The sequence below is a fragment of the Callospermophilus lateralis genome, chromosome 20 (assembly GCF_048772815.1).
Source record: "Callospermophilus lateralis isolate mCalLat2 chromosome 20, mCalLat2.hap1, whole genome shotgun sequence".
Lineage (NCBI taxonomy): Eukaryota > Metazoa > Chordata > Mammalia > Rodentia > Sciuridae > Callospermophilus > Callospermophilus lateralis.
Window position 1 is genome coordinate 19752660 of NC_135324.1, and position 72089 is coordinate 19824748.

General features: G+C 44.8%; 1 protein-coding gene and 1 non-coding gene across 2 annotated transcripts; both read left to right on the forward strand.

The window, feature by feature from the left end:
* Positions 1–30481: 30481 nt before the first annotated feature.
* Positions 30482–42506, forward strand: Kbtbd8 (kelch repeat and BTB domain containing 8). The gene is made up of 4 exons (XM_076841689.2): positions 30482–30565; positions 30916–31123; positions 35732–36846; positions 39305–42506. Exons 1-4 carry the CDS (start codon positions 30550–30552, stop codon positions 39766–39768), a joined length of 1803 nt encoding a protein of 600 aa, XP_076697804.2. The 5' UTR covers positions 30482–30549; the 3' UTR covers positions 39769–42506.
* Positions 42507–69868: 27362 nt separating this feature from the next.
* Positions 69869–69941, forward strand: Trnav-cac (transfer RNA valine (anticodon CAC)). Its single transcript has one exon. It is a non-coding gene; the product is annotated as a tRNA-Val (tRNA).
* The last annotated feature ends 2148 nt before the right edge of the window (positions 69942–72089 follow it).

Here is a 72089-nt window from a genome sequence, read left to right on the forward strand (position 1 = left end):
TTATCACACACACTCTCTGTAAGGAAGGTCACGCTTCCGTGGAAAGACTTAGACTTGAACCTGAGCTACTTCCAAATGAGCAAGAGAGTGATGCATCTGGTAATGGCTTCAGGAAGTATGTTAACTAAGGAACCACAGAAACCATCTAAGCTGGAAGGTTTCCTTACCGACATCAAGTGCTGACTATTCACATGGAACTGACTCAGGAGCATGCAGCTAGTAAGCACTGCTGAAGGGAATGCCGAAGGCACCCCTGCCAGAGAGACTCTCCAACCCTGACCCACACCGGAAATAATGTCTGTCACAAATGTGACATTCCTGTGCCATCCATGCTCTTTCCCTCTAGCAGAAGCAAAATCAATGAAATAATGTTACCACAATTTAAAATTCTTAAATTATACAATTGTGTGATGATAGATGTGATAGTTAAAACCTAAAATGACTTTTTAAAACTCTAAAATTCTGTTGAGGTGTTAAGAATAAAGTGTTTCCAGGTTGGTTTCCAAGAATCATTCTTTCATTAGTGGGTATGTAGGAAACCACACCATTATTGTACGTGTATACACAAGGAAAAGACACCTACTTGTAATTTTGCATTCTGCCTCACAAATTTAAGCAAAAAGGCAAAATGTACATTAAAACAAGCAAGCGCCATGTTTTTTGTCTGATTTATATTATTCCATGAATTTTATTTTAAAATAAGCCCCCTCTTCACTGATGCTGCGGATAAGTACTGAGGAACAACGGCTATAAGTGACTGTGGGCTCCTTAGTGACTCCTAATGACAGGCCCACGGCTGCCACTCACCCTGCCTGGCAGCTGGAGGGGCTCCCTGCCCCTCCCACATTCAGAACACATCCCCTTGGGTTGAAGAGCTGCCTGGCCTGGGCACGTGGGTCAGTCTTGCTCTGATCTCACAGAGAGTTGACGCTCCAGGCCTCTCTTGTTCTAGAAGCATTGTGTTGAGGAGCCGATTTCCGTGACACAAAGTGTGAGTATCATCTAATAAGATTTTGAGACTTAGCAAGATCAGCTTAGTGATTATTTTCCATTTTCTAATCTACCTCTCATTTTCCCTCAGATACATTTGAAAGTAATAGTTAAAATAAATATAGCAAGCAATGTGTTTTCGCTTTGCTCACCTGGACCAGCTCTCAGCTGCCAGAGTGCTTCACTGGACTGTGGCTTTTTTCTTCCTCTGTAGTTTATGATTATTTTGGGAGGTTAGTTTTTGTTCTAATTAGTTACACATGACAATAGAATGCACTTTGACACACCCTACATAAATAGAGTATAACTTCTCATTCTTCTGGTTGTACGTGATGTAGAATCACAATGGTCCTATAATCATATATGCACATAGGGTAATGATGTCTGATTCATTCTGCTGTCCACCCCTCTCTTTTCACTCCCCTCTGTCTAATCCAAGCTAACTCCATTCTTCGCTAGCCCCCCACTTATTGTGAATTAGCAGACACATACCAGAGAAAACATTCAGCCTTCGGGTCCACTGTAACTATCCAACTCCTCATCAAAATATCAAACCATTCATTCATTTACTTACATCAGTATGGGCTTGAGTTTCCTGTTTTATTCAGGAGGCTATAATCTGTCTCTCTATGTTTGGTGCTGGATATTGTCATTATTTACTTTGATATTTAATTGTCCCAGGTTTGACCAGTGGGAGCCCCTTTGAATTAATATGTCCCTATCATTCTTTGGGCACTTTCTTTCTGACACAACAAAAGGGTCTCAGCTCTTCTACTTTTCTTACCCCAGTTCCAGAACCAGCTCTTCTTCTAAGAAGCCCTGATTCTTGTTAGTGGAGAATGATATGTAGAAACCAAGATTTGGAGCTAGGTGAGCTCATTGATGTGGGTGTTGTTTTTCACAAACCTTCTCAGCAAAAAGAGCTCAGGAACTCTATTGCACACGTACATACACATGTATGTATGTGTATTAATATGTCTGCATATGCATAGAACACCTTTCAGTGAACAGAGCTGGAAGACTCGCAGGCAACTATATACACGTGTATATATACGTGCATGTGCTTCAATATGTCTGTATGTGCATAAAATACCTCAACAGCAGACAGAGCTAAGGAACTCTGTACACATATGTACACATGTATGCATATGTGCTTTAATATGTCATATAATCTATCCACACAGATATCTAAACAACTACATCTAGATACAGAGGTACAGTATTTGCAATATAAATTAATTTCTATATCTCTCTGTGTACTGCAATCCATGAATCATACTATTGCATCCAGCATCTGTCCAGCACTGAGGACTCACTCTTCACATTCCCTGTCTATATTTGTGCTGCCCTTTCAGACACTGAGAAGCTAGGTTCCCAAAAAACTTAACACACATAATCACTGGCCTATCCCCTTGGTGTAGTTGATTTCTCATACCCATCCTGTTGCTCCCATGTGTCAGTGGCTCCCCAGCCCACCAGCACTAGCACTATCCTTGCTGGCCACAGGGGCCTGGACACTTCCTCACCCACCACAGCTCTCACTCCCTGGGGTGGACCCCTCGTCTGTAGGGGCTGTGGAGTGGGCTGACTCCCACAAGGTTGCCCTCCTCACACCTCCCGGGCTTCAAGCCCTCCTGCCTTTGCACACCCATGCACAGTCCTGCTCTGTCCCCCTGGGCTCCACACCAGGCCCCACCTCCATGCAATAGCTACTGTGCTCAGCCCCACCTGATTGCTTATTCAAGTTGTTGAATGGAAGGGAAAGGAAAAGGAACAGAAGGAAAAGGGAAGAACTATTAGACTCTTTCTGAAGACTTAAAATAGTAATCAAAATGTAGCAAGGAAATCTCCATTATACTTTTGATAACAGCCACATGATGCTTGCCCCCAGTGAGAACTCGCATACCTAGAAAGTGCTCGGAACCCCAGCCCACCCCTGAGCTACCTGCCTCAGACACAGAAGCGAGACCCTGTACACATGCCCTTTTTCCCTGTGAGCATGGCCATAGCAGGATTGCACTAACTGCTCTGCCACGTCTTTCTGTGTCCACTGAATACATGTCAGAGGTCGTCAGATGGCAGCACGGCACTTTGATTTAGTACTTGCAGGGCGCTCTTGTTTGAATTATGGATGACTTGTTTGAATTGAGTGACTCCCAACCTTTCCTTCTACAAAGAATGTTGCAGTGCACATCCTTATAGGAATCTCTTTGGGTATGTCTCTTCACATTGTCAATTACAAGAAATTATTTAGTTCCTAAATCAAGTAATTAAGTAGATAAAAAATAAAATATAGTCCATTTTTTAAAGATTTTTTTTAGTTGTTGATAGACCTTTATTTTATTTATTTATACGTGGTGCTGAGAATCAAATCCAGTGCTCACACAGGCAAGTGTGCTACCACTGAGCCACAACCTCAGCCCCAGCATAGTCTATTTTAAAAAACATTATATCTTGGGCTGGGGTTGCAGCTCGGTAGTAGAGCACTTGTCTAGTATGTGTGAGGCACTGGGTTCAATCCTGAGCACCACATAAAAAATAAATAAATAAATTTAAAGAAAGGTATTGTGTTCATCTTCAACTTAAAAAAATTAAAAAGCATTATATCTTAACTGCAAGTTTGTTTTGTCATTAAAATTGTAAGGTTAGGGCTGTGGTTGTGGCCTAGTGGTAGAGCACTTGCCTAGTCTGTGGAGGCACTGGTTCAATCCTCAGCACCATGTGAAAATAAATAAATTAAATAAAGGTATTGTGTCCATCTACAACTAAAAACAACAAAAAAAATAAGGTTAAAAGAACATAATCAGATAATAAACTCCTATTTACAGCAGATAAGGGAACGCAGGGGAAAGACCAGTTCATCAACAAAGCTTGCACTTGCACCCACCAGTCCAATCAGGGCCAGGATGGGGTGGGGGCCACAGTGCAAGCCCAGCCTGCAGGAGGCCATCTGCCTCTTACCAGCATTCGCAGCTCACCTGGGAATCTCCTTGCACTTGCAGAGGCTCTTAAATCCCACCCTCAGCGGTTCACGCCCAGACATCCAGGGTCTGGGTGAGATCCAGTCAGACCTCCTGCTCTTGTCCTCCTTGTCTTCCAGTGAGGAATCAATGACTTGGTTTTCCACACTCAATTATCTTTATCAGCCCCAAATACATCACATTTAATGAAAGACCAGATCAATAAGGAAGAGAAAGATCAATAAAGACAAAACTACAAATAAGACCTTAAAAATGAAGTCACCAGGGGAAGAGAAAGAAAATAAAACCAAGTAAAAGTGGTTGTAAAGGGCACATCACCTTCTAAGAACTGAGAGAAAAGGTCATAGAGTCCCAGAGCAACAGATGAATTGGGACTTCAGGCACCAAACAAGTTCCCAAGATAAGGTTTAGAATTTAAAAATTGTGGATATAACAAGAGAAAAGGGAAAAATAAAATCACTGGCATCAACTTATTTCCCACTCAATCTTCTTAAATCTTAGACAAATAGTTATTTTTGGATTGCATTGACCATTATTCTAAATTATTATTCATCATATTCTTGTCTCAACTAAAAAGAGTGAAATATAATGTAGGAATACAACACTAGGCATATCTTGGCGGAAAAACCCATGACCACAGGAATATTTAGCAAGTAAACTAAACTAGCATGGTATTCAACTTATGAAAAAAGAGATGTTTTTGAAAATCTAATAAACATAAGAAGAGGACCCTGCTTGTATCACACCATAAAATGTCAATCTGGAGAAATATGCCGGGAAGTCTCACAACTCCAGTGTACCAAGTTTCTGATGCAGCATAGGGTGGCAATGTTTTCCTCCACCCTCAGTCCCTGCTAAGCCATCCTTGAGCTAACCCAGGTTCAGGGCACAGCTGTCCCTACAGGGCTCAGTCACAGAGAGAATACATGCAATGTGCTTCCAGGCAGATGGCTGTGAAGGGAAACAGCAGAAGGTAGAGTAGAGGAAGGGAGAGGGTGAAGCTGTGCCTTTTTCGATCTGTTCTAACATGTGTGCATTGTATCATGCTGTTTAAAGGTGCCAAAAATAGAGCCCCTTTTAAATATTATCACAGTGACGACTGGCTCTAGCTTCACTTGTTGAGTTTACTCGCTGGGCTACTATGGTTTTGCATGAGGCAGGAGGATAGGGCCACCTGTAGCTGGGCCTCACTAAGTCGCCATCCCCAAAGCCTTGTAGACCTTTTGGAAACAGACATCCTGGGTCTTAGCCAAGCCCAGGGAGCTTTGCGGAGACCCCAGAGTCTGAGAGAGCACCAGGCTGCCAACACCTCCTGAGGTACATTGTGCCTCCAGCCACTGCCTCTGCAGATCACCGGCCTCCTTCCTGTGCCCAGGAGCTGGCGTCTGTGTCTCGCCACCTCAAGTCCCGACAACCAGACTGGATTTTCACTACATTCCAGGTGGACTGAGAGACCCTACAGAATCTTCTCACAGACCATCTTACAGAATGCCCCAAGAAGCCCATCACATCACCTCCTCTGCCACTTTGCTTCCTTTCTGCTGACCGTTAGGTGAAACACAGGCGAAACACAAGGGAAGACAGAAGCCTGGCTCCTTGCATTACCCCTGGTGGCTTGCTGTCCTTCTCACCAGCAATCTGTCTATAATGTCACTTCCCTGGGCACCCACAACGTGTGTCTTACTATGCCTGAGCCTGGAATCTGTCTCCCCCAAAGAGACTGAGGCCCCAGAATGCTAAGTGTCCTACCCAGGGTGACCCATTAACAGTGCTAGAAATGGAGACAGCTGGACCCAATCTTCCTGGCATGGCTGGACTTCTGTGGCCCAGAGCTACCCCAATGAAGATGTCTGAACATTCGGATGTTCACTCTCAGTTTCCCCAAATGCCAGAGCAAAGCCTGGGTTCTCACCTCTCTGAGGTCCTCTAGCTGCACCGAGCTGGCTGGTCACTACTGGACATCATGGCACTGCCCAGGCCTCCCATTATAGTTCTTATTACCTGCACTGTGTCTGCTTGTGGTTGCCAACTTCAGTATTCTTCGAGAACCTGGACCAAAGGGATATTTTTCAACGTCTTTGATTCTTTGATCTTGCACAGAGCCTGGTATAAAAGGCTCCACCAATAACTGATGAGTGAAGAAAAGGAGGACATTAGAACTGGAAAGTCCCACACCATCTTCAGATATGCATGGAAGAGAAAATAATATGATTTGCTCACAGGAAAGTTTCCAACCATACCCTACCTAAACATGATCCTAATAGAATGTGTCACATGTACATGACCCTGGGAATGAAATTGGGCAAAATGTTGGAGAAAAGTAATGTTTAAGGGCATTACAACTTTTTAAAAGTGTGCCATGCCCTCCATGAGAAGCAAACCGATTCCCCAACTTACTAGGGAGACAGACTCCCCTTCATTAGGATCAAAAACACTCAACAGCATTGATGAATTATTTTCATACTTATATAGGAAAAGGTTCAGGTAAACATGACAAACTTATGAAGACAAAAGCCAAACAGAAAGATCAACCATTTGAGATCAAAGGCAACTTCTCTAAGTTTCCAAAGCTCTAACAGAAATTCTTAAAAGTGGATGGTAGTGGTTACACAATTTAGCAGAAAGGAACATAATTAGGCTGTAAAATGATTAATTTCAGTATTTTGAACAAGATTCAAGAAGATGACATAAATGCATATATCCAGTTTTCACAGAATTCCTCAGTTTTCTCTGTATGTTTGTATGAAATAGTACAGCCTTTATAAGCTAAGTCAAATGAACACACTAAAAGGTAAGTATTGCAAGGATGTGATATTTAAAATTCAGTACTCTTTGCTTTTCTACTGATTAAGCATGAAATAGAAACTAACATTCTCAGAAAAGACAGAACTGTCAATTTCAGAAGTTTTAGACAGTGGTCCAAGAGTTAAAAAAACAATAAGGAATTTAAAAGTAAGCACTTATAAGCTTATTTTGCACCTAATAAACCAGTAAACAGGTCCAGAAGGACTATTTTAGTCTTGCATATAGTTGATCAGTTTATTTGGACTTTTCCCCTTAGAAGTAGCCAACTGCAAAATAGACTCTTCACTGAGACACCAATTCCCCAGCCAATTACACAAACTGGATGAGTCTAGAACATGTGAAAGACGGGAAGTGCTTGATCAAAAGAGAGCTCCATAACCTTTGTATCAGAAGTACCCTTCGACTATAAGGCATTGGCGACGTGCAACCATGTTAAAGCACACACCGCGGGATTGTGAGTGGCCTTCCGCAGTTGCTGGTTGTGTTCACTAAGGTTCTTAGGGTAAGTAAACCTAATTAGGACCCTGTCAGTTATTGCTCTATTTGGGGCAGACACTCCATTGCAAATGACTGTATTAGGAGCCCACTTAATGAGATTCCAAACATCTTCCTTGTCAACCTTTGAACTAGAGATGTTGTAACAAGCTTTGCTATTTTAACTCTTGAAGGATCTACAAGGAAGATAGTGATTATAATTGCTAGTCGCATACTCCATTCAATGGATTCAGTAAAATCAGTCTTGAACTTAACACCACATTTCTACAACCATCCTTTTTCATGGCCTAAAAATAAATTTTTTAAAGTATTATAAGTGAAGTGAGGTTTGATGATGATTTCTAGTTCATTCTTGCATTGGTTCTTTGTTCAACGCCTGCTTCTGAGCACTCACTCAGGACTCAGGCCTCATGCGGAACACAGCGGAGTAGGTATCAAGGCACATCCTACCTCTGCTCTTAGAGAAACGCAGATAAACAATATTTACACACATGTGTATTTCGTGATGCAGGTGGTGAAGAGCAGGTGCCGAGTTTCGCAGCTGTCGGGCCTGAGTTGAAGCCACCTACAGGTCAGCAGGTGCTGGCTCTGGCCTCCTCCTCCAGCAAAAGGGAACTGTGACATCCTCCACCAGGGTGCTGAGGGTTAACGGGGGTCCCATCTGGGAAAGGTGTGATGAAAAGTGTTCAGACCAGTCTGGTTTCCTCCTGCACCTGTACCCCTTCTCTCTTATTTTCTGTCCCTATAAAACTGAGTGACCAAAAAATTGTCAGAGAAACTCTTTTTCCCTCTATTAAATTTAAGAAGTTATTTATTCCAAAATTACTTGAAAGCAAAAGCTAAAATAATTTTCTTAGTTAATGAAAAAGTCATCTATATTGAAAGTAAGTGTATATTGAATTTTGTTATCAAATTTCTAGTCTAGTCTCAGTGTTCATGCAATTTCCTTATAAGAAGAAGGATTTTTTAAAAATAAGAATATTGTTTTCATTGCCTTAGGGACAACCAGATTTTAAATTCAAAATAACAACACACGAAGGAAAAAAAAATAAATGAAGTATACACACTTAGAAAACCAAGTTTATGGAATTAAAATTATTTAAGGTCTATGAAATCAATATAAATTTGAACAAAGCTAATGTAGTTAAGTCCATCATCTATAGTTTATAAGACTAACAAAATTTTTTACCTACTAGGATTGTGGGGCGAAACAAAATATTAATCTGCATTAGGCAGCTTCATAGGTATGAAAACTTCTGTTCAGTTTCAACTCCATTTTTAAGATGTTAAACAGGGAATTGACCTTGTAGATGATGTTTTACCAATGACAACCCACTCCCTACCTCTCTTCCACTGCTGACTGCTTATATAAACCCAGTAAATCTAATTCTCAACTTATCACAGTTCATTTTAATATGATCTGCCTTAGAAGAAAGTGCAGATTTATAATCCAAAATTCTGATGAGGAAGAGTCTCCTACTTCCTTTTCCTGTTAGTTAAAGAAAGGAAGTCACACCTTCTGAGTTTGTACCTGGAAGGAAGCAGCAAGGGAACTGAAAGAAATCCCTGGGACCAGTTCCCTTAGGGTCATGATGGGAAGCTCAGGAGGTCTGAGGACCTGTTTCAAGACAGCAGCAAGTCGGGTCCAGCATGGGGCGGCCCTGAGGTGAGGTGTCCAGCACCTCACTGTGCTTCCCCAGCCCAGTTCGCCTGGTCTTTAGTGCAGAGGAAACAGGAGAAGCCAGCCGTGCTGAGCAGTGGGAGAGAGAACTCTACCACTTAATCTCCTGGTGATTTAGGGTTCACATGTGTCCCAGCATTTCATGAAAACCTTTTGTTTGCTTATTATATATCTTTAAACTATTTTAATACAATAACTTAAAGAATAAATCACACAAACAACCAAATGGTCTACATAACAAATTTTAACACCATTTAACAAATGTTTTGAAGATTGGCAAAACCTGAATCTGTTGTTCAGTTCACTTGCTTTGCTGCAGGCCTCAGAACAGAGCAGGGGTCTCAGAGTAGGACCACAGGGACCCAGAAGTAGCATGGGGACTGAAGGCCATTGAATCTAGGAAGCAGATTTTTGCCTGAGGATATGTGGGCCCAACATTGCAGATCTTTGTTCTTTCAGATGGAGTTCTATGCTGTATCATTATGCAGTTATGAAAAATAACCACTAAGGATCCCACCTGTGACCAGCTTCATTACCACCTGCTCACTGAACTGTGAATACTAATCACAAAGAAAAAAGAAAATCAAATGGAAGTGGAGTCACACAGTTTTCAAAGATTGGCACTTAGTGAAATGAATAAAAAAACAGAACTTTGCATTCAAAGAAAGAATATCAGCTTGACCACCTCTAGGAAAAAACTCTCTTTTGTTTAATTAAAAAATATTCTGGCCAACATGGTGTATTCATCTTTAATCCCAGTGACTCTGGAGGCTGGTGTACAAGGATCTCAATCAAGTTCAAGGCCAGCCTGGGCACCTTAGTAACACCCTGTCTCAAAGTAAAAAAAAAAAAAAAAAAATGGGGCTAGGGATGTGGCTCAAGCGGTAGCGCACTTGCCTGGCATGTGTGCGACCCGGGTTCGATCCTCAGCACCACATACAAAGATGTTGTGTCCGCTGATAACTAAAAAATAAATAAAATTCTTAAAAAAAAAAAATTAAATGGAATAGGGTTGTAGGCTGCTGGCAAAGTGCTTGCCTAGCATGTGAAACAGCCTGGGTTCAATCCCCAGTATCACAAAAAAAGTTTTTTCTGGGACTCCAAGGAGTTTGTTGAAACACACAAACAACAAATTGAGCCTGGAATCTCCTGCAGCCCCTTTTCTCTTTGCTACTATGTCAGCAACATTTGAGAGTTTGTGTTCCTCAGGACTGATTTTTTTTTTTTTTTGGTACCGAGGATTGAACCCAAGGGTGCTCTACCACTGAGTCACATCCCCAGTCCTTTTTACTTTTATTTAGAGACAGAATCTCATTAATTTGCTTGGGACCTCACTAAATTGCTGAGGCTGGCTTTGAACTCCCAATCTTCCTGCCTCAGCCTCCCAAGCCACTGGGACTGTAGGCGTGCGCCACCACACCTGGCAGGGACTGATTTTCTGAAGTGTGAATGCTACATGTCATTTGGATTCTGCTGTCATGCCTTTGCCTCTTTGTGAGATTTACCAGCTCCCTCACTGTTATTTGTCCTCCGTGAAACTGACACACTTGAAGACGACCCAGCCACTTGTTTCTGCAGCCTCTTGTGGACTGAGCTTTGTCTGGCTGTTTCCTCCTGATTTCTGCAGGTTAACACTGCTGGTGACACTGTCTTCTCAGACTATGCCACTGTCCTGTCCCACTACTGATGAAGGGTCTTTATTGTGGATTAAGCAGCATCATTACAATGGATCATTCCTCCATCATAATCTACATTTTCATTATAATCTGTCGTCAGTAGTTGACTACATCATTTGCCGATAGTTCTCCCTCATTAGTGAGTTAGTGTACATTACCAATGTGCTCATGAAACAAAACAAAAACGACTCAGGACCCAACCAGTGACTGGCCCCATCATCAGCTGCTTGGGTTAATGGCAAGAAGAAAAGTCACAGAAAGACGCACAGCACAGCTTCAGAGCCAGAGAGCCCTTGGTCTGAATGCACCTCCATGGCTTCGGGGCTCTGTGACCATCCGTGTGACTGCATACCAAGACTTAATCTGCATCAGGAGATGGGAGCCATAGCAGCACCCAGGGATGCGTTGCACTCAGAGAAGACTGGCAGACTCACAAAGGCTGCCATGTGGCCAGTGCACCTCCATCACCATCATCACCGGGCATTTGGGGCCATTCTCAGGGCCACTACAGATAAAGGCAATGCACTAAAATCCCATACACAAATGAATACATTTTATGTGAAAAGAAATTCCAAATAAATTCATGTGTATTTCTGTCTTTCAAGTGTATTGAACCAGTTTTTAAAAATTTAAATCTTTAAATGTACTTAGAATCTAAGAACTATTGTTTTTATAAACAATGTTCTCATGGTATATAATAAGAATATGTCTGCAGGAAGAGAAATTATAGGATAAGATTTCTCCTGACATGAAAAATTGAATATTGTTTCTGTTGTCAGTCATTCACATAATAAGTAGCAAAATCTGCTGAATTCAAGACACTGATTGGAGTTGGCCCTGTTATAATCTGCAAAGTCTATTTTTTTTTGTTATATTTATTTTTTAGTTCTCAGCAGACACAACATCTTTTTTTTAATATATATATATATATTTTTAGTTTTCTGCGGACACAACATCTTTGTTTGTATGTGGTGCTGAGGATCGAACCCGGGGCCGGATGCATGCCAGGCGAGCGTGTTACCGCTTGAGCCATATCCCCAGTCCAAAGTCTATTATTTTAAGATTAACTTTTCTGAAGGCATTTACATGTAATTTAAAATTTTCTTTAACATCAAGATTTAATAATATCAGAAATATCTTTCCCTCTTTCAAGTAACACATTAGCCATTTGTTTCAATAAGGTTCAATGAGAGCTAGGCGTGGTGGTGCAGGCCTGTAATCCCAGCAGCTCAGGAGGCTGAGGCAGGAAGATTGTGAGTTCAAAGCTAGCCTCAGCAACTTGGTGAGGTGCTAAGCAATTCAGTGAAACTCTATCTCTAAATAAAATACCAAATAAGGGGCTGGGGTTGTGGCTCAGTGGTAGAGTGCTTGCCTAGCATGTGTAAGGCCTGGGTTTGATCCTCAGGCCACATAAAAATAAATAAATAAAATAAAGGTATTGTGTCCAACTAGAACTAAAAAATAGATATTTAATAAAATAAAATAAAATATAAAATACGACTGGGGATGTGGCTCAGTAGTTAAGTGCCCCGGAGTTCAATTCCCCGTACCCACCTCCAGAAAAACAAGTTCAATGAGGTTTTGTTACCATCAGAAGATGAAACCCACCAGGGACTCTTGTTCCCCAGGTTGCAAAGCCACACCCAAAGCTCCACACTGTATAGAATAATGAGAAACAGCACAGCCACATCTCCCTGAGCTTAGTCAACATGGGAAAATGAGTTTAAATGTCCCAACATCACTTCTTTGAAAGCTTCCATAAATTTAAGCTTACACAGGAAATAGATAATTATACTAGTAATACAATTGTACCATTTTAAAGGGCTTTTTGGAAAAAAAAAATGAATTCAAAACAGGGATTTCTATAGTGTTTTCTTGTTTTTATTAGGTTACAACATATTTGTAACAAGTTTAAGGGGTGCTTTGAAAATCAGTATGAATACGTGACACCAACCCTTACGGTAATGACATGGAGAAAACTCTTTCCTTGGAGGCTCAGAAGTCAAAGACAGACACCTCCAGAGACTCAAGGACACTGCAGCCGGACAGAAGTGGAGACACGGGGGGCTCTTCCCTGTCTGTGAACAGAGCAGCCTCCTGGGTATCTAAAACTGAAGGCGCAGTTCAAAAATGCCTTGGAACCTTCAGACTCCCTGATTTCCAACCTAATCATCACTATATAAAAGATCCATTTTCGGAGACTCCACATGACAGGAACCACAGGCGAGACTGTCCAAAGCAAGCCCCACTGAACTGTCTGAAATGGATCCCACCAAGCGCTTGTGCATAGACCTTCTGGGATCCGCCTTCACCTCGTTTTGTTTATCGACGCATCAGAGCATCCAAATTCATTTGCCAAAAGATCAAGACGTCGCCACATTTCAAAAGGAGGGAAAAGCAGCCATGGGCGGCCCACCTTTCCCACACCACGAAGAACACTCCTCCGGGGGACAACTCGCCCGGGAGAGCCACTGTCCAGCGCCGGACACTCCTCCCGGGGGACAACTCGCCCGGGAGAGCCACTGTCCAGCGCCGGACACTCCTCCCGGGGGACAACTCGCCCGGGAGAGCCACTGTCCAGCGCCGGACACTCCTCCCGGGGGACAACTCGCCCGGGAGAGCCACTGTCCAGCGCCGGACACTCCTCCCGGGGGACAACTCGCCCGGGAGAGCCACTGTCCAGCGCCGAACACTCCTCCCGGGGGACAACTCGCCCGGGAGAGCCACTGTCCAGCGCCGAACACTCCTCCCGGGGGACAACTCGCCCGGGAGAGCCACTGTCCAGCGCCGAACACTCCTCCGGGGGACAACTCGCCCGGGAGAGCCACTGTCCAGCGGGCTCTTCGCCCGGCGCGCGCCAGGTGGCGGCAGAGAGCCGCCCTGGGCCAGCTCTGGACAGCAGGCCCTGGGCGCCGGCCAGGTCGCGTCACAGCTGCCGCGGTCAGAGACGCCTTCAGAGGAAGCGAGTTTCCACTGTGGCCTCCTCGTTACGGGACACGGCTGGGAGCTCGCTACACCTCTCCAAACCCGTCCCCGCCGCCTGTTTGACCTGAGAGATCAGCGCACGGCAGCGCATGGGGAGGGTCCCGGTCACCGCCGCGGGCGGCTGGAGGACCCAAGAAGTCTGGCCTGGCTTCCCCGCAGCGGAAGGCCGGTGGCACCGCCCAAGCCCGGCTGGGTGCACGGACCAGCGCAGGCGTCTCCTTGCTCGCGTGGCTGGGTCTCCTGCGGAGGGGACCGCACCCAGAAGAGCTCCTTAGGAATCAAGCTCCATGAGCCCTCCGCTTCAGCGTGGAGACCGAGGCTGCCCAGACCTGAGGGAAGGCTGCTGTGAGCAGTGGAGGCTGTGCATGGAGCCGCAGCAGAAAAGCGCCCTGAGCGAGCGAGGTTATCCCCGCCTCCCCCAGAACAAGAGAGCGTCATCACCCCCTGCGCCTCTCCTCGTGCGGGCCCCAGTAAGGAAGGCCAGGTGACCTGGACCCCCCCACACACACACACACACAATTGCCTCCCTGTCTTCAGTATCCACAGCACAGTGTGCTATAGGACCCGACAAAGGTGCCTTTGAATTGGTTTCATTCTGAGCTTGGGTTCCCCACCTGAAAGACAAAGATAACTTCCTCATCTAAAATGCGCTTTCTTCAAGACTCAGCTTAAAAATCTCACTTTGTCCATTCTCTCGTGCAACACGTATTCCCATGTCTCATATATGTTCTGGTGTCTTAAGAGTGAAGTGGACACAGCTCCTGTAACCAAGGACCTCCCACCCCCATCTGGAGTGGATGCAAGCCAGGTGTACTAAGTTCTCCACGCAATGTGGAGTGCTAAATGGCCAAAGCACTGGGTTCAAAGATGGTATGTGTGTGACCTAGTACAGGGGGCAGTGTGCACCACACACTATTATGGTCAGAAGCGTGCCTTTCACGTTACAGAATCTGGCATCAATCCCAGCTACCAGCATGGCCACTTGTTTCCTAGAAAACTTCAGAAAACTCACATACTCTCCCCAAGCCCCAACTTCTACACTGTGGAATCTACTTAAACAAGAGTGAAGATCATGCATAGAAACCCAGCTGAAGCCCACAGATGTTCTGATCAAGGCTAGCTGTAGTGGTGATGGTGTTATCACGCTAACACAATCACCAAGCCTTGTTGGTGGTGGCACAGTACCGAATGTGCTTCTCAAAGTTTGTGTAGAAGTTGGATGCAAGGCTGGGGATGAGCTGAGCTGAGAAGAACAGTAGAAAATAAGACAGAAAGAATGTTGGCAGTGCCCAGAGGTGGCTTGGTTTGGCTTCATCAAACTAAAATGTGCACTTAGGTCATCACCTGTCTCAGCCTAGGACTGAAGGATTTTCCAGGAAAGCTGCACTTTTAGTGGGAAAGCTGAGGAAGTCTCATGACCAGGATCAATTGATTGCCTGTGTTTAAAGGAACCTGAGAGGATTAGAAATACGTTCTGTTCATTTGGGGAATGAAAATATAAACAATGGTGACAAGAAAAGGATAGAGATCAAGATAAAATAAAGGATCCAAATTTGAAATACTGGTATTTCTCCTCCAAAAACGTCCTCATACCTACCAATTTTTAAATATTCATCATCTTATTTAAATACATGCCACATGAGTTCTCATAGGTAGACACTAAACTTCTCTGATTTTTAATTTAATGAGCATAGTACAGCACTGATGAACAGGGTGGTGATGCTCCTTTTGGATATCTCAGAAGAATGCAGATACAGAAATAATGTCATGTGCCCACTTGTAAAAGTAGATTCAAAATAAAGCCTTCCTACCTTACCCTGACCCTAGACCCTATCACTAAAAAGCATTCAAAGCTTGTTTTCAAATCAGGAACTATGTCCTGTTTTGACTTCATTTTGCTTTATTTTTATTCCACAAGTAAAAATGCCTGAAATGTAATGGGTTCACAATAAAAATTTGTTAAATCAACAAGCCGGTCAATTTCAGAAATAAAAAGGACAATTAGAGGTGAAATGGTCCTCATGTTAGGACACTGCTCAGAGAGATGAGTGCAGAGCTGTGAGTCACACTGAGGATGTCTCAGGATTCCCTGCCCAGTGCCTTTCCACCCCAGCAGACTAAGGACCAGATGGATCTGCCTGTGGCACAGCTGCCAGCCGCTCCTGTCCAAAGCTAGAAGTAAAATAGAACATTCAGAAACCACAAAATAATGCTAGCGTGACCTACACACCTCCACAATTCTTTTCTTTTTGTATCTTTTAGAACTTTTACATGTAGGTGTTAAAGCTTCATCCCAGGGTTTCATAAACTGACTTCCAGACCACGCATGTATAATCGAATCAAGCCTTTATTGAAGCATACTATTTGGCGACTGACCAGAACATAAAGCTGTTTCCCTGATCAGCCCCAAACAATTGCAAGGGCACTCCTTATAAGCCTGAAAACCACAAAAGGGATGTTCAGGGGTCTAGCCAATGCAAGCCAGCCAGGTGACAGAAACAGGACAGTGCAGTCAAGCAAAGGGAAGCCTAACCAATCACAGTTAGCCCAGTCACCCCAGTTACAGAAACAGCGCCCCGTTACCCTAGTTACAGAAACAATGCCCCATTAGGTAGTTCTGTGTTCTTAAAGGTTTCTATAGCAAAAGGAAAAGAACATCTTGCCCCAGTCATGACCCTTCTACGTGGCATGGTTGTTTTACAGAATGGAGTCACAAACCAAAATGGAGTCACATTTGCTTTTACTATCTCATTGGTTGTAAAAGATCCTTCTTCAATCACCCCTTATTGTTTTAAGTATTGATTTCACAAATTTTGAGTCGGTCTAGATCATGCATTAGACAGAAAAAAATGGGAACAAGGGGAAGAATGAGAAATGTAGATCTTCTAAAAACTTTTTCTGGTAAAAGTATTATTCATCAGTTGAAGGAGAAAAAGTTTCTTGGAGACCATCTACGTCCTCATGTCCCCAACATGATAGGAGCATGATCACAGCACTCTTCCCTGTCCCCTCAGACATGTTCCCCACAGATGCAGCCAGCAGGCACTGATATCTGCACATTTCCACCACATCATGAGCATTGCCAAGGTTCAGTGTCGCCTCTCACAGTCTCGCTCCGGGCTGCCCCACACCCCACAGATGCACACACCTGAAGTCTTTTTTCATAATCCAAATCAAGCAAGTGCGAGCATTTGGGGTGACAAGTTTCTTTCCATATTTTGGATTGTTTCCTTAGAATAAATTCTCCAAGTAAAATTCCTGAGCCAAAGAGAATGGATATGTTTCTGACTCTTCAAGCTCACATTGCCAAATTCATGCCTGGGGGATAGAATTCAGTTTGATTAAATTCCGTGGGAAAGTAGCAGGGGGATGTCTTGCAAGCCCTTTAGTCCAGTGGTGTGCACAGGATGAGCTGCTGAGTCAGGCTCACCTTCTCTACCCAGCCCACAAGGGAGACCAGTAGAATTCCGATGGGTCAGACCCCTTCTTGGAAATCTTCAGGAGCAATGCTAACTAAACTGGGGTGCTGGTTTTTCTCAGTACTGTCTTCACTTTGTGAGAGTTATAAGGAGGCAGAATATACATCCCTGTCCCTATATCTGAGGGACAGGGATATAGCCCAGTACTTGCCAAACTCCATGAAAACAAAACACACAAATCCTTTAAAGAGACCAACTAGTGTGACTTGTGAGAAGAAAACATGATCTCTAATCCCTCCCACTCCCTCCTCTCTCCCTTCCCCCTTCCTTTCTTCTTTTCTCCCCTCCTTCCCATCCTTCCTCTATTCCCTCCCTTCTCCTCCCTCTCCTCCCCCCTCTTCTTTTCTCCCTCCTTCCCATCCTTCCTCTCTTCCCTCCCTTCTCCTCCCTCTCCTCCCCCCTCTTCTTTTCTCCCTCCTTCCTTCTCTTCTCTTTCTTCTCCTCCTCCCTCCTCCCTCTCTCTTCCTCCTTCCCTCTCTCTGAGGGGCTGGGCTTCAGCTCTGAACACAGAAGTGGGACGCGGACAGTTAGGCAAACCCGTCTGGGGTCACCAGCAGCAGAAACAGCTGTTCTTTACTACACCTTTAATTGTTGGGCATATTCTTTCCTCAAACAAAGCCAACTTTGAGTGGCAGCAAATGGATAAAACATTAAAAGTACCTCCCCCTTTTACATATGCTTCCAGTTTCCAAGTGTTTGCATATGTGTTAACTTCAGAATCACCTTGAGAGTTAAGCACTATTTTCACCCCAGATAAGTCAATGAAAGCTCAAAAGCATCAATTGATTTCCCTTCCACCATGGAGCCAAGAAGAGGCAGCATCAGGACTAAAATCCTCTTCTGTTTATTACTACCATAACCACAAAGCACAGATCTCAAGAAACACACAAGGCAACCCTTAGAGACACATCCATGTCAAGGAATCTGTGTGTATCTTGGAGGCACCAAGAAATGACCAGCACATGGGTCAGACATTACTGCCCAGGGGTGCTGAGCTCCTGGTCTCCGCTCAGCAAAGAATGGAAGACAGCAAGCAAGCAGCAGATTGATCCAAAAGGGACAAAAGCAGACTTCTCAGAAAAGAAGGGGCTCAGAGCCAGAAGTCCCGTGAGGAGTTTTGGCCTGTTCTTTTTATGGTCTGGAATTTCCTTCTTTTCTATCTCCTCCCTGTCCACACCCTCCTCGGTATTACTAATTGGTGCCCTGGTCCATGTTTTAGTTTTTCTATTGGGTCCCCCTGCTGAGGAGCATAATTGGGTCCTCACTCACCATCTTGCCCTGGCTGCCTCTGCCCTTCTACATCCCCCTCACCATCACAGGGCCGAGGCAGCAGAGGACCCGGGGACAGAACACCAAGCTCCCCATCCCTGTGTAGCTGCCACCAAAGCCAGGAAAGACCATGGAAAAGCCATGTCACCCTGAAGAACCCAGGCCTTTCCACTCCGCTGGCCTCAACAGCCTGCTCCTGGACCAGTGCTGATCATCCAAAAGACAGCCAGCATTTCACAAGTGCAGACCTCCCTACTGTCCTGAAGCCATCCTCTGCCTCTTGAATATTCCTGAGGCATTAAGAGACCTCCATCTTACTGCAGCCAGTCTTCCGCCTTCTCCCAGATCTGAGTGATTATCCACGTGGGAACCAGAAGACTGACTTGCTCAAGGTCCAGGGTCAGGAAAGGTGGAAAAGAAGGAAGAGGGGAGGCCTCCTACGGGACAGCCACTCACCCTACTGTGTGGTAGGAAGAACCAACATTTTCTTCTTTCCCTTGACCTTCGCACCAATACAACAAACTCTGCTGCTGGGAAGGTTGGGTGGCCGTGTCTGAAGCTCTCAGGAGGAGGGGAGCATGATCCAGCTGAGCAGACCAAACTCTGCGCACAGCACCTGAGCCTCCCCAAGGATGGCAGGATGACTGACTGCGTGTTCCCTGGCTCTGTTCTCTCATGTCTCCTCCTCCTGGTCTTGGGTGAGGGGTGGCATCTGGTGAGGTTGATAAGCTCTCATTTCTGTTGTTTCTGATATGATTTGAGTTATTATTATGAATAACAATAAATTCACAGGCTACACCACTTCCATGGCCGCTCTCTGAATGCTCCTGGGCATCTGACAGTCAAAGGCTGGGAAACACAAGTTCTTTTATTCTGGTCTTCATTCTAACAGCCTGTAGCTGTACACCATGGAGCTACGCAGGGCAGGGACAGCCTGAGCTGCTGTTGTACACCCTGTGGACTCACTGAGGAAGGCAGAGGCGGAGAGCTGCTTCCTGTACCCCGAGGACTCCCTCGACAGCCACAGCCTGCTCTCCACACTTGGGCACTTGCAAGTCGACTAAACCCTCTCGTCCAGGTTTTCTCAGTCACATAGCAATGGCATCTCGGACTGGACGCTGCCTGTTGTGGATCTGTCTTATGTAATGCTGGGTTTCAGCAGCACCTTGGTCTCTACTCAGGAGATCCCGGCAGCAGCTCCAGCCAAGACAACCAAACCTATCTCTAGGCCTGGGCTAATGTCCTCTAAAGGGTCAAAGGGGCCCTGGAGGAGAGCCGCTGACCTAACCCAGGAGGAGAGAGTACCTGGTGGTGCCCACCCTCCTGATCCCAGGAGTAGAGCTATCAACTTCTCAGGCCATAATCCTGTATCTCAGAGCTCTTTATGTCAGTTTCACTTATTGCAATTTACATAAATATTATATAATCCAATGAAATTTGAAAGCAAGATACGAGTTTCTATTTCTACTCTAAGTTGAACGACTCAACAAGATTCCATAGGGCTGAGACCAAGGTCCTCTTCCTTTCCATCAAAGGCTAAAGGAAGAGCCCCAGCTCCCTGCAGTCAGGGGAATCCGTGTTACCAAGTTCCAGGAGGGGTGTGGGCACAGTGATGAGCACTGTTTACAGGTGGGGCATTTAAAACTCCTCTCTCTCTGGTTGCAACTGTAAAGACTTCAGAAGATGGCTCTGAAAGCCTGGAACAGGGTAGCAGACTTTCTACAAAAGTTCAAGTACTGAACATTTTGAGTTTTGCAGATTATTTTTTAAATAATCCCTTAAAAAGGCAAAAACATTTTGGTAGTCAGCTTCTTGTCACTGAAAGAAAGGGAACTTAGAGGAGGCCCATGGTTTTCAAGGTGTGGCTCTACTGCGGTGGGTGAACAGGACTTCATGGCACAGAGCTCACAGCAGGGCAGAGCTGCTCAGCTCATGGCTTCCAGGAAGCAGACAGGGGCCAGGAAAGGGGCCAGGACAAGACAGAGTCCCCAAGAGCATGCCCCTAAGAACCACTCCGTCCAATCAGGCCCCAGCTCCTGCAGTGTCCACCAACTCCCCACAGTCCATTCTGCCAAGACTTCATTAGGGGATGGATTCACCGATGAGGTCAGAGCACTCATGATCCCCAAAGCCCATCTCTGACCACTGCTGCACTAAGAGCAAGCCTTTGACACAGGGCCTTTGGGGGACATTCCAGTTCCCAGCCATACACATTCTTAGCTCATGGGCGGCACAAAACACACCCCAGGCTGCTTGGCCTGTGAGCGGCAGTTTGCCCAACCTGCCAGTGTGATGCACACAATGATGCAAACGTCTTTCATCAGGATACCTAAGAAAATCCCTGTTGAACAGGTAAAATAGTATGGGAAACTATAAAAGTCTAGAGTGATCTGCATGCAGACAGCTTCAAAGGTCATTAAATTCTCATTCTACATTATGGTAGTGAAAGAGGAAACCCTAGAGTCTGCAACTCCAGAGACGTAAAAGACGTTAGAAAAGAAAACGAGCAGGATTCCAGAGAGCAGACTCCATCCAGATTCGGTCCCAACAGCAGTGAAAGAGACATTATCCTGGAGCTCAAATCAGTGCTCCTTACATCTCTCTTCTGAGTCTCCATTTTATCCGATTTTTATTCAAGAAATAAGGCTTCTATTTTAACTTTTTGTGTGTGTGAAAACAGACTGAAATGAGATGGCAGAAGAACCCTAAGAGAAATGGCACAATTCCATCATGCAGATTCCTATGTTCTGGGTCTTGACGCAGACATTATCTCTCCCAGAAATGTATGACACTGTAGAGTGGAAATGCTAGAATCCTTAAATGCTTGCCAGATGAAGATGTGTGAAAAGAGCAGCTAGTACAGTTAAAAACAAACAAACAAACAAACAAACAAACACAAAAGGACACGAGCCAGGCGTAGTAATAAACTATTGAAAGCTGAAAGCAAACATCAGACCTGGGTACTGTGGTACACACCTATAACTATAATCCCAGCTACTCTGCAGCTGAGGTAGGGGCATTGCAAGTTGGAGGCCAGCCTGGGCAATTTTGTGAGATCCTATTTCAAAACAAAATAAAAAAACAAAGGCCTGGTAATGTACGTCAGTAGAAGAGTACATCTATAAGGACCTGGGTTCCATTCCCACTACTGCAAAACAAACTAAAATGCATGAAAGTCAGTCATTATTTCAAGTGAATGTGTCTCTCTGTTCTTATATGTACTTAGCTATTCAGCATTAGAAGCCCTACACAAGTTAGCTTTAGTATTTTTAAGTATGACCTATATAACTTACACCATGCTCTTTCCTCTTGCAATTGCTAATAGCTTTCCAAGAAAATGTTTCACAATTGTCTCAGTCAGCCTGGTTTTTGTAACAAAATATGGCTCTGCAGGCGGTGAGGGAAGGTGCCAGGGTTAGCCACACATGTCAACTGGGTCCTCTTCTTACCAAGGTGCCAGTGTGGCCAGCATGTCATGTGCATAGAGGAGAGGGACCAAAAGAGAAGGGAGGGAGAAGAGGGGGCATGAGAAGGAAGAGAAGGATAGTGTGGGGCTGGGAAAGGGAAGGGGAGACTGGGGCTGTCTGTCATTCCTTCTTGTAAGAACACTAATCCCATTGTGAAGGCCACATACAAAACCGACTCTCTCCCAAAGACCACATCTCCAAATACTATCAGGTTTGTGGGAGGTGGGCTTCAGCAGGTGCATTTGGGGGTGCAGTTCAGTCAGCCGAGGCTCCAGGTGCAAGCTGCTGTGCTGGCTGTGAGCGAGGAGTGCTGGCCACGCCATTCTCTGCCTCCCACGGCCGGTCAGCCAAGCGCTCAGCTCAGGCCTGGTGCTGGAGAGTCAGCCAGCTGGGGCTCAAGCACCACAAAAGCACACCTGTGTCTCCCCCTTCCCCCACATGCCCTTTGTATTATTTCATCTTGGTAAGAAGAGGAACTGGTTGAGGTTGACAGGTGTGGCTCACCCTGGCACCTTTCATCATCACTGTCAGAGAAAGGCTTGGGAGAGCAGCAGCTTAGATCTGCCAGCAGGTCTAACAGTGCCTCCATCCTGTCCAATGCTCCCTCCTAACACCTGTCACATCTGTGTGTGTGTGGGGGGGGGCACTGGGGATTGAACCAAGGGCCTTGTGCATGTAAGGCAAGCACTTCACCAACAGAGCTACGTCACCAGCTCTGCCACATCTTCTTTTAAAAAAAAATTAGTTGTAGATGGACACAATACCTTTATTTTATATTATTTATTTACTTTAATGTGGTGCTGAGGATAGAACCCAGTACCTCACACTGGGTGCTCTGCCACTGAGCCACCACCCCAAATCCTAAGGCAATCTTTCCTTCCTCCCTCTCTCCCTCCATCCTTCCCTCCCTTCTTTTCCTCCGTTCCTTCCCCTCTCTCTCCCTCCCCGTTCCCTCTCTCCCTTCCTTCCTCCCTCCCTCCCTCCCTCCCTGTCTCCCTTCCTCCCTCCCTCCCTCCCTCCCTGTCTCCCTTCCTTCTTCTCCCCCTCCCTCCCTTCCTTTCTTCCTCCTGCTGGAGATTAGACCTAGGACCTGGCACGTGCCAGGCAAGGGACCTGTTGCTGCCTCTCCAGCCATCGAAGCCACCTCCCTGCAGCCGTTCAAGTTCCAATAGGAGACACTGCTTCTTTCCACGATATCATTTACCTGGAGGTTTTGTGTTTCTCTGCTCTTACTTGAAAATGCTTAATCCTATACAGGCAGTATAGCGAGTTCACACACACTCTTCAGTTCACCAAAAGGTTATCTTGGTGCCACTTTTACTTTATGCCTCTGTGCTTATGTGCTTTTGTACTTATTATTTATGCCAAACTGCTTATCATCAAATTGCAGAAACCATGGCTCTTCGCTGCTGAACACTTAAGCTTGCATTCTCATTTACTTAATAAACACAGCCCAGGAGTGGAAGGATTTGCTGGCATTCACCAAGACAGATGTGAAAGGGGCCAAGTTGTTGTTGTTGTTGTTTTTAAATAAAGAATGAGTATATTGATTAAATTTCCCGTGTTACTGCAGGAATCTCGAAATAAAAGAATTCCAAATTGGGTTCAGGTTTGCTTCTTTGACCTTTCTTAGCCTGAGTTATTAAAAGTGTTTGAATTGTATTTGCCCTATAAGCTTCAACTCCCGAGGAGTCCATGGGTCAACATGGGAAAATTGGCAATTTATAGGTTCTGTACATGCCAAGCATGTCTGAAAGCTTTCTTAAGCTTTATTGGAGATTCTGAGCTGGGAGCACTCTTGAGCGTGCCCACACTGGCTCTCTTGGCTCTCAGGACTAGCTTTTGGAGCCACCAGTTGACACTTGCCTGCATACCTACATGAGCAGCTTCCATCCTGGAGCCAGAGGTTCCACAACCCTTAGCTCCGAAGCCCAGGGCAGGAAACAGGATCTGACACCTGGGAAATGACTTTAAACCTAAGTCCTAACACAAGCGAATGCCAGAAGGCCATAATTTCAGAGTTGTTTACTTATAACTTCCTATTAAGTATGGAGAAGTCCCTCTGCAATCAGGTGTGCTTCAGGCAGCTTGCTGACAGATGCTATTAGAGATTGGACTCTAGCAGGCCCTCACTCCTTGGCCACTTGCAGCTGACCATATCCTGACTGCTCCATCATGGTGGACCACGCTGAGGAAGACATGACCTGTGCCGGCCCCACAATGGTCTTACCCAAGGCCAGGGTCTTGTTACGTCTGGACTACCCTTGCTTCATCAAGGTGTTAGGAATATTTGTGGTTCATTCTTTTTAAAGAGCAGTGTTTTAAATTTGAATTTCAAAGATGTTGTGAAGAAACGTGTGGTCTAGTCTCTAGTCTGAATAGGAGCATCGTGTGCCTAAGGTGGAAGTGCCAGGGGCCCCTTACATGAGGCGCCACCTACGTCACGCCAACAGCAGCTTTCTGTCTCAGTGGAGTGTGGGGTGCGGAGGTGCTCCTTTCCACACCCCAGTGCTGTGCTCTGTGCCCCTCAGTTCCTGGTCCACTTGCTGAAGGCACCCTCAGCACCACTCACATCCGGGGCCACGGTCTGTTACAGGAGCTTGTCTGGGAATGACAGGGCACTGGGCCAGCTCTCTGGCCTCTGCCCACTCAGTACGAGCAGCAATGCCCACACCCCCAAATATGACACTCAAACTTGTCTCTAGACATTCCAAAATGCCCTGCACACCACTGTGCCCCAGAGGAGCCCCTGCAGGAGACAGCTGGGGCCTATTTCTCGTGTGCAGTTGGAGTAGACGCTTATCAAGGCTGTTTGGCCTTGGTGGACGTGTGCAGCTCCATTGCCACCACCTGCAGCCTGGTCCTCTTCACCTGGCACCCTGCACACAACCCAGTCCTGGTGGGGTACCTGTCTCTGATGCTGCCAGCCAGACACCCCGACTTTTCTCCTCCAGAGAACGGCAAGCATGTACTTCCCATCCTGCTTCTGCGAGGGCGCTCCCTGGACAGGTTGACCATGGACACAGGTGAAACCAGAGGATTGAAGGTCCCGAGGCGGGTGTTTGTCACTGTGGCATGTCTTCACCTCTCCCTACACACGCAGGCTTACCTCAGTGCCACAGAGGTGTGGAACGGAGCACTTGTATGCTTGATTCTTGTTCCCTCAGCCTTGCAGGGCCAGAGGTCGGCCACTCCTGGTGGCGCACCCATGTGAGATACGCATCTGGGAAGACATCGCACCTCAGCGCATTGCTCCGGCTTAGCTGTGATGAGTCTACAAAGTGGTTAATTTGTCATGAAGAACCACACTTTAACTGTAGAGTTACCTAGAAATTTAATGGAATTCCTGCTTTACTCAGAGTCCAACTTATTAATACTAACCAACATTCACTACCCACCCTCTCTGTGCCTGTCATTAGGCTAAAGATGCAGCATAAAGCATCTTCTCTAGTCCTTACAACAGATCTCTCATTAGCCAAAATGTAAAGTTACACTCACCGACTCTGGAGTTGAGGACATACACGTCTTTGGACAGTCATTATTCTGGCTATCATATCCATGTGGCATTTAATATATTCACTTATACAATTAATTTCCTGCCTTCTTTCTTGGGCAGTAGTGCAGGGCCTTGACCCCAGGACCTCTTGCCTGCTGTGCAAACACTCTTCCACTGAGCTACACCTCCAACCCCATTATGGGAACTCTACTGAGTCTTACATATGCCAGGCAGTGAGTGGCTGGTGGGAATGCAAAGAGGAAAAGCAACTGTACATAAAGCAATATGCATAAAAAAGAACCTGAAAAACACGGTACCAGGTGAGGTAAGAAATGCAAAGAGATCACAGTGCAACACCATCACAACAGCACATAAGATACCATGACACGTTTTACGAGACTAGATGGACAGGTTCTGAGTGGCCCTGCATCAAGTCTATAATGGTATTATTTAAAGTTGGAAAAGGATGAGAGAAGAGACTGGTGATTTCAGGAAAGAGTTCTTATATAATGTGAGAGATGGGACTTAGGAACCAAAGAGACATGGTGGTATGAACAGAGGAGTGGGATCAATTGAACTCCATGAAATGCATATTTAAAAAGGATAAGAACAAAATGGTTTTAAACAGTCACAGCACTGAACCTATGTCAACTGAGACAGAAGTGCCGGTGCAGTGGGAGAACCCACAGCACGGAGGGCGCAGAGCACATGGGCGTGTCTGGTGAACGGGGGACGTTTTCAGTTTCATGTCTGGAGGGGGGGACTATGGCATCTCATGGGTGGGGCCGGGATGCTATCACGCATCTGATGACCAGGGCAGCCTGCTCCAGCACAGTATCGTCTGGCTGAAAACATCACAGTGCGGGGATGAAGAAAGCCTGTGCAGCGCAACCAGAGGTGGATGGTAAATGCTGCAGAGGGGCTCAGGCAAGCAGCGGATCCGTCCTGCCAATCTCATGACCGCATGGCGGTGCGTCTGTCCTGTGCAATCTGACGGCCTGCAGCACCAGCCACAGGTCACTTGTGCTGCACACTCTCTCCATGGTCAAGGTGCCCCTTGCCACGCCCCTGGTGCCTGTGCTCTGTGTTCCTTGGTTCTTGGTCTACCTGCTGAAGACCACCGTCCACCACTGTCCTTCCAGTCAGGCTTCCCAGTGATTCCATGAGCTTGACCAAATCAGATCAGGACTAGAGTTAGAGGGAACCACAGCCGTTCTCCACTCTGATATTCCGTTGGTTCACACAGAGAAGAGTGTCTATGTCTCCTGGGTCGACAATGGTTTGGTTCTCAAAATCATTCTAAGTTTGAAAACCACTGAATAATTAGGTGTATATACATGGTATAGATATTATGTACTGGAAAAACAAAAACCTGTAATTACTATCTCTCTGAAATTATCAGTTTTGTTTGACAAAGTTCAAACAGTTCAGCAGGGTTATGAGGTTGTAGCCCAGGAGCAGGGCACTTGCCTAGCACGTCAAAGGCCCTGGGTTCAGTTCCCAGCACCACGCAGGCATCACACACGTACACACACACACACACACACACACACGCACGCACACATACAGTTGACCAGTGTGACTTCAGCTGTTACCCTCTAGCCTTTCCATTCCTTCAATTTCTTGGAGCATTCAAATATCAAGCCTATACCAATAGTTTTGTCCACTCATGACCAACACTCGTTTCCCTTGTGTTTGACATAAAACTAGATGTGCTTACTGTGGAGAAAATTCTACTACACATCATTTCCAGTACTGTATCATTTCCAGGAACATGTGTATGTAACGAAAAGTGCGTTGCCTTGGAGCCAAAGACTCTCTATAACTATGGGCAAGTTATTGAAAATACACAGACCTTACTCTCCTCATTTATAACACAGTTATTAAAAAGTTAAAACAAGAATTTAAATGAGATAAAATAGGTACCACATAATTCTTTTCCCTTTTTCAATTCCTGAAGTAAGTCTCATCAATATTAAAGTATGAACAGTGAATTCTTCATCTTCTAGGCCAAGTCAAGATAAAGTGAATAAGAAAGTGCCCCGCTGTTTCCGCAGTCTTCCTGTGGTGCTGACCAGTCGAAATCCCATACCAGCCAAACAGGATCTCTCCTCAACATTCACTGTGTGAAATATGTACTTTGTGCTGACTAGAGGTTTCCAAGGGCTCTAATCTAGTTGATTTTTATTTGAACATATTTTATCTCTATAGATCAACTACAAATTCCTTGAAGTTAGAAACTTACTTCCTACTTTCTGCCTCTTTCTTTTCTTCCTTCCATCCTGAACCTTGCTTCAGATAGTGTCTATTGTGAATGCTGGTGGTGGTCATGGGGGCAATAAATATTTTTGAGGAGTTGAATATTTGTGCTACTAATTTCAGTCTCCATTTTTATGTATATGCTAAATTCCAAATACTTAAAATATAAATGAATGTGTTTTATTATTCCCAGTATGACCAGATTTAGTGATTCACAAACTTCAACCTTCTAATTATTACCACATTGAATTCTTTCATGACCTCAGAAGGCATTAAAAAAACACAACAAAGTTTGGAAATGCCGGGCTGGGGATGTGGCTCAAGTGGTAGTGCGCTCGCCTGGCATGCGTGCGGCCTGGGTTCTATCCTCAGCACCACATACAAATAAAGATGTTGTGTCCACCAGAAAATAAAAAATAAATATTAAAATTCTCTCTCTCTCTCTCTCTCTCTCTCTCTCTCAAAAAAAAAAAAAGTTTGGAAATGCCCATCAGTGAACTTCCTGTCAATACCTATTTATACAGCTTTGTATTTAAAAAAACAAATCACATGCAATATGTAAAGCTCTAAAAAATTGTTGAAAAAACAATTCAGTATCTGCTACTATATTAAATTTATATTGAAATGGTTGCTTTTGTTGCTTCTTTCCAAGCACTAATCTAGTCATAACAAAAGTCTTTAGCAAGGAAAATGTCACACTGAGCAAACCAAGAAGGCTGTGGCTGAAGGCTGAGAAGTATGAATACATAAGGATGTCACTGGGTGGAAGGAAGGACTCTGAGGCATTCCCTTTACTTTCGTTTTATATAGCTCTGGTCAATTTCACAGCCTCAGCTGATACGGAACAGGGAAATTGGAAAACCGCAGAATTGATTTGCAGAAGTGAGGTTCTATTTTCTTAGACACTGCCTTCATCAGAGCCACCATCATTCTTGTGTGGTGTGATATTATTATCAACAGTAGCCCAGGCACAGTTATAATTGCTAAAAAGTTGTTATCTTCAGGTGGAAACAGAAAAAGAAACAGGACAACTGTGCCATTTTCTCATGTTTTAAATCTGCTCTTTCCATGGTCCTTCATCTTTGCTGCAATTTAAATGTAAAGACTTCTTAAAACTAAATATATATATATATATATATATATATATATATATTTATATATTTATATATTTATATATATTCATATTCATATATATATGACTTCTTTTCTGGTAACCAACCATGATTATAGCAATTCTCTTTGCACTTAGCTCCTTGGTAAGAAACATTATAATAATAAAATTCTAAATGTCCAATTTGAAATAAATATACATTATACATTCAGATATTCTGGTTTGATTTTTCAATTTTCACCCTTAGTAGAATTTACTTTAAACTCTAACTACATGAGAAAATTCCTTCAGAGAACAATCTAGTACTTACTACTCATTTCTGTTGCTGCTGCTGTTCCAGACTGACAGTCGGTTAATAGGTTCTTATTAAAATTGAAATTGGAGCTGCCTTATTATAAAACAAAGCTGTAGCCTCTGGCTATTAGCATCAACCCTGAAACGGACTCTCATTCATATTCTTGAAGATCACTGAGAATGAAGAGGACTGTCGCCTCAATTCTCATATTTTCTTATTGTTTTTAAAGTGCATTTTAATGATAATGAAATCTTTGCTATGCAATGCCATTTGCCTAGTAAAATAAAATATAATTGTAACTTTGTAGTTATAAATTGCTATTTTTTTTTGTTTACATTTAGAAATCTTTATGGGTCAAACAATCAGAAATCTTTCTTTTATTTAATTAAACTATTGCCAAACCTATGGGTTAATTAGTTGAGAATTCTTTCAGGATTCAGTAGAAATTCCCCTCTTCTAAAAGGTCTGAAAATACTAATAAGTTTAACTTCAAATTAACAACAAATAATATTTCAATTAGATATGTCTCTAATAATGAATGTCCTGCACATTTATTTGCTAAATCTGAGAGCCCTGATAATTTATGCCATTTTTCTTAATACCATCAATATTGTGAGCAAAACCACTATTTTAATAAGTTGAACACATAGAAAATGGGCATTTAACGTTACCAGAATCAAAAACAAAATGAAATTCATCCACGCAGAACTGTGCATTAAGGATTTTCATACAATCTTAAGTGCCTAGGGGAAACACCATTTCCTTTCTGTTCATTTGCATGGGGACTTGCAACTTTCCATTTCTAGTGGACAGAAATCAATTGTTTTTCGTCTTTCTCTATTTCTCAATCACAATCTAAATCCCAATATCCTTTGTTAAGTAGATTTCCCTCTCTAATAAAATTCTTTCCCATTCACTGGTAACTCACCCTTACATTCAAAAGTCTAGCGTTACCCATGCTAGTTCATTTGTGCTTTACTTTTTTTTTCTTTTTAATAGTATCAAAAGGTGGCAGACACCAGTTAGATGCCAGAAACACAGGATGAGTAAATAGAAACACGTAAACAATAAAATTTATCCTTTCTTGTAGACACACCCACCTCTCCACCTGCTCCCGAGCTGGCCAATAAGAACCCCGGCGTTCCTTCGCACAGCCTCCGTACAGCCTCTGCGCTCCACCTCCGCGCGAGCCAGCCAATAGGAACCCGGTCCTGGCCCCGCCGAATCCCAGAGCTCCACCCTCAATCAAACCGGCCAATAGAAATCCCGGCGTGGGCTCGCTCAGCCCTTCGCTCCACCTGCGCCCCAGCCGGCCAATAGGAACCCCGGCCTGGTCCCCGCCTGACCGACCACGCGGGAGCGAGACCAGGAAACTACATTTCCCGGCGCGCACGTTCACACATTGTGGCCAATCAGTGCCAGTAGTTCGTGAGGTGGGGGCGGAGCCAGGCTAATAGGCAACCCCATTGGCCCGGGGAGCTGAGAAGAGCCGGAACCCGGGAGCGAGAGAAGTGAAATGACATTTCCTCTTTAAAGAGCTGGAGCCGGGCCCAGCGCGCCATGGCCGCGTGCGCAGGTGGGCACCGCGGGGGCGCAGGATGGAGGGCGTGCGTAGGTGGTCGCGGCTGGTGACTGGGCGGGCCTGAGGCGGGGGAGGGCGTCGGGGACCCACCAGCGGGGGAGCCTCTCGTGTAGCGCTGCAGCGCGGAGCCGGCTCTGCGGTCGCAGACCTCGCCGGTGCCGCCGCGCGTCCCGTGGCGGGCGCGGGCGCGGGCGCGATTTGGCGGAGGCCGCCGCCGTCTGGCCGCAGGCCGGCCGCGCGGCCCTGCGGACCGGCTGCGTGGTGCAGCGCTCGGTGGCGAGCCGAGAGCCCGGGACGCGGGGCTGGCCGGACTTGGTGGTTATTCGGCCAGTTTTCCTCCCTAGATTTAAGAAAGTCCCCGACGCCGAATGGGACTCCGTCTGCGGACGCAGCCAGCGACGCCGTGGACCCCTCCCACGCGTGCAGTGTCCTCAAGCAGCTCAGAGCCATGTACGAGGAGGCACAGCTGACGGACATCGTGGTGGAAGTGGACCACGGGAAGACCTTTTCCTGCCACAGGAACGTCCTCGCTGCCATCAGCCCCTACTTCAGGTAGGAGGGCGCGGACTCCTGCTGGTGTCCGCCCCGACCCCGCCGCGAGACGACGATGACCATGATCACGAGATGGGACCCGCGGGTCTCGTCCCTGCAGGGCCCTGCAGCGCCCAGGTGGCTGTTTTAAAGTTGGTGGTTTGACATTCACGACCAGGAAATCTAGATTCGTGCTACTCAATATGGCAGCCACTAGCGACATGTCGCCGTTGGAAGAGATCATTTAGAATTAAACCCGTTCCTCAGCTACACCGAACACAATTAAGTGCTGCTTAGTAGCTGTCGTATTGGGCAGCACAGATAAGCAGCATTTGCATCGTTAAAGTTTTGAGGGTGACTGGGGCTGTAGCTCAGTGGCGGACCTCTTGCCCAGCACGCGGGAGGCACTGGGTTGGAGCCTCAGCACTACATAAACATAATGCATAAATTAACTAATAAATAAATAAACGCATGCTGTCCATCTACAACTACAAAAAAAAATCTTTTTAATTAAGCAGTGCTGATTTAGAATCTGTTCCAAAAAATTACTCATGATGCATTTTTTTTTAGTATGTGTATCTCTTTTGGAGTTTAAAATCATAGAAACTTGTCCTTCACAAACAAATGACAAATGACCATTCAGTACATTGTCTTAAAACCATGGGGGTAAAAGCAGTAGAATAAAAATAAATATAGTTTGTGTGTGTTATAGACACAAAACTAGTGATTATTTCCAAGATTTTAGAAGCATTTTTATCACTTTAATTTAGGTTGGTTTATCATAAAATGTTGAAAAGTAAACATTTAAAACTTGGGTTTGAAAAATTGCTTCCTACTCTTAAAAAAGAGATTCATGGAAAAGGTAGTTTCCTCCCTGTGGGTAACTTCTTTTGCTTCAGGTGCCCACATGCCCTTCAGTATTCAAAAGTGGTGCATGAATGACAGTAAAATCACCATGTCAAGCACACATTTTTAGTGTTCTTTTTCTGCTTACCTTTATAGGGCACACAGTAATGTAATGTTCCAGATTACTTTCTGGTTCCTCTTTCTCAGAATGCTTGGTTAAAAATAGTTACCTGGGTCTGATGCTTGTGATATAATCATTTAGACTTGCCTTGGGTAGGTGATTGGACTACCGAGTATTATCACAAGACAGTTGGAAGGGAAAAAGATAAAACTCACGTATGTGAAGTTTGGCTTGGCAATGGAAACTCCTGGTGAGATTGACTTGTCCACACTATTGAATAGATGTGTGTTTAAATACGTGGCACTGGGCTGGGGATGTGGCTCAAGTGGTAGCCCGCTCGCCTGGCATGCGTGCGGCCCGGGTTCTATCCTCAGTACCACATACAAACAAAGATGTTGTGTTCGCCGATAACTAAAAAATAAAATATTAAAATTCTCTCTCTCTCTCTCTCTCTCTCTCTCTCTCCCCCCCCCCATCTTTAAAAAAAAAAAAAAGAAAGAAAATAAATACGTGGCACTATTGCTCCTTGTCAAGCTCCAAGCTAAGCATACTTTACATGTGTTACTTTAGATCATCTTTATAATCCTCATTTCAGTGCAGTTGTTATTCCCATTTTACATGTGAAGAAACTGAGGATCATAGAGTGATGCCTACATCATCTGACTACTAAATAGCAGAGACTAGAATTGACTCCAGAGTCAGGCTTTTTACTTATTTCATGACTCTTAAGGAAGGAAAGTGGATAAAGTTCTCTTCAAAATATTCTTTCAAAAATTTTAATTATATTTTAAATTTGAATGAAGTAAATAAATGAAACTCCAAAGGGAAAATGTCTGTTTTATGAAATTTTATGCTCTAGATTATATTTTTAAGTGTCAGATTTAATGAAAATTAGATTTGAGGGCCTAGAAAAATTACTTTATAAGAAGTATGCTTGCAATAGATTTTCTTAATTTTCATAGTATGCCTAGAAAACTTTCTGAGCATAAGATATGTGCATTTAAATAAAGATGTGTGACTAGGTAACTGAAGGGTTAGTTTCTTATCTCTTGCTAGAATTTTGGTACAGGAGTTTTTGGCACCCGTGCTACGCTTGATGTGGAATCTGGAAAGTCATACTTTCCAGTGTAACTGAGATGCTTTTTAAAGAGGTTTGGATTTGATTTTTGTATTTCATTTATGAATAACCTTGAATGAAGCCTTAAAGGAGGTTTTGCTTCACAGTGAAAGAATTAGAATAGCTGGAAACCTGGCACGGCTGTTTGATAGTTCCCGTCGTCAGGTTGTTGGAAGTGCTTTGCTGCTCACAGTCGTGTGTGCAGGAGTGCTCCTACTTGATGTTTACGTGAAGAACCTGTTAGAACAGAGAACTAGGCAGGTGTCACAGCCCCGGTGTGGGAGACCAGCCTGCTCAGGTCAGGACCCGTTCCCCTGTGGTGATCCTCACTTCCTTGGGGAGCCAGGCTCCACCTAACGACGGGCTCTAGTTTTCTTTTTAATTGGTGGCTGAATAGGTGAGTCTTTCAGCACCAGAATTGAAAACCAGCTCATGCATGGGAACATCTAGTTTTTAGTCATTGTGAAAAATCTTTTGATATTACACTTAAAATTTACATTATGGAAGTAAAAATAGAACTCACAGATGAGTAAGCAAGCTGGGCTCTGTGCTTCTTATCCTGCCTTTCAAAATTAATTCCATGTCTTCAGTGACGGCTTCAAGGGTGACTGAAATCTTCCCATTTAAGGATGTTTTTCATATTCTAACACTTAGAATAAAAATGAAAGGATTATCCCCAATGTTAGATTAATTTCTTCAAAAAACCTTAAGCATACTAGAACTTTAAATCGAAGGTAAATAGTATACAGATCATTTTTCAAATGGCTTTTTAAAGAGGTTTGGGTTTGATTTTTGTATTTCATTTATGAATAACCTTGAATGAAGCCTTAAAGGAAAGAAAGGTAATGAAGTTTGAAAATGATTTCTACTTCACAAGCCAGTTATTTAACTACTTAATGTTTTGACCAAGAAAGTCCATGAATGCACCAATATTTTAATTTTGAGGGGAAAAAAATTGTCAAAAGTTTGGGATTAAAAAACAAATTATCTCCAAAGAATTATTGTTGTGTCAAATGTTAAACTCTCTTTAGAAAAGGGCATTATATTAACCTTAATGTAATTTTTATTTATGTGTGGATATAAGTAGGTAAGACATGGTAATTCTAACTGAGATGAAGTATATCTTTTAAGGAAAGATCTTCACAATGTCAAAGGGTAAGTGAAGTCATCTTTAAAAATCTTGTAAACGTTAAGGGAACATTCATCTGCTAACATTAGTTTAAGAAAGTGTGGGGAGAGAATATGTGCTTTTGAACCTCTTTGTGTTTTTTTTTTTTTTTAATAAAGTGAGAGAATTTTTTTTTTTTAATTTTTTTTAATTTTTTTTTTTTTTTTTAGTTTTCGGCGGACACAACATCTTTGTTTGTATGTGGTGCTGAGAATCGAACCCGGGCCGCACGCATGCCAGGCGAGCGCGCTACCGCTTGAGCCACATCCCCAGCCCGTGTTTTGTTTTTTAAGATGAAATTTTTAGAGATATATTTTGGGTCCTAGTTGTAATGTCCAGTGGGACAGAAGCTTTATTAGACTCTCTCCCTGAGTTACTGTCTCATACTGATGCTCTTAAACCTTTTGGGGCAGGGCAATCTAAGATGTCAGGTTCAAAAGGCAACTCAGCTAGAAACCAAGGAGAGTCAGAACCTGAAATGGACCAGGTCACATCTTGGTTTGCTTGACTCAAAATATTCTCCATTTTTCATCATTGACTCTGTGAGGGAGAGACAGATGCCCTCTATCACCATCATTATTATTATTACTATTACTATTATTGTGCTGGGGATTGAACCTAGGGCCTTGTGTACTCTACCAACTGAGCTGTATCCCGTGGCCCGCCTCCACCACCTTTAATTCTTTTGTGGGCTCTTCAGCTGGGTCTGGAGTAAACACAACAACTAATTAACGAGGGGAAAGCATGGAAGTTTTCCTAATTTTCCCTGAACATGGGAATCTTCACATAAAGGTGAAGTCAAAGAAATGGCCAAAGCATGATGCTTTTTTTCCTTAAAGGAACAATAAGTTTGTGAGAGAATACAAGGTGGATGGCTGCCTGGATCAGGTTAATGAATCCTAGGGCGTCACTGAGCATTGTACAGGGTGGGCGAAGCTCCTCGAAGACAAGGGACACTCAGAGCTTGTCTGTTCAGCTTGCTGCGGCCACAGTTGCCCGATTCCTCATGATCACGGCTGTTTTCCAGCCTTGGTATATGAAGGAAGTTCCTGGCCAAAGCATCTCATGGCTGCTACATGAGGGGAAAGCTAGGCAGTAACCCTTCCTGCAGTCAACAGCTCCTCCAGTGAGCTCAGCCCGAACACTCTGCAGAGTGGCAGATTTTGAGATGGCACCAAGTGGACTATCCGAACAGTAGGTTTGGGGCATCAGCCAGTCTAACTCCTAGTAGATGGTCAGTTTTTACCCCCATTTGGAATATAAGGGCATATATCCATTTAGTTTCAAAAGGTTATCTTTGTGATAACTCAATACTTTAAAAAATTTGTCACTGTAGTTTTTATTTGCATAAAACACTAACCATTCTCTCCTTCTTAGATCCATGTTCACTAGCGGCCTTACAGAAAGTACCCAGAAAGAAATTCGAATAGTTGGTGTTGAAGCTGAATCAATGGATTTAGTACTGAATTATGCCTACACCTCCAGAGTTGTTCTGACAGAGGCCAATGTTCAAGCCTTGTTCACTGCCGCTAGCATCTTCCAGATCCCATCTATCCAGGACCAGTGTGCTCAGTACATGGTCAGTCATCTGGACCCACAGAATTCCATTGGGGTCTTTATCTTTGCTGATCATTATGGTCATCAGGAACTTGGAGACAGATCAAAAGAATATATTCGTAAAAAGTTTCTGTGTGTCACCAAAGAACAGGAGTTTCTGCAGCTGACAAAAGACCAGCTGATAAGCATTCTAGACAGCGACGACCTAAATGTGGACCGAGAAGAACATGTGTATGAAAGCATTGTGCGGTGGTTTGAACACGAACAGAATGAACGAGAATTGCACCTTCCAGAAATTTTTGCCAAATGCATACGTTTTCCTCTGATGGAAGATACCTTTATAGAGAAAATTCCACCTCAGTTTGCACAGGCCATAGCCACAGGCTGTGTGGAAAGGGCACCGTCCAACACCAATGGCTGCACTCAAAGGCTGGGGATGACTGCTTCTGAAATGATCATATGTTTCGATGCTGCCCACAAACACTCAATAAAGAAGCAAACAGTGCCTTGTCTGGATATTGCCACAGGAAGGGTGTTTAAGCTATGCAAACCACCAAATGACCTGAGAGAAGTTGGGATTCTGGTATCGCCAGATAATGACATTTACATTGCAGGAGGGTACAGGCCAAGCAGCAGTGAGGTCTCCATTGACCACAAGGCAGAAAACGATTTCTGGATGTATGACCATTCCACCAATAGATGGCTGTCCAAACCATCCTTGCTTCGAGCCAGAATAGGCTGCAGACTGGTGTACTGCTGTGGTAAAATGTATGCAATTGGAGGTCGCGTTTACGAGGGTGACGGGCGTAACTCCCTGAAGTCCGTGGAATGCTATGACAGCAGAGAGAACTGTTGGAGGACAGTGTGTGCGATGCCTGTCGCCATGGAGTTCCACAGTGCCGTGGAGTATAGAGAGAAGATCTATGTCTTACAGGGTAGGTGACCACGGGCCTTCATGCCCCATGGCAGGGTAGCACATGCGTGCCCTCCTTGTGCCTGACGGTTGGTTCCTGGTGGTCAAGGCTTCTCTGCCTTCCTCATCGTAAACCGTTAGAACAGTCTGTTCTGTGGAGAACCTTTAAGGAAAGTAAACTTTTGAACCAAAAAGTTTAAAATGCTTAAAAGTATTTTTCCATTACTACATTGATCCTCCAAGTTTTTTGCCCATGTTATCATATAGAATAAGTACTCTCGAAGTCTTCGGTAATATTTCAGAGTAGTTTTAAGATTTTGAACAATAATCTCAATATGTGGCAATTTTTATTCTTTAATAATATGAATGACCAAGAGATGTAACAACTGCTGTTTTATGGAACTTACTGGATTGGTTTAAAAGAAAAAAGGACAAAGCTTTAACTATAGTTATGTTCTCAGTTACCAGAGGGTTTTGCATAGCCTTATCATTGCCAGAGTTATGAAAATTGATTACAAAGAGGTTGAAATTATAGCTTTCAGGTTTTAATTTCACTGTGTTGCCTTTCATGACAGGTTGTTTTCAATTTCCTTGCTCTAAAAAACTTTCAGATGTCACCTTTTTCTCACTGTTGCTACTGTTGGAGTGACTTGTGTTTAGTTTGAGGACCCGAGCTGAGTAGAGCAACAGGAAGAGGGAATGGGGTTCTGACTGTGAGAACAAGACTCTCAATTTTTTTTTTCTTTTAAAGAGAAACGATTTTTAAATATTTATTTTTTAGTTTTTGTGGACACAACATCTTTATTTTTATGTGGTGCTGAGGATTGAACCCAGCGCCCAGTGCATGCGAGCGCGCTACCGCTTGAGCCACATCCCCAGCCCAAGACTCTCATTTTTTTTTTCTTACACCTTTCAGTTGCTTGAATGCTGAGTGCAACATAGATATGACCAAAACCTTTCTTCTTCTTCTGTGTTTCCTTAATGGGTTATATGTAAATGTTTTCCTCCATTACTGCTTTAATAAAACAGAAAGAGAGGCCACTATCATGAAGATAGACCTGATTTTTAAGCCCTTATTTACCTATTTTTTAAAATCATGGTCTTTGCTCCAACCCTTTACCTAAAACCTCCTGAAAATGCCTGAATACCTCGGCTTCAGGTTAATTTTCCAGAAGGAATAGTGCCTTCTTTTAGTTACACAGAAGCACAGCATGATTTGGGTTGGTTGGTCTTGCCAAAAAAATGGAACCTAAGAATGTAGAATGTATGTGGCCTGGTATGAAGTGTGCCTGTGATTCACTGGTTCATGGACAGAGGTAGGGTTTACCATAGGACAGCCAGAGGAATGTGAAGTCATGTGTAAATGCAACTACTGCAGCAAAACAGTGAATTAATGGGACTTCAGAGTGAGCATCATTTAATCCAAGCCTGTATTTTATATAAGAAGAATCTGAGGCCATAGGGTTTTTCTTAATTGCTTATTGATTTCACTTTATTAAAGAGGACTTTAGATTTTAAAAAATCAACTTTTTATGTGTGTCATCTTTTCCTTCCTGTAAAAAAAACTGTAAGAGAATTTGCACACATTAAAGTTTTGATTCCTCTGATTGATAGTCGTGAATTAGGCAAGCGATTAAAGCTGGGACCTATGGAAAACGAAGTTCAGATATCATTGCTGAACATCAGATGAGAGTGACTCCAGTTTAAAATAGATTTCAAGGGGAAGCTTAATTCAAAGCAGGTATTTATAATCTAAACAAAGCTTATTTACATTTAAAAAAATGAAATGAATTGTACAGTCATAATGTACAAACAAGTTGAGCATCCAGATATCAACTTGTGTATATGCAGACACTCCCAGATCTGAAACATCTACAAGATTTTGTACAAATGTTAGTAAAATTCTTGTAAGTCTTCACTAATTCTAATAGACGTTTTCGTATTTTCAGTCTCATTTGGCATACTGTTTATTGCCAAATTCACTCAGTCAACTCCATAAACGGTGCATGTGTATCTGTCTTATGAAAGGAAGGTTTTCTCTTGTTGAAATTTATCTCTGCATTATAGGAGCACTCAGGTAAGTACATCAGTGACCCATAAGCACCAGTCTGAACTGGTCTTTTAATTAATTAGAAATAGGTAGCAGTGTGTATGAGTAAGCTGTATGTATATGTTTGGCCTTACTGACTGAGCATTCCTAATAATGCTGTTTCAGAGCTGGCCTAAAATAAACTTTCAGTGACACACATTGGTTGGAACAAATGGAACCAAGCTCTTCATTGTTGTTTGGCCATCAAGCCAGAGAAACGCATTACACCTCCCCAGAAGAAACACCCCAACATAACAGGATCTGTTACATTGTTTATTTTAGAAAATGAAATATTTGGAAAATCATGCTCCTTTATCTCCAGTGGTTGGAACAACAGCCTATGACCAAAAATAAACACAAAAATGTACACATTCTTGTTTTCTCTTTCTAGGAGAATTTTTCCTCTTCTATGAGCCTCAAAAAGACTACTGGGGGTTTCTAACCCCCATGACGGTGCCTCGAATCCAGGGCTTGGCTGCGGTGTACGAGGACTCCATCTACTATGTGGCGGGAACCAGTGGGAATCACCAGCGCATGTTCACCGTGGAGGCCTACAACATTGAGCTGAACAAGTGGACCCGCAAGAAGGACTTCCCGTGCGATCAGTCCATCAACCCATACCTCAAGCTGGTCCTCTTCCAGAATAAACTTCACCTGTTTGTCCGAGCTACTCAAGTGACTGTTGAGGAGCATGTCTTCAGAACCAGCAGGAAGAACTCCCTGTACCAGTACGATGAGGCGGCCGACCAGTGGGTGAAGGTGTACGAGACTCCGGATCGGCTCTGGGACCTGGGCCGGCACTATGAGTGTGCTGTTGCCAAACTCTACCCTCAGTGTCTTCAGAAAGTGCTCTAGAGCAGCGGGCTTCACAGTGTCTCTGGCCTCTCGTGCCAGGAGACCTGTCCTAAGAAGCGCTGTCTGTCTTTAAGAAAGCCGAGTTCTGTGCACAGAAATAGGTGCTCCTAAGCTCACAACATAGAGGGACTCGCTTTCGCTTTTCTGATGCTTTCATTTCAGTAAGGTAAAGGTGACAAAGTGCAATTATCAGCATTTTTCCCCCCTGGCATTTAAGTAACCTGTCATCCTAGAGTTTTGTGATAGCCACTAAGGTACTAGAGGAGTCGAGACAACTATGCACTCCATAAGCGCAGTTAGGGTGTCCCTGGGTGGAGACACACAGACCAGGTGGACCTGACTCTTTATTTTAAATACGGGTAACAATCTGAGGCAATATCACTAGGAGTTGTTTAGCTGTGACCTCTAACACAGAAGCACTAACTTAGATCCTCATTCTTAATATTTATATGTATTTACATGTATATTTTTGTGTACTGTTTTCAAGTGGACTGAGATTTAAATGCGTTGTCACTAGAACTGACTGAAGGAGAAACTTAGTCTCAGAGAGAACTTATTGGTTCCACAGTTTTGTGTTTCCCACATACCTTTAAGTTAAGCTAAAGTTTTAAGTGGCAGTTTTCTGTCAGAAACTTCTTCAAGTGCTAACACTGTCTCATTTTTTTAAATCCTGGAAAGGGCTCAAATTGGCAGGTGGCTGGTGCTAGCATAAATTAATCTGGGTGTGTAGCTAGCTACACAGTGTTTAAATGGTCTGAGCCTGCGCTCTTCTCTGACATGAATACGTGAGTTTCTTGGCCGTAGTATCTGTCGACCTCTTGTGATTTCACAGGGTTTGCTAACTGTGATAAGGTATGGCCAGGTACTGTCTAACTGGATTCGGTGGGAGAACGTCAGACTGTTGTACCAAGTTTGCACTAACAGGGGCCATTTTATTGCCCTACCTCCTTTTCCAGCCTCTGCCTGTCCAGATTGTCAGTCCAGTGAAAGTTAACTCATAATGTGAAGATTTACATCTACTTCTAAAATTTTGTTTTTTCAGAAACATAAAATTCCTTCAGTGGTTTAATAGTTTAATGACTTTTAAAATTTCATATTACAATTACAACCTCATCATTTTCCTTTTGCACTTAACAGTGATGGATGCTTTACATTGAAATACTCGTTCTAGCTGAAGGCGATCAAGGAAGAGTGAGAGAACAGAACCATGGCTAGGGTACGAGGTCATTTTTCACATTTAACTGATGAATTTCTAACAGTGAGTTAGGAAATACTGACATGAAGGACAGACTTGTTTGTGTATCTAAGACAAGTATATTTGGATTGGAACGTATTCTTGACTCTGCCAAGAATGTCTGATAAAGGATTTAAGTATAGCCCAGTCTGTCCTCAGTCAGAACAGTTTGATTTTCTTGAAGAAAGCAAACTTGCGTGGTTTGTATTAAACACTCTTGCACAAATTGTAATATGATACTGTGAAAACAATTTAAAACATTGCCTCTTTGCATCACATACCTCGTTTTTCAGAAACTTTCCAAACTGCTTTACAAAGACCTCTATAAGTAGGGATAGTTTTCTGAAGTGGAAGTTCAAGTGGATGGCCTTTGTAGACTTAACATCTTAGAATCTAGTCCTAGAAAGCTAGATATGTGGCTTTTATTTATTGGCTTCGACAGTGCATCTGTGATCTCTTTACAAGCGTTGTCGGCCAATATCTTACCCCACCCCCAGGTTTCTTTGTCTTTTATTTTATCTTTTGGTTATTTCCAGTTTTGTTTTTTTTACAGTTTTACATTGCTGAGGACAGGGGAAAATACAACCAGTTCTGCAAGAGATAACCATGTAATTTATTTTGCAAGCTTTGTTGAGTATCTAAGATTTTCTTCCGCTTTTTGACAATCTTCTGTATTTAGAAAAATATGTTACTTGAAAACGAGACAGAACGTTGAGTGTTTGTGTGCCGCAGGATCCAGAAGAGAACAAAGCTGTGGTTCCTTCTACAGCAGATTAATTCTGTGGATCTCTACCATGGTTGACCCTTTTGCTATAAGAGTTCATATCAAGGGTATGATCTAAGTGTAGTGTGTCAGGGCCAAGGCTTGGAGTTTGCTGGAGCAGCAGAATACCTATTGGATTTTATATGAAGAACTGTTTATGTTATATAGCTCAGATGTTTTGCCACTGTTTAAAATGGCTTCAGAAGAGGTCCTAGAAAACCTAGTGCTCTGTGTGGGTCAATGTGTAGACACTTCATGGCACATTTTCATAGTATGATGAGAATATACGTGAAAGACACAGTGGCTGCCACAGATTAGGGGTAAGTCTGACGTGTCCCACTTTAGCTGTGTTTCTGCATTTGAAGAATGTATGTAGCACTTTCCTATGTATTTTTTACACATAGAAAACTGGACTTGGTGTAACTGTGTCATAGGAAAGTAGAAATTGTATTCTTTATTTTCCATCTTTGTTTTCTGTTATCTTACAAGTTGATGCTTAAGCGTCAGGCAGATTTCACTGGTGCATGAGAAAAGGTGGATGTGATCTGTAAGGAATCGGATTCCCTGTGTGAAGCAGTGTAATATGGCATTTGATGTTCAGTGCTCAGGTATGTAGTAAGTACTGTAGTCCTATGGGGGCAAATGTGTAGATATTTTTAAACATTTTGCCGTAATTGCACAATTTTTTGCATTTTTACCTGATGTCATTGTTTCTTATAATAAAATCTTTTCTGATTAAAACTTCCAGTGTTGTAATCTGACCTCCAATGAGTGAGTTTTGCAGAGTTAAAATTGTTGGAAGTCACGAAATACCTCATGTCATGATAGATTTTAATCTGTTAAAAACCTGGCCTTTGGTAGAGAATGAAATAATCACTATCATTGTGTGTAATGTTCTTTAAGTTCTAAAGAAGCTTGTTTATCTCAGTAACTCCTGTTTTCTGACCTGAACTGTTCCTGTGTTTGACTCATTCTCTTACACATGTCACATGCAATGTGTCAGAAGGTCCTGTGCTGTCCCTCTGTCCATGTACCCTATCTGCCACTCTCATCCAGTCTGAGCCAGCCTGTCTTGTCTACATAATGCAGTTGCCCCTGAACCTGTCTTCCTCCTGCCATCCCTGACCTCTTATGGAATTTCTCCACACATAGTCTCGTGACCCTGTGAAAACATAGGTCAGATCATGTCCCTCTTCTGCCCAGACTTCTCTAGTGGCTCACCATCCCCTTATCTATAAGAGAGCCGACTCCTTATCTACATGGTCTGTGCCTCAACCCCGTCACCATCCCCGCTCAGCTTGATTCCAGCCACACTGGGGTGCGGCCTTCTTCCTGCTGCATCTCCCTGACAGCCCACTCACCTTACTGACTTGTGTGTTAAACTGTCACCTCAGCAGAAGGCCTTCCCTAAACACCTTATTTTCCACCTCCTCCTACCCATCCCACCTTCCTTCCCTGCTCTGTTTTTCATGTCTTCCCCCATTAAAATGTCAGCTCCACGAAGGGGAAGAGCATGTTTCATTCTCCATTGCTCTTGAGATCATTGCCTGGTGCAGAGTTAGGTGCTCAGTACGTGTTTAAGGGAGAAATGAATTTTCCAAAAGATCTCAGAGCACCCTGAGAGGTGGTGGGACCTGAACTGTCTGTGCTTCTCCAGGGCGTGGATGAGGTGGAACCTAGCTTCTCTGTTTCCCCCTCTGCACCTCCTTCCTGTCCCTGGGTTACTATACTATACACAGAGGCTAAAGGTCACCTGGTGAGGGGTTGCCTGGGCCTGGAGCCAAGTTTTGCATTTCTCCTCTGTTATTCACATTCTGTTCCAAACCAAATGCACAGAAGAGACAGTTGTTCATCCTTTGTTGAATGGTTGCCTCTTTAGAGTTCCATTTTCTCTCAATATTGTTATTTAAGATACCTACTGTGATTCTTATCCTGGGAGTGGATGAGGTGGGAAGTAGCTTCTCTCTGTTCCCCCTCTGCACCTCCTTCCTGTCACTGTGTTACTGTACTAATAAGCCACGTTTCTCATTCTGGAAGAGATTAAGGAAAAGTGGTGTAACTTTAACCTCAAGTATATGGCAGGATATATGTATAGTGAAGCTATTTGGACTTGATGCTCCGTTTTGGAGGGGTATTAATTCAATTCTCAGATAATATAGGGATATCTGGGTTGTATGTGTCTCCTGTGAGTTTCACTTCTGCCTTTCAAGAGAACATGAACAGATGTGTGGGCCTAGAGTTGTTCATTCCATCCTTATGTCCATGGAATTGGCAGTGATGACCCCTCTTTCGTTTCTGATATGGGTAATTTGTTTATTCTTTTTGTTCTTGTTTCACTTGCTAGAGGCTTGTCAATTGCACTGGTCTTCTTGAAGCACCAAAGTCTAGTTTTAATGATTTCTCACTATTGTTTTGTGTTTTAATTGCATTGATTTCTGCTCTTTTAGACCTTTCTTCTTTTTCTAGTAGTATATTTAATGCTGTAAACTTTTGTCTAAGTACTGTTTTTATAGCATCCCACAAATTTTGATATGTTGCATTTTCATTTTTAGTACAGAATATTTTTATCATATCCACTTGGAGAATATGCCCTTTCATAATTACATAATACCTCTTTTTGATCCTTGATAATCTTTCTGGTTCTGAGGTCTTGCTGTATAAAATTAGTGCAGCTTCTTGGCTTTCTTTTACTTTACACTAGCTTGACTTCTTTTTCTTTTGACTGCATCTTTATGTGCAAACTGGGTCTCCTGTAGACAGCTCCTGGCTGGGACTTACCCTGTGTACATGGACAGTCTGTTTCTCTGCAGTTTGTTTATAGAGCACTGGCATTTAAGTTGCTTACTGACATCTTCCATATTCGTGGCTGTTTTCTGTTGGCTGTTCTTATCTGTTTTTGCCTATTTTCTTGTGTCGACCTTTTTTAATTACTCTATTGTATCTGCTCTTAATACGTGGATCACACTTTGAGTTCTTTCCTGAGGTTCTTGTTCACCTGACCCCAGGCAGCTGAGTGGGCACTCTGTGGCCTGGGCCTTGCAGGCTGTTCAGTTCATCCTGCAGGACGTGCTGTAGCTGTTCAGCACATCTGTATCAGCTTTGCTTCAGCCGTTCTCCTTTCAGATTGATTCATATAAGAGATGTTTTACCTCCGTGTATTCCTTCCCTGACAGTGTTCATTCCTTTGTGTAGGTCTGTTTCTGGTGTAAATCAATTTCTTTCTGCCCAAACTTTCATTTGACACTGTTTGCAAGGCAGGTCTGCACAGAAGATCTAATTCAGAGTTTGATTGCTTTATTTCTCTTCACTTCTGAAAGATGATTTTGCGGGCTGCAATGAGTAGTGTCCCTGTCTCAGTCCTCAGTAGCCTGTGCCTGAGGCTGCAGCCTTCACAGAAGCTTCTCTGCTGACTCCCCTGCTGGGTCCTCCCTTCCTGGGTGCAGCACCCCTGCTGTCACCCTTGACCCCTGCAGGAGGGAGGAGAAGGCTGCAGGGAGAGGGTTGGGAATGCTTTTTCCCTGCTTCTGTCCACTCTGGCCAGTGAGTGGGCCTTTATTTCTGGGTACTTCATCATCCTTATCCCTCCTCTGCCAGACGCTGGGGGGGGGTCTTCCTCAGACTTTCCACAAGAAGCGCCTACTCCCGAGTCCAGGTGGCACCTTCAGCCTCCCTTCTCGAAGGGTCTTTCAGCTGGAGCAGACCTTTCTTCCCATAAGGTTCTGGGGTGACACCCAATATCTTCACACCCTCTTGCTGAGTCCCCACAGCAAGCTCCTGATGTGTACGTGTAGGTTGGACAGATGAGTTATTTGGTTTGTACATAAATGTTATCACTTCTTTATACATTTAATATGTTTCACACAAAAAAAGTTGAAAAGACTGACTTTGTAAGAAGTTCATATGCTACACATTTGGGCATATCTTTTACTCGTCATTACATGTTCATGGACTTACTTGGCATATAGTTCAGAGAATGTTGACTCTCGAGTACCTTATAACCCAGCACTCCAGGACCAAAATAAAGTGATTTGATATAATTTAATTAAAGTCATCAATCATTTTTAGATATTTTTACCAAACTGTTAAAATTAAATTGAAAACTTCAGTGTAATCATTTTAAATTATGCTTATCATGTTCATATGAAACATTTTCTATTGCCTAGTTTGTTAAAGAAAAAAGATTTGACCCTTTCTGCCTTTCCTCCTCCATAAACATGTGTATAACTCTGATTTGGTGAACAAAACACTGTAATAAATAATAATAAACAAATTGTGTAGTATGTTTTTCAGTGTTTTATATAGGACTTATGAGAAAGAAGTTTTGGTGAGTATGGGGAGATTATCCACCTTTGTGAGCTTTAGTTTTCTCATGCATGAGATGGGTGATCCATCTTAGAATTTTTATGAGGATCCAGTAGGCATTTAAACACTTGTCACGTGTCTGATAGTGAACTCCGTGCGTGTTTGCAGTTGTTAGTGTAACTTACTGTAGCTGTCTTCTAGGCAGACTTAATGCATGACCTTGTAGAACAGCACGCGGTCACAGCTGACAGCAGGCACGTCCTGGAGGAAGGAACAGCATGGACTCTGGGCTATAAGCCACACGTGAAAGCGATTTCACAGTCTCGCACTCACAGGGTTCACACAGTCTCACTTTCATTTCTGTCCTGTGCATTTAACGCATTGGAATTAAATAGTATTTGAAGTACCTTATACAAGGTTTGTAACCTAGTGTAAACTAAGATTTGTCCGTAAACAGTGACAATGGCCTGTCCTCAGAGTTTGCTGTCCTTTGTTCTTGACTAGAGATAAGGATTGTCCATCTTTGGGTCACTAACAGATTGCCTTAGACGGGGTGGTGTACACCACAAACGTGAATTCCTCGTGGTCCTAGAGGCTGTGGCAGGTCTTGTGGTGAGAGGCCTCTTCCTGGTTGGGTCCTTTAGGGAGCAGAGAGAGGGCACGACTCCACCGTGGGGTTTTTGTTTCATTGTTTTCATTTGTTCATCTTGTGGTGCTGGTCAAACTCAGGGCCTCACACGGCTAGGCAGGTGTTTTACCCCTGGTCCTGGGGATTGAACCCAGGGGTGCATTACCACTGAGCAACATCTCCAGTCTTTTCTTTTAAAGACGGTGTCACTAAATGGACCAGGCAATCCTGCCTCAGCCTCTGTTGTCGCGGGATCATAGGTGTGCACCAGTGTATTTGGCTATAGTGTTTGTGTGTGTGGTAGTGGAGGTGTTGAATCTAGGGCCTTGAGTATACTAAGCAAGAGCTCTGCCTCTGCCTCTGAGCTACATCCCTAGCCCATCTGGTAGCTTTTTATGAGGGTGTTAATTCCATTCTTGAGGCTCTGTCCTCCTGAAGACCCGCCTTCTAAAACCATCATGGGGGTAGGATTCCAGCATGTGCATTGGGATGGGTGAGGGGGAAACATTTAGTCCACAGCAGTATCTAATAGGGTTCAGATCTCATAGTTTATAGTTCCTTTGCAAAGATCCTTTAGGGATAAAACAAGTCAGAATGCTCTGTGCATGGTAGGTAGCTAGAGCGAAGTCTACAGGCACACGTGCCCAGAGCGGCTGCAACCTGAGACCCTATGGCGGTTGGAACCCTCGTGCCCGATGGTCTAAATCTAACAGGCAGGTCATGGTCAGTCATGGCTTCTGGGAGTCTAGCACCCAGAAAGCAGTTTTAGCTACTTTGAGTAAATGAATTAGCTCACAGGTCAAGTATACCTAAGAGCGAGATCTAAGAAATTCAGGTGAAGGGTCAGTAAAGAGGCAACTGGAAAGTACCAGAGAAGAAAGGGACCACAAGCGGTCATACCAAGGCAGCGAGTTTCAAAATGAGACCCAAGAAGAATCACTGCAGAACATAAGTCTTCTGGAACTGGCTATTTAAAGAACAGAACCGAGGAAGTGGTTTTACAAAGTGCAGGTGCAAGGAACAGAGAACAAGAGCTGGGGCTGTGGGGAGGCTCCAGCCAGCAGGGGAGGCCGGAGGGCAGGGGCTCTGCACAGCCTCAGGGGAGACTGGGCTAGAAAACCAGAGCAGGATGGAGAGTGAGTCACAGCCAGGCCATCCTCGTCACCTGTCTCCTCTGACCTGCTCCCTGGTTAGGGTTCTCCATGCCCCTGCTCCACAGAGTGAAACCACAGAGGGGCACACACCAAAGCCCTCAAGCCAGGCAGGACTGATGAGGGCAGCCCAGAGAGGGAAGCTCCGGCTGGGGAGGAGGCGCCTCTGGGGTCTCACGTTTCTGCAAGACAATGCTGACGGTGTGACTTGCCCCAGAGCCAAATCTGTTTCCCTCTCCTGATCCCAAACATCTGCTTGTGATAAGTCCTGCCACACATGTGTTTAATACGGCACGCAGTGGGTGTGGTGAGGACACGGCACTGGCCCAAGAAGGGGTGAGCTAACCAGAGCATGTGGTCACGGAGGTGAGAGGACAGGCGGTTCTCGTGTTGTTTGTGCAGCCCGAGAGGCCAGGGAGATGGTACCTGTCACCCAGGGGCCGAGCCCAGGAGCGGGAGCCTCGTGAATCTCAACCCCACCTTCCACAGTATGTGTGCTGGAATAACCGTGGCCAACAGTTTATGAAATGACTTTATAGAAGCTTATTTTTGTTTCATAGGGAACAAAAATGGGCTTTTTATATTTGTGGGTAAATATGGCACATAGCAAAATCTGTGCTTGGGTCTGAGGATGGCATCCCTGAAGGCTTCTAAGAGATGGTCACAACTCTTTCTTAAAATTCATTTCACGATTTCAGAAACTAGCAATGGCCCACACTTCACTGGGGGCCATGCTGCACATTTGACCTGCTATTTGGCGTGACAGCCTGGATTTGCCCCTTACGCCCGACAACAACCTCACAAGTGGAGAGCACGGTGCTTTACGAGCCACTGGCTCATCCCCCTCACTCTGACGTGTCCCTTCTGGGGTTGAAATGCCTTTGTGTGTATTACCTACCTAGCCCTAGGCCTGCACCTCCCCGAAACTACCAAGAAACCCAGACTCTGGAGGGGAATGGTTGAACTCAGGGGAACAGAGTCCAAGAGCAGACAGGTTAGCCCCCCACCCCCACCCCCGCATCCCCCCCAACCCCCCTCTCTCTCTCACACACACACACACACACACACACACACACACACACTACCCCCAGTAGGGGGCCAGAAGGCGGAGGTGCAGCCAGTGTGGAGTGTAGAGTGAGTGAGCTCACTTCTGCAAGAGCCAGGCTCCAAGGGACAGGATAACTGCGGATTGCTGTGCTGCAGCCAGCACGGGCGTGGAGACAGGAAGCTGAGTGAAGGGACAGGTCGGGAGACAATGGGAACCTGGCCATCACCCAGTCCAGTCCTAGTTCCAGGCACTCGCCAGGGGAGCAAGGGGAGGCGGGCCTGTGCAGGCCCAGCCCTGGAGGCCCATGTGGCGGCTCTCAGAGGAGCCAAGAACAGAGGGCTGCAGGCACCAGGAGTATAACACAGAGGAGAAGCCGCCACCTATCCAGAGAAAACCAGGCATTCAGGTGACACCAGCTCGGGAAAACTTGGCTGAACCTTCTGTCCATGAAGTCCCCATTGTCACGTGAGGGCATAAAATCCCGACTGAAATATGCTTGCTCCTGCAAAGCTCATGAGCTGGGACGCACACACCGACTGACGGGACTCGGAGGTCGTCCTGTGCTGTGACTCACAGGGTCCTCCTCTGCTGGCCTGGGCTCTGCCCGAGGGCAGGACCCTCAACCCCACGTGTCCACTGGGAATCGACCATGGTGCCTGGCCCGCAGGAGGCCCTCGGGTTTTGGGGAACACGGCCTGCAGCCCTGCTCTAGTTACCACAGGGTTACTCTTCCCTTCGGGGGCCTCTCACTTCTGTTTCCTGTTGTTAGGAGAGAGACATTTTCAGGCTTAGTGGTGATCGGCAAGCATCTTTATGTGGGGCTTGGCATTTCACATCCGGCCAAGTTGTGAAATCAATTTGCTACAGATAAGGAAGCACAGATGGAAATATTTTGAGTTCCCTGCACTTGGTTGAGAGAGAGCGCTGGGCTTGGGCTGCTGGACAGATGGGGACCGCTCCTCAGTGCTAAGGCTCCACACTTCCAGGAGGCTTAAGGAACCCTTGCAGAATTCAGCTTCAGCTCCATTCCACCCTCTGCCCTGGCTGCGCCTCTTCCATCGTGGTCCACCTCTGTGAGAGGCTGTGGTGTGGCTTGGAGGTGGAGTGCCCGCATCTAGCCTGCGTGAGGCCCTGGGTCCGACCTCCAGCGCTGCAAAGAAAGAAGTAGCAAAAAGACGGAATCCGACACGTGGGGCTGGGGCTGGGGCTCAGAGGCAGGTGCTCGCTCGCCTAGCACATGCGAGGCCCTGGGTTTGATCCTCAGCCTTACATAAAAATAAATAGATACATAAAGGCATTGTGTCCAACTACAACTAGATAAATATTTTTTTAAAAAGAATCCTATGTGTGGTAGAAGAAGGTAAAGAAAAATAAAATTAACAGAGATGGGAGCCAGGGGAGGGAGCTGGGCTTCTGGGAAGGAATTGCCAAACTCATGGGCCAAACATAGGATTTAATGGAAGTGGATTTGTTACCATCCCTCTCCCTTCCCAGTGGGTGGACCCAGAGTGGCCTGGTGGGTGATATTCAAAATCACGACACAATTGCCCTGTACATTCGAGAGCCCGTGTCACGCGCCGTGTCACTGAGACTCCCAGTAGGCTCCCACGTGGGGCCATCCTCACCCCATTGCTGTTATAGCCCTTGACCTGTTACAGCCTTGCAGCATCCAGGGCTGGCCGGCACAGCTGAAGGTCATGCTGGTGGCTGACCTTGGCAGAGGACAGCGCTTCTTCTGGAAGCCTGAAGAATCTTTTATATTCTTTCCTATTTTGAAATTTCACAGCATACACCCACGTGTATGTGCAGCGCCCTGGCTCCCGGGCCACAGACTTGGTAGTTTGTTCCACGGTGGTGGTGGTTTCCCTCCTGAGACTCCTACTAGTCAGACCTTGGACGACTTCTTCTTCTTCTTCTTCTTCTTTTCATTTATTTAGTTGTAGACGGGCAAAATATCTTTATTTATTCATTTTTATGTGGTGCTGAGGACCGAACCCCAGGCCCCACATGTGCAAGGCAGGCGCCCCACCACTGAGCTACAGCCCTAGCCCAGGACCTTGGATTCTTATCTCTCCTTCTCTCTTCTTCTCGCCATTCCTCACCCCTCTCTGGAAGACTTTCTTGATTGTAACTTCCAGTTTTTCTAATCACTCAGCTAGTGGGGTCTGTTTTTTTCTTATGATCAGTTTTTATTTCATGCAAATCTAACTAGTATCTTCCCTCCCTCCCCAACCCTCCCTCTATCCCTCCCTCCTCTCCCTTCCTTCCTTCCTTCCTTCCATCATCGTTTCCTTCCGCGGATGTGGATGGAATCCAGGGCATTGCATGTGCTAGGTAGATGTTCACAAAAGAGTCACAACCCAAGCCCCAGAATTATCTTATGTAAAAATGTTTATTCTATTTCTCCAAGAATCTCATTTTCTTAATACTTCATCATGAAGATTTTTGACCATACAAAATATTAATGAATCATAAAATAGGTCCCTATCTATAGACCCATGAATAGGCAATTGTCATGATTTTATCATATACCTATTCAAGCAATAACTTTAAAATGATATTTCTCCCTGTGCTTTGAGAAAGGTCAGTTTTCTGAGTTTTCACTTTTTCCCCAAGATCCAGGTTGCCCTTATTAGTCATGACTTCCTGATGGCCAGTCACGTGAGTGGTAAGCCCCAGGACCCACGTCCACCCAGCTTCCACTCAGGGGGATGGACAGTTGGCTGCTCCCGAGGGAAGGGGTGGCTAACAGCTGTGTGTGGACTTGGAGTCCTGGTCCTGGTCTGTCCCCTTTCTCCCTGAGTGCTCACCTGCCGCCGGCCAGGTCTCCCCATGCAAGCTTCCACCTCTCCAGGCCTGCAACTGTGGCCAGCAGGGTCCCCCACAGCTCCCAGATTTGTTAGCGTTCATCTGCTCTCTTCTGGTCCACCTTGCCCTCGTGCTGCCCACTGGTGGCCACCTCCATCCTGCTGTCTCCACTCTTCAGCGTGTTTTCTGTCTTGGAAAATTTGTGTGACATCTTCTTTTCAACATGTCCCTTGCCATAGTCCCTCTGTCCCTGCATATTCTGGCAGGCCTATGTATGCACACAAATGCACATATGGTTCACTGTACCTTCCCTTCACACACACACTTCCAACATACCGGAACGTGGCACAGGCAAAGTTAATTATGTGTGTATCATATATATGAGTTTTTTTGTTGTTTTTTTTTTTTAAAGAGAGAGTGGAGAGACAGAGAGAGAGTGAGAGAGAATTTTTTAATATTTTTTAGTTTTTCGGCAGGCACAACATCTTTGTTTGTATGTGGTGCTGAGGATCGAACCCGGGCCGCACGCATGCCAGGCGGGCGCGCTACCGCTTGAGCCACATCCCCAGCCCTATCTATATATGAGTTTTTAACATCATTGACTGGAGTCTCAGGATCACAGGGAAGTGCGATGGCTTATATTTCTATCAGAAAAATCTCGGATGTGGCCCTGCGTTCTCTCCCCAGTGCTAGGGAAGCCCTCTCTCCTTTTCTGCTTCTTTGTTTCATGACCATATTTTCAGGTAGTTTTCTATCGAGTCTTCATGGCTAGTTCACCCTCTGAACCCTTCTGAAAGCAGTTCTGCTTGGTTTTGGTTTTTGTTGCTACATACAGCCCAGGCCTTGTGTCTGGGTGTGTGGTTTTTACCTGAGCTGCACCCAGCCCTGCTTTTGTGTTTCCAATTGTCAGAATTCATAACCCTTTACTCTTGGAAATTTGTAGTATTTTTACGTTACCTTCTTGCTTTTAATGTCGTGAGAAGCAGCTGGATTGCCAATCTAGTTTTCATTCCTTTTAAAATAAGACATTATTTCTTTTTTCTAAATTATGTGGGGCTTTGACTTTATTTTGGAAATTAAAAAACAGTGAGGCTGGTGGCTGTGGGGGAGTAGAAGGCTCCACTGGCCACAGCATGAAGCAGCATCGCGCTGGATATGGGAAGATGTGCTATTATCATTGTCCTCTGTCTTCTAGAAGTGTTTGCGTCTCACCTTCTCAGAAGCAGTGAGACCTGGGGTCACCGGGGCCTGTCAGTGTTCTCATTGCAGGTCACAGCTGAGCAGAGAATCATGAAGAGAGGAGCCGCTGATCCAACTCACACAGACCTGCCAGCTGCCATCCTGATCCAACTTCTTTCCACAGTGGTCTGCTGACCTTGCAGGTCAACGGGGGTATAAGGTCATAAACAGCATCCATGCCGGAGGCACTGACCCCCAGCACAGGGATTGGCACTTGCAGAGCTGGGGTACAGAACAGGGAGGGTGCCTGGCTGTGCTTAGCCCAGGGCACTTCTCATCTGCCCAGAGGCAGGATGGCTGCTGTGGCTTGGAAAGGCAGTGTCCCCCAAAGATTAGGGTCACAGTTAGGGATGGCTGTTGTGGCTTGGACAAGGCAGTTGAAAAACCAGCCTCTATCTCAGAGCAAAGCCTGTCCAAGGAAGGGACATGACCTTAGTCCTTGGAAAAACCCACAGAGCACTCCTAGGCACATTCCCACCCTGTCAAGAGAGAAATTTGAGCCGATCAAAGTACATACCCTCTTCCCCCTTCAAGACCTAAGGCAGATAAAAACTGACTCTACTGGAAAGTTAGGAGATATGCCAGATTGCCTGAAATTGGGTCTATCCAAAGAAGTTAGTCCTGTAAGTAAAGGAGAGACTGAGAAACTCCCAGCAGCTGCCAGAGCCATCTTTGCTCTGGGGAATTTCCTCATTCTTTCCCTGCACTGCAAGGATTACTCCACCTGAATGCAGTAAAGTCAGTCACACCGAGACCCTTGATTTTACACCTATAGTTGCCCCTATATAAAAACATCTGGTCCACTCGTGGGAAAATCTATGGTGCCACTGATAGGAGTCATAATTAAATGGAAGTCCAAAACCTGGAGAGATATTTTCTTATCTAGTTGTCTAATTGTTTCTTGGGGATAATCTAGGTTAAATGTGTGTCTAAAAGATAATTTTTTATTGTAACAATCTGGTACCTAAATGAGTTTGAAGCATTGCATAATCTTGCAGTTAAAAGTTAGGGTTAGGTAATTGTTTAGTTTGTGATTTCAGATAATTCATGCCAGAGAACTTAGATACTTAGGATAAAAAAAATTAAAAGAACTCTACTTCCAAGTTGGCAAGTAACTCCCAATCATTCAGTTTTATTTTTTCCATCAATTTTGAACTGGGTAGCCTGAAAAGATTTCACTAGGTGTACCAGTGCATTAATTTGGGCAAGGATAGTAAATTATGATTTGGTGTCTGTTCCCCTTAGTGTGTAAGATTCAAAAAAAAAAATGTTAAATTAAGATGTTGGTCTGGCTTATTAAAATAACATTAAATAGCAACAGTCTTGGAAATATTTAAAGCTTAATTTTGGATATACAAGGTAGTGGTAGTGTGTGGTTGTCTTTTAAGATTTTTTTTTCCAGGTGATTTAATGTAACTTAGTACTACTTTAGAAACTTCAGAACAAAGAAAGTGGCTTAATGATCCTGAAGGGATCTCTTCTGATGGTAACTCTATATTATTAAGTAAATTCCTATTTTCAGTTTTGTGTGAGCAAGTTTTTCTAATATAAAAAAAAATAGTAAAAGTGTCTTTTTATGGGAACTCAAACTAGATTAAACCAGAGGGTAAATTGTATGGCATTTACTAATTACTGGCCAGTCAATTTTTTCTAGGATTTTGCTTTTTCCTTAAATTTTGTATTTTTTTGAGCTCATGATTTTGATCCTACAGACAAGTTAATGTTTTTCTGATAAGTTCTATTTTTGATCAACTATGGAGTTTTTAAACATTGCAATGAGATTTCACCTGAGAAAGCAACAAGGCCTTTACTATTGTATTGTGTTACACTTGTTACGTGTTATATGTCAGTATGTCTGTATGTGTGTATGTCCGTGTATCATGTAGTGATATGACAATTGACAGATGAGGAGCGCTCATAAAAAAAAATTTTAAAAATGGATCCAAATATCTTTGACTCACGTGATTCAAATGGTTCAATTTAAATTGGGTAAACAGATTAAAAAAAAAAAAACTAGAAGGTTCTAGATATAAATTTAATAAATTTTTCTGGATAAAAGTCTATATGATTAAATAATTAAAAAGGTTTAAGTAAATGATATAAAAAAGGTCTGTATAAGTTGCTTATAAGTATAAGTTTTTGAACAAGTAATCTTAAAAAAAAAATTAAACAGCTGGTTAAACAAGTGCTGTTGTTTTAGAAAATTGTGCTATGTTATCTCTTTAAAAGCTAAACTTGGTTAATATAAAAACATCAATGTAATTGTGGTGCCATTAATATGTTTATATCTTCCAGGTATACAAGTCTGTAAGGTAAAAGCTTCAAAAGAACATTATATCAAACTGGTGTCCTAAAGTTGTATGGTAATTTTAGGCTTAAAAAAAAAAAAAAAACAACATGTTAAAGATTTATTTATATCATTTGTGTTCTATAACTGGACTTGTTATCAATAAGATATGTAAAGTTCTATGTTACTTTTTACACTGAGATACAATTTAAATATATTTTTAAGTTAATGAGAGCCTAATCTGTGTAAAGGTTTTATTGAAAAACACAAAAGTACTTTGCCACTTTTCTACAAAAGGTTAAAAGCTTTCAGCCTTTCTTTAATTCATGTTTTAGATGTGATATTATGTTATGTTTGCTCAAGTTCACAACAATTTATGTAGGCTTTTGTAAAATGATGTCTAAAAAGTAAAGATCAGTCTCAGAACTGCAGTACTTAGGATTTATAAAGAGCCCCGCCTTACTTGAGATAAAGCTCTATGTCCCATCCCACTATATGTAAAAGTGACTATAAAAAAAGTAGGCTAGATTTCAGTACATTTAAAGTTATGTCCAAAAGTTAGTTTTTGTTAAGATTACTAAGATCTCAAACAGGAAATTATAATGTATAACTCTGCCAAAATTCAAGGTAGCTATTATATGAACTAAATATGTTTTTACTCTTTGATAATTTTATCTTGTAGTTTTCAAAATGGCTGAAAGACTGCCTGTTAATGTTCTGCAGAGGTACTGATTTAAGAACTCACAACCTGGGTTAATGTAAGATAAGGAGTTATCACCTACAGGATAGAGAGATAGACATTAAAGCCCAGTGCTCTTAATATAAGGCTGTTGACTTATTTGCTGGATGTTTAAGATCAAGTTTTAAAATTAAAAATTTGGCTTTTGCCCTCTGAGTCAGTATGAGTCAGGGGATAGGGGACTTTTCCAAAGGGCTCTGCAACTCTAGGCCACATAACCTCCTGAACAGGGAGATTAATGAGACCAGTGGAGGACAGAAAGCCAATCAGTGCATTTGCTGTAAAGAGGAGGGTCATCAGAAAAGGGAGACATCCCTGATGCTTCCAAGGGAAGCCACATGGTCAAGCAAGGCCTGGACCCATCCTAGCACAAATGGCACTAGCAGATCTGAGAAGCTGCTGCAAGTTCCAGAGGACTCCCAAGAAAACTCAGCTGACTGTTAACAATAGATGGAAACAAAAGTCAGTTTGACTTGCTTCATCTTAAACACTTAGCAAAGACAGTCAAAGCCAAAACACAGTTATTCCTGGACATTTAAAATAAAATAATAGTTAAATGTAACTTCCATAAATAAATAAACTGGAGACTTCAAAAGAGATTCTTATGTAGAAATGCCTGATAACCATCAAAAGGGAACTGCCAGAATAATTTTAGCTTAAGGTTAAGGCCTTTATTTCTAACCTATACAGGTGGGCTTAGTTTTTGCTAGTATGGTTATTCAGCCCTAATAACAGAATTAAAGATTTTACAAGATCAGATGACATTAAATTATTAAACTGTGTCTTAAAAAAAAAGGACATCTGTAACCCTAAAAGTTAAATGTTATGTTTACAGTCCTGGTAACTGGGGATGTTAAAGCCTGGTAAGGAAACTTATGTACAGTGACATGTTCCAGCTGCTGCAACACTTATTCAGTACTCATGGTTTTTGTTTCTCTCATAGAAGCACCCATCCCCAGATGACAACCTGTTTTTCCCCAACCAGACCTCAAATGGAACTGACTTCTAAAAAAAAAGTCACATCCCCCACGTCGCCGCTCCCCAACGTCTTCAAGCCCCCTCATGTTCGACACCCCTTTTTCAGCTCTGAAGCAGCCGGAACGAGTCATCGCCCCTTCTCCACACAGCAATAAAGTTTCTAAAATTAGGGGGGAACAAAGCCAAAAGTAGATAGATAGTGTAGATAGGTAAATCGAGTCAGGTTGGATCTAGGAGGTCAATTTTAAGTAAGTCTGGGAAGTTAAAGACTGTCCCCTGAGGATTACTGTTTACCAAGATGTAGAGCCAGCCCAAATAGGCCCCTAACTGAGGGAACCATGATTGGTTCCCAAGTTTCCAGACAAAGGGGGGAATGAAAGACCCCAGCCCAGCAACCTTAGGCTTAGTTACAAAATTATTAGGGCACGTCACAAACCTGCAGACAATGTGTTTTTCAGATAATCAGTTAAGTGTGACCGATTGAAAAGGGAAAAACAGGATGGTTGGGAAAGAGCAGAAAAACAGATTCCAGGGCATGCCTGAATAAACAGGGGCTAATAAGCAGGAACAAAAAAAAAATCAGAGTGCTCATATGTAACTGTCATGTGGTGTAATTCCAGGAACATAAAATAAAAAATAACTTTACCCTTTAGGTAACCTATATGCTGGGTTCAAAATAGCCAATAAGAAACCTGTTGCTTACCGCGCGCGCGAAACCTGCCCCTTTACCCTATAAAAGACCTGTACCCCAAAGCCCGGTGTGCCAGCTCACCAAAGCTTCGGCTGAGGTTTCGCTGAGCACCCACAGGCGTCTGTGTCTGAATAAACCTCATGCGTTTGCAGCCAGTGCCTCGTGCGTCTTTCCTGGACAGGGAATTGGTGGGTCTTTCAGTTTATCTACAAATAACAGGAGAGATCTGCTGCACCAGGTGTCCCTGACCCAGTCAGGCTAGGTGGGGATCCATAGCAGCCCCCTAGCAGCCACCAATCAGCATGAGACAGGGAAATACCTGGGATGACAGATAACCCTCCCAGCAGTTCATGGTGGTTGATAACAAGTTGGGAAACCATGTAGTTCAGCACATACACCCCTCTTGGCTTAAACCAATCAGTTCAAATGAATACCCCTTTTGTACTGACCAATCACCCCTACCCAACTTGTTCCCACCAGTGAATGTGCTAATCATGTTTTAGAGTTGTTATTTGATTTTCCCGCGGTGTGTGATGATTTGCTATGATGTATGTGAAGTCCCTGCCCTCTCCAAAGAATGTATAAAACTGCTGCAAACCCTGGGCTCGGGGCCTCTCAGCGTCACCAGTTGCTGTGTGTGCGCGCGGAGGACCGAGCTAGCTCGCAATAAACACCTCTTTGCTGCTTACATCGATCTTGGGTCTGGTGGTCATTGGGGGTCCCGAATTTGAGCATAACACAGTGTCTCCCTAAGGTGGGGGTCAGGGTTAGGGATGGCTGCTGTAGCTTGGACATGGTATTGTGCACAAACGTCCATTTGCTAGGGGCTTGTTCCTCGGGGTGGCACTACTGGGAGGTGGTAGAGCCTTGGGGCTTGGGGCTTGGTGGGAGGTCACTGGGGCACTTCCCTGAAGGGGGCACGAGAGCCCAGCAGGCCTCTTCCCTGTGCTCCCCAGCTCTTGACACAGCCTCACCACGGGCCCTAGTGATGGACAGATGGACCTGGCACGGCACCTCCAAGACTGTGAGCTGACATAAGCCTTTCTCTTTGTAAGTGGATTATTCCTGGTGTTGAACTGCAGCGAGCAAGACTGGCTGACAATGGCTGGACAGACCATGGACCACTGAAACCAGCTTTCACTCTGCTTTGACGGCAAAGCATCAATGGCTCCCAGGGAAACACGGAATCACAGAATTCACCCTAGGACTACATGGATATATCTGTATTTTCCTCAGAAGTAAGAGCATGTACCTTGACGACAGCCAGAAAGGTCTTTCAAAGGAACAATATGGTGTGGGAAACGGGGCAGACCACAGGAGTGAAGCCAGATTTAAAGTCAGGTAGTCAGTGTAGTTAGGTAAATCGGGTCTAATATCGAGTAAGATCTGAAATGGAGGCCATGCTGACAATGATTCCGGAAACGCAGGACAACTCATGGAATGTTAATGAAGTCCCGGAAAGGCCCTAGGCCAAAGTCCACCCCAAAGAAATGTTAATGGAACCCAGGGAACAGCCCCAGCAAATTTGGAGATAGCCCATCCCAAGAAGTGATAAGGAAGTCCTTCCTGCCCAGATTACTTCTTTGGCCCACCTGTGTCCCACCCCAACCTACATTCCATCACAAAACTATAAAAAGGGGAGACAACCGCACTTCCACGGATTCCACCTCTTGGGTCCCCTTCTTCCTCCGGGAGAAGTCTTTTCTGCTGTCCTTTAATAAACTTCTAATTTCCACTCTGACCTTGCCTCGGCGTGTGCTTCTCTGGTGTTATTCTTCAACATCGGGGAAGCAACAGCCGTAACAGGAGGAAACACCCCAGGATTCTGCTGGGGGTGGAGTGGGGTCAGGGAAGGCGGGAGCCACTGCACTGCCCACCTGCACTGCCTCCCCAGTTCCCAGCCTTTCCCAGGGCAGAATGCTTGAGGGCATCCTGGAGGGGGTGGGGAAGGACAGGCGCAATGACAACTTGGTGTGTTCAGAGCAAGTCAGTGGAAGGGTTTGTGACCAGGATGCTGTTCTGGCCCCCAGCTCACCCCGCGGTCGAAACTCAATCCACCTTCAGGAGACAGACAGGGAGAGGGGAGAGGAGCCACCACAGCCAGGGATAGAAAATGGGGCAGGACCCCCTGGGAAACGAAAGAAATGCAGACACATGATCTCAATTCCTATGCTAGTTAGAGGAAGCACCATGAGAAAAAGAAAAAAGAGACCCAGGAAAGGAGAGGAGGCCAAGAACACAACAGACGTGCCTGGAGAACTTTCTAAAGAAATGGGACCAATCAAGTCTTCATAGCAGGCAGCATTAGGCAATAAGTACAGCAGAGATAAGGCCGGGAACAGAGCAGGCAAGCAGGAAATGAAAGATCACACCAGGAGAAAAGCTGTATTTGCATTCCAAGAGGTATGAACTTCAACAACCAAAGTGAATAAGAATACCCAGGAAACTAGGAAGAGAAACACTTTTTCTTTGGTTCCTAAGAGAATAAAGTCAAGTCAGAGAAACATATGCTTTTACTCTGTTAGCGCTCATCATTGCAACATTAGACAAGAAAGCAAAATAAGAATTGATTTTGTGGGGCAAAAAATATCTAGGGGCTGGGGATATCACTCAGTTGGTAGAGTGCTTGTCTCACATGCACAAGGCCCTGGGTTCAATCCCCAACACCACACACACAAAAAAAAATCAGAAACATTACTTGAAAATGCTTTGTTTGCCTACATAGGAATCTAAAAGAACCTAGTTAAGAAGGGTAGAACTTAATTATATTGCTCCGTGAATTGGGCAGATTATAGGAGATGGTTATTAACACAGAATCAAAACACTGAAGCGTGGAAACAGAAGAATTTTCCAAAACGGTAATTTTTAAAGTTCATCTTACAGTTGTAATAAATAAATAAGTTCATCCTTTTGAGGGACAATTTATCATCTGTCCTACAGAAATCAGCACATGTAGAAGTTCTGTGTCCCCGAGTTGCGATGGGGCTGTGTGTCGCTGTGGCACAGGAAGGGTGTGTGAGCCACCTCTGCTCCAGCCCCTGGCACAGGAAGGGTGTGTGAGCCACCTCTGCTCCAGCCCCTGGCACAGGAAGGGTGTGTGAGCCACCTCTGCTCCAGCCCCCTTGAGTGTTGTGAGCCTGGGAAAAGCTCAAAACTCCAAGCACGGGTCCTACTGAGAGTGTTCCACTCTCCCACCACCATGGAGCCCCCAAATCACGGGTCAATCCACCCTCAGGCTGGGACATCTGTGTAAGATTAGTAATTGTGCTACATACACTAGTACAGGGAAAGATGTGTTCAAAGACAAGAGAAACAGATTCTGGAGATTGACACTACACATTGTATAATGTCCAGAAGCTGTGTTCACACTGTGTGTCTTCATATGTGTATCCATGTGCTAAATTCCACCATCACATGCCAGAATAGAGATGTGTTGTTCTTTCAATCAATGCACTTCGGTGTAGTTTTTGCTTCTTTGTGAGTTTTTGTGTGTGTGGTGCTGAGGATTGAACCCATGGCCTTGTGCATGCAAGGCAAGCACTCTATCAGCTGAGCTGTATCCCCAGCCCCTTGTATCTCTTTCAAAGGAGCAGAACTCATACAACGTGAGCAAAGCTGACTCTAAGATACCCAAGCCTGGGCCAGCTCTGCTCCTCACAGCTGCTGTGAACTCTGGCAGGATGCTGGAGTCCCCGTGTCTTGTTTCATTTCCAGCAGGGACAATGACAGTGTCGGCCTCTCAGTCAGAGGGCTATGAGAGCAAGCTGCATGGCATTGTGAAGGTCCTGGCCCCATGAGCACTTGGCAGACTCAGCTCCATTGAGAAGCATGTGTTCACTGGGGAATTTGCCCTAAGTCACTTTTTTATTAGTGGTTAACTTGGTCGATGACATAGTACATAAAACTTTGGTATGTTTTACAAGTGTTCACCAACTTCCATGTTTCATAAAATTATACTTCTCTTCTTTGATACAAGGAGGCTGATTTGTAGTGGGATCCGGAGCATGGGAGGAATAGACGAACTCTAGAGAGGGCAGAGGGTTTGGAGGGGAAGGGAGGGGGCAGGGGGTTACTAATGATGGTGGAATGGGATGATCATTGTTGGGTGTCTGGGAGACTCCCCACTGAAATTAAATTTCCCTCTCGGGAGAACATCACGGAATCCCCCTCCTCTCTGATGGGCGCCAAGCCGAGCAGCACCAAATTCAAAGGTTTTCTTGACCAATCCCCGCAGGACACAGTGTCCGCTCGCTGTTCCTGAGTCACCCTGCCAATCAGCACCCGCCACGTCACCCATTCAACCCTTCTTAAGCCAAAGCTGCAAGCTCACTCTCTCTGCCCTCTTCCTCTTCTTTCTCTCCTCTCTCTACTCTTTCTCTTTCTCTCTGCCCTCCTCCTCTCCTCTCTCTGCTTTCTGCCTCTCCTTTTCTTCCCCTTTGGGCAGCCCCCAATAAAATCTCTTGGTTGAATCTCCATCTCAGGTGAGTTACTGCCTTTCAATCATTATTATCCAAAGTACAGGTGTGAAGACACGAATCGGTGTGAATAAACTATGTAGAAAAATCGTGATCTATATGCATAATAAGAATTGTAATGAATTTTGCTGTCATATATAAATTTTAAAAATTATACTTCTCTATGACTTAAGCTAATAAATTCACTTTTACATAAATTTTCTCATTTTTTCTTCAACTTTAATGAAGACAATAACATACTACTTAAGATGTAAGACTCTCTTGAAATACAAGTTTGTTTTAAAAAAATGAATATATACAATTTAACTTATTTTTAGTCATTTGTGCATCTCATTCTCCTCCCACCCCATATTTCATAGATTTTTAATGTCATGAAAATTCTCTTGCCACAAAGGCTGCAAACCTCCAATGCATCCTCTGGGCAGCCCACTTTCAGAGAAGAATACTGTAATCTTGTTAATCTTGGACCATCTCACACACATTTATGGCACATTTACACACACATGCTGTGGGTTGGGTGTGGCTCATCATCCAAGGGTTCCTGAGTTGGAAGCTTGAGACTTTAGGAGGTGGGCAATGGAGGTCAAGCCGCGGGGCTCTTGGAAGAAACAAGGGCTGCTCTGAGAGACTGAGTCAGCTGAGCTGGCTTAAGAGTGAGTCTGACTCCCATCTGGGCTCCGTGGTGCAGGCCTATAATCCCAGTCACTCAGGAGGCTGAGGCAGGAGGATGGAGATTTCAAAGCCAGCCTCAGTAATTTAGTGAGACCCTAAGCAAGTTAGCAAGACTCTGTCTCTAAACAAAATATTTAAAAAGAACTGGGGATGTGACTTAGTGGTTAAGCAATCCTGGGTTCAATCCCTGGTACCGAAAAAAAAAAAAAAAAAAAAAAGTGAGCTGACTCTGAATCCCTCTCCTCTAGCCCCGACGCCCCTGCCAATCTCCTTGCTCCCTGCATTTCCACCCTGATGGCACTATGGGCCTGCACCAGTGGCTTCCACCAGGGGACACTCAGCCCCCGACCCTGTGAGCTAAATAAGCTTCTTTTTAAAAATTGTTAACTAGCTTCAAGTATTTTGCTCTGGTAATGGAAAATGTAGCATCTATCTAACCAAAAAAAGGTAATGAACATTTTTGTGTCATGTTTTATCACCAGTCTGTAGCTTTCAAAGCCATCTCCTCTCAGGGATGCTGTTAGCCTAATATTGTGCAGTTAAACCTAGATTCTTCCACTTGCTGCATACCATCCAGCTAACACAGAAAGTGATGTGTGTGGTGCAGAGTCCCGAGAAGGGGGCAGAGAAGGGGAGAGCGAGCCAGACAGGGCCACCCCATTCCTCTCTTTGCAGGACCACAGAGTGGATCTTAAGAGGGTCTGCTTCATTAAGAAAGAGCGTTGAGGTACTCTGTGGTACTGATGCCCTCTTGGTTACCTCTTAGCACCTGAGGTCTCTTGCCACTCTCAGGACTCATGACATTGAAGCCAGGACTTAAAACAGGCAGCAGAGATAAATGAGGCCAGACTGAAGAAAACAGACCGAATCAGTTTGGGTCGATGGAGCTGTGGGAGACTGAAATGCCATTGTCCCCCAGCCAGGGCTTACTGCCCTTCCTAAAGAGTCTTTGATGAAACACCTCCTGAGCAGACGGGGAACTGCTAATTAATCTGCCCTGGCCCCTCCAGCCCACCTGTGTCCCGCATTGTGGTCTTCCCACTGGCATCTCCGGATCACACACAGTATGAGGGAAAGTGGACAAGGTAAGGGGAAGCATGTGAAAGAACAAAGAAGACTTTAGACTATAAAAGAAATGGGACTTCCTCATCCAAGGGATTCTGCCTTCTCTGCCTTCCTCTGGGCAGAGTCTGTTCTGCTATCCTTTAAACAAAGCTTCTGACTTTTTAGTCTACGCTTCCTCAGCGTGTTTCTCTTGTGTCGTACTTCGACATTCAGGGACCAGGACTCCTCAAGGTAACCCGTAACGGGCGGTGTCAACATCGGCTCTCAGGGGCGGTTGGGTGCTGAGAGAAGTTCAGAACCAGCTAGACAGCAGGCGGGATGGAGAGTGGATGTCTTGGGTTTCCCAGCTGTCTTGCATGTGGACTCAATGGTTTTTTAAAGAAATCTTTTATTCTTTCACAACTTTAGAGAAAACATATGATCTAGTTTCTTTCAGGGTCAGGATGAACTTCAAGCTCTAAGAAAGTAACAGTAGATATTCTACTAAATGTCTCCATTTTACCTGTTTCCTCCAGAACCCAGCCTCCTTTACCTGGAGTCAAGGTTCACATTTAGAAGGTGGGAAAATGGATAGAAGTGTGTAATGGCGTCTCACTCTTCCCCAAGAACTCTGCTTCTGGGATGCATTTCAAATCTTTCTGTTGTCATCACAAGTGGTAAAACTGGGTGGCCACGTTTCCGCCCCTCCTTTTGTTCTCTGTCAGTTCCACGTTCCAGCTTGCAACCTGGACTCCCAGTCTCCTCCTCGCTGGGGCCTTCTCTCTTCATGACTTTTCACATGACATGGGGAACTGCCCAGCTGGCTACGGTGGCCCTCAGGTGGGTGCCACCCCCACAGTCAGATGGACTGCAGTCAACCGGTACACACAGAGGGTCACTGTACGGAGAAGCCAGTTTTCTTGTCCTTAGGAAGACTGTGAGGGACCTAAAGCCACAGCAGTAGAAACCGCCTGTGGGCCGGCTGAGCGCTTTCCTTCAGAAAAGTCACCAAGATATTCCAAACACAGTTCCAACACTCAATCGTGTGAAGTAAGCAAGGCATTAGGTCTGTAGTTCTGGGTGATTCTTCGCTTTTGTGAACTTTCCCGAATTAATTTCAGGCATCATCTTCAATTTTGGAGGAAAAACATTTAAAATCAACCCCAAGGTATAAGTTGTAGAACAGCCCAATGAAGTCACTTTTTTAAAAAATCTATTTTTTCAGTTACAGGTGGACACAATATTTTTTATTTTATGTGGTGCTGAGGATGGAACCCAGTGCCTCACACATGCCAGGCAAGTGGTCTCTCTCTGAGCCACAGCCCCAGCCCCATGAAGTCACTTTTCCTGCTTTGAATGGGCAGAGGACCATGCTTCCTCTGCAACCAGGCTTCGTCGAATGACGTGACCTTCACCATATTAACAGAGAGCAACAAAAACTTGCCAACTGTGATCAAATGGAGGCTTGAAATATCAAATGAATTGAGCTGAGAAGATTCTAAAGGTCAAAAGCTCGGGAAGAAATAAGTCAACACAGTGATTTGTGTTTGACACGGGTTGTACCAGGCTCTTTACAAGATTATTTTTTGAATTCTTAATGCTTGAAAACTATAGTAGTAAATGTGATTTAAAAGTCTATCACTACAATGATGTCAACTAAGGTTTTACTTAGACTCGCATGTTACAGCCCAGAGCTCTGTATTGTACACCGACATGTGCCAGAATGTGGGGAGACTCAGTAAGCACTCTGGGCACCCGACTTGGAGTTTCATCGGGGACACAGATAACTCCCAATCACCCCGTCCAGCAGGGCCAGCAGCCAAAGGAGAGAGGAGGAAGTCGTGTCCTCCAGCCCAGGGTGGTGAGAAGGCGCGTGGATCTGGCCAGGCGTAAAGGAGCCCACACTGCACCCTGAGGCTGAGGTCCAGCTGGCCAGGGGTGGAAGAGTGGGAAGCGCATTGCATACACAAGGTGCTCTGCAGCTATGCTGGCACAGGGGAGAAAGACGGGTCCATCCTGATATGTTCACTATGGTGGGAGGATCAGGTTTGAGTAAAGAGCTGTAAACTGGTGATTCTCAATGAAGACTGGAGACTGTCACCCCCGGGGACATTTATCAGTGCTTGAGGATGTATCTCAATGGCAGAGAGGGTGCTACTGCTCTCTGGTGGGTAGACTGCAGAGACTCCCCTTACCTCCTGCAATGCACAGGACGTCCACACAACTAAGAGTCATCCAGCCCTCATCAGCCCTGCCTGGGCTAAGAAGCCCTGCTGTAGGAAGCCTGCAGATCCAAGGGGGGTGAGACCACAGAGCTTCCTCAATGACCAGAAAGCTCTGTAAGCACACACTGCTTGTCACTGTGAGCACCACACTATGGTGGAAGCTAGCACTTTTAAATCTGTTGTGAGTTTTCCTGGTATGATCTGACAATTGTACCATTACATCTCCCTGTCTTACCAGGTGGGAAGACCATCATTGTAGAAAAGTAGGTGATAGTTTAAAAATAAAAAGAAATATGGGCTGGGGATGTGGCTCAAGCGGTAGCGCGCTCGCCTGGCATGCGTGCAGCCCGGGTTCGATCCTCAGCACCACATACCAACAAAGATGTTGTGTCCGCCAAATACTAAAAAAAAAATAAATATTAAAATTCTCTCTCCCTCTCTCTCCTCTCTCTCACTCTTTCTTTAAAAAAAAAATAAAAAAATAAAAAGAAATAGTGACTTATTCTTTGGACCCTTCCAGACATAGTATATTTTTTAAAAAACACATATGCAATATTTATTTTTGAATGTTTTTGCCACCCAGGTCAGCATGCAGGTCTGGTCTCATGAATCTATAGCACGCCAGCAGAGGAAGGAAAGCACACTAGGCCAAACCTACTCCATCTGGAAATAAAAATATGGTTTATGTTTCTTCTTCTTCTTCCTCTTCCTCTTCCTCTTCCTCTTCCTCTTCTTCTTCTTCTTCTTCTTCTTCTGTTTTTTTAAAGGGCTTCTTAATACTGAAAAATTTTTAGAATCAGACACTTTTGAACACCTGGTGACAATTAAGGCCTCTCTTCAGAATATGTACCTTTATCCCAAATGTTTGCTATCGGGAGTTCACAGGCCCTTCCAAGACAGTGATTTCTCATGTGATGCTGATGTTCCAAACATACCTAATGACCAGATTCATAGCAACAAACATTTGCCAAAGGAAATTTGGCATAATTTAGAATCATCCAGAATAAATTAGCATTTTTTAATCACAGAGGAACTCCTTCAAAAATGCTCTCCATGGTGCTCTGTGTGGTTGCAAGTATGCATGGGTGTCCACAGACATGAGCCTTCTCGGGATCCGTGGTGAAGACGCATTGCTCCGTTTACAACGACCATTCCTGAGCGGCTCTGTCACCCGTGCTTCCTCCTGATCCCTTTCCATTTCTCCATGGCTTTCTCTAAAAATAGTGATTACTGTGAGGCAGGCTCACTGCCTCGTGGATGGGAGGGAAGGAAGGTGGGTTGGTCAGTGCTATATTCATCAGTTTTCCTTTCTACTTTCAAGTGCTGAACTTCCAACTCCCTTGACTCTTTATCAACAGACGTCCTGTCTTGTCATGACAGATGGCTGCCACCACCTTCTACCCGTGCCCTGGAGTTCCCAGAGGAGACCCGGCACTCCACCACGGCCACCACCCATGATTTGGAGCATTCCTCCTTCCTGATTTGCCAGCGTGCCCTTCATTTTTCTCGCTGGCTTCCTCTGTGCAGTCTGAGTGCCAACTTTCTTTTCAGGTCCAGCTGTGATTCCTAGTCATTTGAACCTCTCAAGCCACGTTCCTTCACAGCAGTGTGACCTACTGATGCTGGGCAGAGGTCTCCACCTAGTGGAACTGCAGGTGCCAGCTGGGCCACTGTTCCCACCTGGGACTCACGTGTCTCAGCTCATGGCTGTTCCCATGCCTCCTTTCCTGTGGCTGCTCCCATCTCCAAGGCAGCGGTGCTGGCAGAATCCCCTCCTGCTTCCCGTCTCTCTGTTCACATCTCCACATCTCCGACTCCCATGGGAGACCATGCTTTGCTTTGAAAGGACTATGTGATTAGATTGGGCTCAGCTGGCAAACACAGATCCTCTAATATAGGGTCTGTGACCTCTCTAGCCCATGCAAAGTCCCCAGGCCATGTAACCAGGTCCTCACCCATTCCGGGGATTAGGGTATGCACACCTGGAGGGTGGGCATTCTGTGTACCATAGTGACCTCCAGGTAGAGTGTCACAATGGACCAGGTTTGATGAGAACCACGTGGAAGAACATTCAATTAGAACTGTTAGAGGAAGGACCATGGTTGTAAAGAAAAATAATAATAAGGAGACAGAGACAAGGTGCAGAGGCAGGGAAGGTGGCAGAGTGGCCTTGGTCCAAGGGGCCACGTTTATTTATGACAATAGGTCCCATTAGGTCCTCAGTACCATAACCACATTACTGTTTAGAGTATCAGTAAGGTTGCTTATTCTGCAGTCACATTTCATAGTTACAATATGCAATGTTAGGAGCTTTGTAGAGTTCTCAAGAAGGCCCATTGTCTGAAGTTACTGTTAGGCGGGCAGCTCCAGGAGCACCGGAGCTTGGTGAAACATTGTAGTTATCTAGCAAGCAAGTTCCTCTGTGCCCAGGAGTTATGTGCCTAAGATTAAGGTCGAAGCTGATAAGACTATCATGGAGGCATTGCCATAGCAACTGGGCATCCTAGGCCTCTGCACAGGAACTTTCTCAGGCACTGAGCCTGCCACAGCCCTGAAGTCATCAGGGACCCCATCCCAAACGCAGAGACCCTACACGTTAGCTGGCCTGGAAGTACGGGTGAAAGTTTGTTTGCTGAAAATGAAGGCAGACGTTTAGTAGCAGGTTTTCCTCACTGGGACCACAATACCCAACCAGAGCAGCTTGGAAGGGAAGAGTTTTAGGGCTCATGGTTTCAGAGCATCAGGCCATGGGCAGCCACCTGCACCCCCTGGGCCCCAGGAGAGGCAGCACATCCTGGCAGAGGATGTGGCGGGGGCAGCGGCTCAGCGCATGGCCTCCATGAGCCCAGCCCACAGGGACGGTGGAATCCCCAGGTGCTCCCCAGCACTCCTCCCCAGCCATGCCCCCACCCACATCACCACAGTCAGCACTTGCAGTCCATCAGTCCACCAAGAGGGTACAGGCCCCGACTGGTCCAGCCTTGTCACCTCTGGACATAGTCGCCGCTGGGCACAGCTCACACTTGACCCCAACAGCAGCTCTTTCGGAAGAAGGCAAAGGTGGGAAATGTGGGAGTCTGGAGGAAGAAGCCCGCACCAACCTGGGGGCCAGGGAAGGAGCAGTGACGGTGCAGGGGGAGGGGACATTTTGTGACAGGGCAACAGCAATGCTTCCCCCACTTAGAACACGCACATTAAATAAAGACACCAAGTAAATGTCAAAATTAAAAGCTAAGTGCAAACACTGCTACGGGCAGCTATGGGCAGAATCTGAGAGGTCAGCGTGGCAATGGCTGGATGATATGCCACTTGAGTGCTGTGGATTTTGAGAAAGGTCTGAGAACTGACAGAGCGAAACACAGAAACGGCACCTCTTAAACCCCTGAAGAGGGCATCCCACCCAGGCTAGGACACCTCCACCACGCTGGTCACTGTGCATGCTTCCACGAATCACAAACGCAAGGGACTTGAAGGTGATCCCTCTCCCCTCCATTCAGGAAAAGGGTCAAGCATAACCTGTCTTGAACTCTAAGAGATGAAACACTACAAAAGACGTAACAGAAAAACACCCCGTTCCCAGTTCACCTTGTCAACTTACCCAGAAATAAGAGCTACCTGAAAAGACTTTAAGTCACCATCAAAGAACCGAAAAACTACCCAAAGAATGGGAAGAAGACTCAGCATCACAGCCATCGATCCACGTTAACCGGAAACTCAATGTTTTGATACCAATAAATAATAGCTTCTTTTTTTTTTCTACTGGGCAAATTCAATATAAATTTCATATGGAAAAATGAATAAGAATATCTAGGGGCTGGGGATATAGCTCAGTTGGAAGAGTGCTTGCCTCACATGCACAAGGCCCTGGGTTCAATCCCCAGCACCACCACTAAAAAAAAAAAAAAATTTCCAAAATGTAAAAACTCTAAAGTAGAAAAGAAAGGAAGACAAACTCTGCTGGGTAGTAAGTTACACCCAATATTTAGTAGTTTCAACATTGAGGTGGAGTCCAAGACTCCACAAAACAGCACAGGAGTAGGCCAGAGGGTGGAAATGGGCCTCCACCCACGCCTCTGTGGCTGGGAAGCCCATCAGTCAGCGAACGGTGCAGAGTGAGGTGGAGCCCAGGAGAGCCGCTGATCCACAGCCCAAGCACCCAGTGTGGGGAAACAGAAAGGTAAAGGCAAAAAAACTTCAAGAACCAAAGAGGAAAACCCTTTAGGATCTTGGAAAAGCGGAAGCTCTAAGAGAAAACCAACATTTAATAACAGTAAAATTTTCTTCTGAGAAAAAAGCCAGTCAAAATATGTCATAATGACCATAAATACATTTATGGCAATGTTGAAAATAGCAAAAATGGAAGTGATTTGTCATTTTTAGAGACCGATTAGTGTGTCATTTGACTGTACAGGAATAGTATTTTGCTGTAGAAAACAATAAGGAAGTTCTTTATGTACTGGTTCATAAAAAAGTTCAAGATACACTGTGAAGCGAAAAAAGCAAAGTGAAAAACACTGCTTTAATATGCTGATCCTATATAAAAAGAAGGAAATTGAGAGTATATGGACAACAAGCCCTGCCCTGCCCTAGTGACTCCATGGTGTGCAGAACAGCAGTCCTCAGGCTGTGCCTGCCCTAGTGACTCCATGGTGTGTGGAACAGCAGTCCACAGGCTGTGCCTGCCCTAGTGACTCCATGGTGTGTGGAACAGCAGTCCTCAGGCTGTGCCTGCCCTAGTGACTCCATGGTGTGTAGAACAGCAGTCCTCAGGCTGCGCCTGCCCTAGTGACTCCATGGTGTGTGGAACAGCAGTCCTCAGGCTGTGCCTGCCCTAGTGACTCCATGGTGTGTAGGACAGCAGTCCTCAGGCTGTGCCTCCCCTAGGTGTCTCAATGGTGTGTAGAACAGCAGCTCTCAGGCTGTGCCTGCCCTGGTGACTCCATGGTGTGTAGAACAGCAGTCCTCAGGCTGTGCCTGCCCTAGTGACTCCATGGTGTGTAGAACAGCAGTCCTCAGGCTGTGCCTGCCCTAGTGACTCCATGGTGTGTAGGACAGCAGTCCTCAGGCTGTGCCTCCCCTAGTGACTCCATGGTGTGTAGGACAGCAGTCCTCAGGCTGTACCTGCCCTGGTGACTCCATGTTGTGTAGAACAGCAGTCCTCAGGCTGTGTCTGCCTAGTGACTCCATGGTGTGTAGAACAGCAGTGCTCAGGCTGTGCCTGCCCTAGTGACTCCATGGTGTGTGGAACAGCAGTCCTCAGGCTGTGCCTGCCCTGGTGACTCCATGGTGTGTAGGACAGCAGTCCTCAGGCTGTGCCTGCCCTAGTGACTCCATGGTGTGTAGGACAGCAGTCCTCAGGCTGTGTCTGCCCTGGTGACTCCATGGTGTGTGGAACAGCAGTCCTCAGGCTGCGCCTGCCCTAGTGACTCCATGGTGTGTAGGACAGCAGTCCTCAGGCTGTGTCTGCCCTGGTGACTCCATGGTGTGTAGAACAGCAGTCCTCAGGCTGCGCCTGCCCTAGTGACTCCATGGTGTGTAGGACAGCAGTCCTCAGGCTGTGTCTCCCCTGGTGACTCCATGGTGTGTAGAACAGCAGTCCTCAGGCTGTGTCTGCCCTAGTGACTCCATGGTGTGTAGGACAGCAGTCCTCAGGCTGTGCCTGCCCTAGTGACTCCATGGTGTGTAGAACAGCAGTCCTCAGGCTGTGTCTGCCCTGGTGACTCCATGGTGTGTAGAACAGCAGTCCTCAGGCTGCGCCTGCCCTAGTGACTCCATGGTGTGTAGAACAGCAGTCCTCAGGCTGTGTCTGCCCTAGTGACTCCATGGTGTGTAGGACAGCAGTCCTCAGGCTGTGTCTGCCCTGGTGACTCCATGGTGTGTAGAACAGCAGTCCTCAGGCTGTGCCTGCCCTGGTGACTCCATGGTGTGTAGGACAGCAGTCCTCAGGCTGCGCCTGCCCTAGTGACTCCATGGTGTGTAGAACAGCAGTCCTCAGGCTGTGCCTGCCCTGGTGACTCCATGGTGTGTAGAACAGCAG

Bases quoted from the DNA above. Each gene is read 5' to 3' on its own strand.
- Kbtbd8 (XM_076841689.2), top strand. The intron at 31,124-35,731 runs GTAGGAGGGCGC...TCTCCTTCTTAG, and splicing joins GCCATCAGCCCCTACTTCAG to ATCCATGTTCACTAGCGGCC. The intron at 36,847-39,304 runs GTAGGTGACCAC...TTCTCTTTCTAG, and splicing joins GAAGATCTATGTCTTACAGG to GAGAATTTTTCCTCTTCTAT.